The following is a 71,535-nucleotide window of genomic DNA, read 5'->3' as shown; positions in this document are numbered from 1 at the left end:
TTTCGTTATCATTTTCTTAAACTATCATAACCAATTATGTTCCGCAAATATGATAATTTATCGAAGACTTGGGCATAGTTTATTTATAAAACCAAAATTAGATAAAGTTAAATAGAAATAAACATTTTTTTTTATGCAAAACTTAAACTCGTATCCATCACTGTAAGGAATGCAGTCACTTGCCAAATCGAACGAAAGTTGAAATCATTCTCCGCAACTCCTACCTGCTCCAAGCTCCTCTCGCTCTTTGCATTCCCATGCAGACACAAAACAATATCCAAAAAAAAAGGACACAGCCCACTGCACGGATATAAATCCTTCACCCTGTCGCTTAATTTCCACAGATCACGACATCGAATGTCGTCCCGGGAGGAGAATCGTGGGTCAATATTCTTTTTGCTTGTTTCGTTTTCCAACTTTTTCCACCCGCCTCACTTGTCACTGTGGAACGGGCGGCCGGTCCGACGGACACCGCGTCGTCATCGTGCAGCAGCACCACGCGCCGGGATAGCGATCCCGAAGAGGACGACTTTCGCTTTCGACGCGCTGCCACTACTGCCAAGACGGACGGGATCCCGACTGGCGAGGTTTGCCCACTTGCTGTTACCGTTGGTGACTCCAACGTACCGGGGCCAAGACTCCAAAATCAATTCTTCCGATCCGTTATCTCACCACATTTCGATGATTTTCTACTTCCATTTCTCGACTGTCTGCCTGCAAAAAATGATTTTGTTTTGTTTTCCTGTTTCGCCGTCACCGTCTCCCCCGCCTTCCCACCGCTTGTTTTCTGGTTTTACAAATTCTTCGCTTCATTCACATTCGGACACATGCGTGGGCAAATTCCAGAGTCAATCCCAGTCCGCTAGTCGCCATCCACGCTGGTCCAGGCGCCCGCCCTAATGTCACCATCCCCATCGGACGAAGCCAATTTGGACGATCGTTTCGGGGATCTCCAACCCCATCGCGGTGTCCAGTCAAGGGGTGAGCTTGCGCATTAGATACGGTGTGCACGGGCGCGCACACATATACACCGATCGTAAATATTTTGATAAATGGATGTCATTGGAGCCGGCCCGAAACATTTCCTTCTCTTTGCAGGCTGTTTGCGATCGATGCGAGGGGGAAAAAAAACGTCCCTAGATCTCGTGGATGAGATTGCAGATTTGCTCGAACCGCGGGTTTTGTTGGGATCCAGTTTAGCAGACTGTCCCTGTTGCGCTCGTGCACCAAAATCGGGAGCACCGCCATGTGTCCCAACCGGCTCACCCAAGGGTGGTACCCCGGTAAGTACACTCTGGGATGGAATTTATATCTGCGAGCACCGATGTTGCGTTGATCCCGGGCGCGTATGGTGCGCGAGGTGCGAAACGTCCATGAGCATGTGTCCCGGCTACTTTCTCTCATTTGCGAGATTACGTAAAGATGACGTTTGGCAGTTCGCAAAACGAATGCCTGGACCGAATGCCGGCCAGTGTACGTCTGTTTAATTGAGTCCGGTTCGGTTCGCGCAAGTGCCTGATACGAAAGCTCCAAAAAAAACAGGGGGTACCGAAAGCCACGCAAAAGGGCGATAAATGCGCACCCTATTTGCTCGGGAGAGCATTTCATTTGCAGTGACAGGAAATGTGGCTTTTTGAGCGTAACGGACGGATGTCTGTTCATTCTATGATAATTCAATCCATGTCCTTTCGCAATTGGAAAGCAAGCGCAAACGGACACGACATCCTACGAGACGCGAACGAAGCCACTCTTCATAAAAGGATCAATATCGTAGTGAAACGAATGGAATGAAGATTGGTTGATTGAACTATGATATAAGTACAACGGGTTGAAATGATACCGATGAAAGTGATATTGCAATTTTCCTTTGACTGCAACATAATCGGTTGTAATTGGGTATGATTTTATTATGCTTTTTTAACCAATATCCGACGATATATTAGAATTTCTGAATATTTCAATACTCCAAATAAGTCCAGGAAAATACGTTTTTTTTTGTCACATATACGGTTATGGCAAGGCTCATATCTTAGGTTTATGGTAAAAAAAGACTCAAAGGAAAGCCAAATCATATCACGTCTGTCTTGCTTTAATAACTTTTTCTCACATTTCTTCCCCCTCCCTCCTCAATATCGCGCATCACGATTTCAGTGCTGGGGGTTTTTATTATTATAATTTCCTTTTTCTCGATCGTAAATTCATTTCGACGAACTCGAAAGGATTTAAATAAGAGCAAAAGTTCAACTTTATAATATCCTCTACATAAACTTAACAACAACAACAAAAAAAACAAGCCAAATGAGATGTCGCTTTCTGCTGCGAAGCAAATAGACACCGAAAAATCATAAATAATCAACCAAAACGCGCTCCGCTTTGCACAAAAGGTAGCGCGCGATCGCAGCAGGATGTTGGTGGTGCTGGTGCGCAACCGAATCGAAAAGGCGTTCGGGCAAATGTTTTACGAGCCTCTGCTCCATTAGCGGCTGGATCGGATCATCTGGATGATGATTCAACGCATATATTTCGGCTGGCTCGGGCGAATATTTTTGCAACGAGTTCGAAAGGTTGAAAACATAAAAGGCATATAGCTGCAAGATATGCTGCTGGCAGATGGAAGTGAGAAGAATGAGACAAATGTTTAAAAAAAACGGAGACATTCGAGGATCGACCCTTTCCCGGTTGAGGGGAGATGTGATTAAAATATACTAATATTGTTTACTTTCTATGACGTGTTTTTTTCTGCCAGCGAAATGTTTAAATTATACGCCTTATAGAAAGTGGATAGGACGAAATTTGATAGCACTTATGTAATGACTGGTGCGTAGTTTTTTCGTACAACTATCAAATTTTTGTATGTCTAATAAGCAACACATGTTAATTTATTTATTAAGCATGTAGGAAAAACAGTAGCATTAATGTTTGCCTACCTTTTAGTTCGATGGTATCCAATCAATATATTCGTTTGGTTATTTGCTTCCAATGATCGGATGCACTACTTTGTTTCTCGTTTTTATTTATTTCACTGAGACGTATCTTTTAATAATCACTATCTTCCACTGATACACACGTACGTTTTTATTCCACTGATTTACCATTGTTTCTTGACTAGAGAGCCCTAAAAAAGAAAAAAATACCAATTTAAATTTCACTATGCAAATTACACACAGATTACACAGATATAAAGGTAAAATTAATTATCACTACATTACTTTTCTGCACATTCAATTCTTGATAATAAAACTTTTAAACAACACCCCCAAGAAATGATTGTAACACTATCATTGGTGGATCACGCTATAATCCCCTGAGTCACTCCCAGTTTGATTAAGAACTATGTATAGGTATGCATACACCGAAGGTTGAACGGGGAATGCAAACTGGTGCAATCTGTAACAGAGAAACGATGGAAAGAAAATTAGTCGGGTCATAGTATATGAATGATTTAATGTAGTAGCAAAATGTCGAGGTAGAAAATAGCTCCGGAAGCTGGCATAACTGATTGGGGATTGCTCAAGTGGCGGCTTAAACAAGAAGCCCTTAGGTTGATTCTCTACTTTATTCTTTGGTGGTTCAACAACCACTTTCTGGGTTTTGGTATATTTTGTACAATCAGCAGAAGCTATTTGTGATTTTAGTCATAAATAAATAATAATTCTTTCATAAGAAGGACAGCTTCCAATCGAGATAAAAGGAAAAGCTAGTTGCTTTAGACGATTTTTATAAAATAATGTTTTTCGTGCTATGTCACTCAGAAATGATTTGTGTATCATATTCTCCGATTGTTAGAAATACTCGATCAAGCATAAAACCACACACAAAAAAATATGAATCCGTCACTGTTCCATTCCGTTACATTTTGCTGTCTTTTATTTGAGGGTGCTTTACCCTCGAACGACGACCCCGTTATGCTGCACAACCTTTAGCTGATGCACACGAGCAAAGGAAAACAAAAGAGATCGCACAAGAAAAATGCAACCGTAACGTTCCCTCAATGCATCCATTGGGATCATCTGCTGGTGGTTTTGTATGTGTGTGTGTGTTAGTATAACATTCTTTTCTTTTTTTTTGCAAATTTAGTTCACCCATATATTGCGGTTGTTTTTTTATTTTCTTTGCCCCCTTTTGCTTCTGATAGCTCTGCACATCAACTTGATATTTCTCCCATTACCTGTTTTTTTAAATCTCCTCCCTCTCCCCTTTGCCACCCCTTAATCTCTTCCCTTCCCCTTTACTGTGTGTGATGATCTACCACCCAACCGGGAGCGAATGCATTGAATGTAACCCAATGTAACCCGCTGTAGGACCGGCACTGAAACGTGACATTTCGGAATTATGCTCGCGACGAGCGTGCACTTTTGATTTCCCGTTCTACATTTTATGGAGATAAAAATAAAAAGGGCATTACAAAACAAGCAAAGAAATAGAAGAATAGGGAGTGGATTAGAGTAAGAAAAAAAAGATAAGCATACAATAGCAGTAATATGATAAACCTGATGATTCTTTACACGTAAAAATCATAAACATAAGCTCTTCTGTCTACACGCTGGTGGGGAACGAAACCGATCCGAAGAGGTGGAAGACAAAGCGGTTTTTCCCTAAGACAATCGCACTTGCAATACGCTAACGGGAAATACACGCTGAAATGGTTCGCTGTTCGATGAACGCACGGCAGTTCTGAGGTTTATGTCATTGTAGTGTTGTTTTTTTCATGTTTCGCCATGTCAATTCCTGGTTCTCATCTGTCATCCCTGCCCTAATACGCCAAGGGTGAAGTCACCGATGTATCATCGCATATTATTATGCTTCTGCGCTGCCATATTTAGCCTTTGCGAGCGAAGAACACTATGCTAATGAATCGCTGCACTGCTAAGGAAGATGATGCGAAATTGGATACATAGGAGGGATGGCTTCTGGTCGGTCGATCTCAGAGTCGACTAACAGAGAAATCCTTACTAAAAATAGAAACCCAGCTCCACGAGACACCGATGAATGGTGGAATGATGCATATTGTCTCGTTGCTGGATAAGCATCATATTTATTAATGGAGGGCAGCACTGAAAATGTTGCCTCACGTTAAGCAATTGTCCGTACACTAGATCATTATTTATGAACACAAGCGTTGACATGGTACATGGTACCGAAATCGCGTCCTATTAAAATTTATAAAGCATCTGGGGCAAAGAATTAATACACGCTTCTTTGGCATCCATTCAGTGTTTCACCAAACCGAGTCAGATTTGACCCGCCTTAGTGACTACGTCTAAAGCATTTTACTCAAATTCGACCAGTGTGTTCAGTGGGTATTTTAAGATCAACTACATGGTAATGCCTGCTAGTGGATAGGATGGCCTTCTTGCTGTCATCTGTTATTTGGACCAAATCGATAGAGTCCTTCAAGTTCTCTATCTCACTTTACTCTAATCTAACTATACTTTAGACCTTCAAATATATCCAAATACAGGAAGTAACGCAGCTAGAAAATCTTGTTGTGTGTGAATGTTTGGTTCGCTCAACATCATACTCTTCTGCTCAGCTCAAAGCAAAAAATGTGTAATAATATCAGCATCATACCCTTGTGGATCATCCCAACATCTGTTGTGCTGGTTGATATTCTTCAGTGCATGTCGGTGATTAGTGCAACATACTATGATATTTATAAACGGATTGTATTCATACTTTCATTGATATTGCACTCTCAGAGTGAATGAACCGATAATTCCCCGTTTGATTTCCCTAAGAGCAAGAAACACTTTGTTATTCAAACGAATCCAGATGTACAATAATGTAGACGTTGAAGTTCAAAGCATTTCCTAGGATATTCAAAGGAGTGCATAGTTTACATTCAGACCGGCAAAATAACAACAAAATTTAAATTCAAATTTGGTACGTGGTAAGAGATGAATGCAGTCGAGAGACTCAAAATCGCTATAAATAAACACAACAACCACATTGGTACATGGTCAATCTCAGACATATTAGTTTCTCCTGTTCCAGAAGATAATTCTCTGATAACGTACGGTGGAGAAGTACCAAAAAAGTATTCGTATCTATTTGAAAAACATATGCGAAAGTGGAAAGCGGGTGTTTGCATTTCTCGACATCTTGACAATTTTCACCGATCGCGCGTCCCCAAACATAAATCATGATCAGCTAATCGTGCCGCCCGAAAACGGACCCGCGCACTCCGCGTCGCTCCGTTGACGTGTTTTACTGGCAATTAATGGGGAGCTTGATTTATGGGCAGGGTGTGGTTTCGATCGTGGACGACCCTGGCACTGGGCCACCGTGTCACTAACCTCACTTATTGGTGTGATCAATCGCAATAAAATAAAACCCGTGCACAGCGCAACAACAGACACAACACAACAGCAGAAACGCAAACTATGTCACTTGACATTTACGCCTTCATAAAACATGCCGGACCGAGCAGACGCGCTGGCTCGCGTTGCGGCATGGAGAGGATCGAGTTGGAATGGATGTAAAATTATAGGCCGGATTGGAAACCGTACCGTTCCCGGAACAGCTAAACGTCAACGGTTTACCCAAATGTGACGGTTCAGTTTGGGGCTGCTCAACATAGCGACGGGGTGAATATTAATGGCGACGAAGCGAAAGTGCACGGTGTACCATACCGCCGGCCCCGCGGCTACGATGATCCGCGATCGGTCGGAAGCTCGCGATCGGTTCGATTTTGATTTATTCCACCGAACCGTCATCTCCACCGTCCGCTCCAGTGACCGTGAATGTCATACAAATTAGCTACGCACAAAACAAATCGCCAGTGGCAGAAGCGAGCAATGGTAAGGAGAAAATCAATAAGCACTATTTGCTTGTTTGCTACGTATTGTTCGCCGCGTACGAAAGCACCTATTACTGTCTGGTATTACTACTGGTGCAAGCATTTGTTTTTTGTTTTGTGGGAAACCCAAAAACGGAACCTCCATTACTGTCATCCTACAGCGATCCGCAATAGAAATGTTTCAAGGAAGAGCCTTACGCTCCAATCGATCGAAGCACTTCGAGAGTGTAAATGTGAAATTTAGCTTTTCTTGCGCGAGAAGACACGGCTACTTCACGGCCACGGCCACACAAACGTAGTGCGATGAAACGATACCCATTTTCATTCGCCTTACCCCTGTTTAGTTTTGGTCCGTATTTACTTAAAACGTCACACGTACATCGTTTTCGGGGACAAACGCATTCGGTGATCGAAAGTGTTTAGATTGGTTTGGCGTGTTGGGGGGTTTTAGGAAAAACGGCCACACGGCAGGAGTCCACCATTCGGAAATGGAACGGATGTGAAAAGTGTAAGAAATTGAAACCGACCAAAAAAAAAGTGACTAGTGACACAAAATTCAAACACGCAGACGATTGTTTCGGTGGTAATGAAATGGAACAATGTTTGCAGTGTCTGGTTTTGAATGACAACCGGGGGTGTAGATGCGATGAGCGTATGGTTTGAAGGTTTGGTTGGAACGTGTCAGTTTACGAGCCAATTCAAGTTTGTATTTTATTGATGAAAATTAATTAGCTATTTTTGATATTGTACATTGTTTTAATTATGCTTTTAAGACGTATATCAACATTGCAATTCGATCAGCCAAGAAGCTATACAGAATATTTTACTGACGTTCCACTGGAGCACAAGAAAATAGGGCAAACTTTTGCTGATTAAAGAAATACATCATGGATTCCCACTCACATCATCCTTTGTGACACATTTTGTACACTTAAAACACAATTAAGACCATCCTTTAATTCCTTTTAAGAGACTTTCGTTTGAGGTAAAACTGTTGCAGTCGCTACCTACCGCCCATAGTCTATTTATTCTCATTCGTTCGACCCATCCTCCTTCGCAATGCATTCACCGCAAAGCTCTGTCTGCAGTATAGGTTATTTAAAGCTAAATTTATTAAAATAACCTCGAAGATTGACCCTAGAAGGTGGGTTTTACGCTGATTGTAAGCACGTGTCAGCGTAAAGGGGAAAAGGACCACGCGCATTCGATGTTAACTACCCGGGTCAGAGGGAATAAATATGCAAATGCGGCGAAGATCGCTGCACCGTGCGTTACAGCGCGGACTTACACGTACACGATCACACACCGAACTAGGCGGGATATTGCGATTAGACGCTGTGGCAAGTAGTACAAATTGAACTCGATCGTAGGTGGGATGCCGGGTAGACAGGCATTAAAGAAACAATAGATCGTTGCGTAACGTCTCCTCCTCCCCATCTCAAACAGCATCCGCTTCCATGACGTTCCTTGAAGGGTGGGTTGGTGAGCAGTAAGTTATGGTTATGATCAAATCAGTTTTCAAAAAATCCAAACTTCAATAAATATGTTCCATTCCACAACCCCATCCGGATCATCCGGTTGAACCTGTTATGTGTGTGTGTGTGTTTAAATTCAATTGGAACAACGTACCCCTTCCCTGTGTGTTGGGAAACATGATTTTGATGGTTCGCCGGTTAGAATGATAAATTGTAAATTGCACCAAATTGCGTCGCCGGCCGAACGCGGCACAGGGCAGCATTATGCCCGATTGGCGAGAGAGAGCGAGAGAGAGAGAGAGAGTGGGAATGAAAGAAATATGTGCTGTGGTTTTATTTTACGACAGGCGCCTTATAGTTGCAAGATCCAGCAACTGCAGCAACCAACCACTACCGAAGCAGCCGAAATGCTTCGTTGAGCGCTAATCGATCCGTGACGGGATTCAAATATGTAACGATTTTGTGTGTATTTTTGCATAGCTTCCTTTCTTCTGCCAGACGTCTTGAGCGAATGAAACATGCGCCGGGCTGGGCCAGGCCCCGTATGTACGGAGAGGTATTTGCCAATTGATTGGATGCTCTCCGGGGCAGCTTAACCCTCCCTCTACCCCGACAGAAGTTGACAGGAGCGTTGCGTGTCCAACGTTCTGTATGACTTGATCATATTCTCGAGCCGCTGGGATGATCGGGGCAGCGCTGCTGTGCTGCTGTGGAACTCTTGTGTCACAATGTCCACACATTCTCGGTTCAATAAAATCGGTGCTAAGAAAATCACAGCCAGCCTGTTCCGGGCAATGAGTGTAAGAGCGGTAGCGCGGGATTCCTGTTCCGAAGATCGTCCCCATCCCTGGGGCGTGTTGAGGATTAAGTTCTCAGACAACCCGGGAGAATTACTGCCCCTCCGCCAATGGCATCGTTAAGTGATGTAGGCGTATCCATAAACCCGTGGGTTTTATGGCCGCACATTGCTCTCGCCCTGTCACACAATGTTCCGGTTTCAGTGTCCGGACATTGTTGCTCCACGCTTAACACGATTTGTACAACAACGAGCCCAAGTGTTTGAGTGATGCTTAGGATAGTACCAGAGCCGTAACAAACTTTGAACTGCATGTTTGTGGTGGAATTCTAAAGGGTATTCAGCTTTTAGTTGGTGAAAATATTGTCCATCTTTCATGTCATGTTGTTGTTTGAAAATCCTGCTGAGGTATTACATCGCAGAGAGATTTGAATCACATCAGAAAACAATAAGTATACCAAGTAAGCGTCGCCACCCGTAAGATCACTCGTAAACCATAACACCTCCAGTGCCTCGGGTTTGTCCGGGGAAAAAAGGGCCCAGATATTGTGATGTTTTGCGACCACCCATCGGGAAGATGAGATGCCCCACTGAATGACGACATCCGTTTGGTGGAGAGAGCAGCATGAATTTGCGTTATATTTCTTTACCGGTGGAAGTTATTCTCCGATTTGCCACAAATGTCTGACGCTCCAGGTGGTCCAGTTCCTTTTCCGCGATCACGACTCCAATTCCAAAGCGTTTTTCTGAGTCTCTCGATAACACTTCGTGGGCATCATGTAAGGTTTGTGTGGTTGAATGCTGTTGTTTAACTGTGAAGCACATACACACATTTTCACCGTACGAATGTTTATTGTACGCGAGATTGTGAGTTTTACATCATGAAGATGTTAAACGCGTATAACAAATGAGTAGAACAATAAACAGCTGTAGAACCAATAGAAGCGATGAAGCGCAATCTAACAAGCACACACAAAATTCCTTCCCTAAGCATTTCACTAGCCTTTCGTTTGTTTGTGACTTGCGAGAGCTGGTCTTTTTTTCACAGTCACTGATCCAGCAAATCGAATTCTGGTGCGGGGACGCCGTGTGATGCAATGTGCGATCTGAGGTCGGCATGGTGCCAAGCCCCCGGTGTCTGGCGGTGACAGTCCAAACTTGTCAACCGTACGATATGCAGAAGGAAGAACCAACCCTCCTTCGCTGCTTCGAATGTTGGTATCGAATTTCTGCACAATAACAATTGGCCCATAAAAAAAACAGACTAAAGGCGCCTAAAGTGCACCCTTACACTCCTCCACTTATACGTTTGTTGCGGTTGTGTTAGAGCTTCGTTAGCTTACCCGTTTTCGTTGGAGAAGCGTTTCCATTGCGCTTGATGGTAAATACAAGAATTTGACATTTCCAGATTTGGTCGGCATGCGCAATAGGGCATCCGATGAGTTGTTCTTCAACCGGGTACCGTTTATCTGGTGCTGTCATTTTCGTGCGACCGCCGCAAGAAAGACGTAAAGCAGGGAACCGACGGTTCCGAGATGCAATTGCAGCAGGGGAGACTGTTTTTTTTTTTATTGAGGCACTACTATTAGTTACAGCAATTGTGAACATGAGTCAATCTGTAATCGATTCCACCGCGGTGGGGCACTTGGGGAATTATACGACTTGTCTAATCCAGTTACCCTATCCCACATTTGATTGCTTTGCCAGATTCACACCCCTGCGAGTCATCGTTAGGCGTTGGCTCAGAGTGTAATAGCTACACCAAGGGGTTCCTTTCCGGCAACACCGAAGTCACGTGACGCGAACTCACTACGTACCGGGCTTGGAATACGTTTCTACATCTACAGACACTTCAGTACACGATATAGAACGCACCAGCATTAGGCACATCAGCATCACTCCCGGAAATTCTTTGGACTCTTTACGCACCATCACACAACACAATTTGCATTTTCGTAAATTTTAAACCTTCCCCACCTGGGTGAACGTTGGCAGATGAGACGATTTACACTTCCGGCGACACGTTAGCCCGAGCACGCGACTGATTGCGTGTCCGCATGACTGCCGAAGTTGCGATTTGTAACACCATTGCAATGGAACGGTACATCCCACTGCATCGTCCAACGCGTTTTGACAGCTTCCCGGGTTCCAGTGTGCGTTCCGCGGAGTACAGCTTCCGATGTATGAGGAAGCACACTTCACATGCAACAAGCCGATCGAAAGAACGAAAGAGAATGAGAGGATGCTGTGGTTGCGATTGGGGAGCTATCGGCGATTATTTTTGGGAGCGATAAACAGACACAGCGAGAGATTCTAGGGACAGCATAAAAAAAACGGGAGAAGCAGAGAGTAAACGAAAAAGAACGAGAGCGAGAGAGCGTGAGTTTACCAGATTGTACGGTCAAACAGTAAACGTGTAACTATCTAGAACATCTCCCCAAAGAAGATGCAAAGGGCCCACACTAGACGGTTGCGCGCATGAGATAATGTTTTTAAAATGCATTTGCTGTAGATGTTTTTGATGTCGTCGCGGCCGAACCGGCTACACAGAAACGCATCGTCTGTTTCTCTGTTCCACCTACACGATCAGCCGGCGAGACGGATGGAAAAATAAAAATATGACCATTCTGGGAGGCACGGCTGGGACAATTTGTTAGCAGACTGTTCTTTAAAAACATTTTCCTGTGCGTCGGTGACGGAGACAGACGGAGGGTCTAATGGGGGGCGAGAACGTTTATGAGGACGGTACTTCATGTGGCTTGAATTTAATGATTCATATGACAGGATATTTGAAGTTTGTTTGAATGGAAGATGGAATGAATTCTCAAGAAGAACATTTATTTCTTGCCATATTATTTGTCTCGAAATGTTTGACATACAGGGAATGGGTATTTAAATTTTTGAAAAAAGTTAGTTTCCACAATCATCGAACAAATCAATTAATCAAATTGTTTGACTGTAATAAACATGTTATGACATATTTGCTTAAATAATATAATAAATGTAAGGATATCCTTTACAATGAACTATTAATGCCTTATCTTACCTTAGACTTCCTGTATAATTTTTTTAATTGATACATTCGTGTGAGTTCGATTTTCCTCTTTCAATCAACTATCAGTTAAGCTATCATTCGCTTTTAACATGACTTCCCGCAAAAACATTTATTAAAATTTCGTTCAGATTTAATCTTGATAAGTTATTATCGAACCTTTAATTACAAATTATTTGTTCTCAAACATGCCTAGCTCATAAATCATACGGGATATCTATGGGGTTCATAGATTAATATCTGTGGAAGTTTCATACCTACATTTGAACAAGATTGTCACAAATTCCAACAAAAGAAAAATTATCTTATGATCCAATTCTTGAAGCTCCGAAACGGTTCTACTTCCTTTCGTGTTTCATGTTGTCGTGCAGTAAATCAAAAACCAATGTTTTGTGACCCTCTCAAAACATCGATGAAAAAACATTTCCTCAACACAACCAGCATGGCAATAACACCGATGAACGATTTATCACGCACGTGGCAATTCGTTTGGTTAATCTTTGGCAGCATTGGAAACCACTGCCAGCAAGCTGACAGGTGCCGAACAGTACACTGTTCCTCGGTTAGAAATTTTCCACCAGATTGGAAAACTTTGACTCCGAAAATTAGGAACACATGGTACTAATACTCGCGTGTGCATATGCGTCGTTAGAATTTCGTTACCATTTTGTATCCAACCAGTCCCGAAGTCAATCAGTTTTTTTTTTGTTATACCCGGCAGTCTGCTAATGGTAGGAAAATGATTCTGGTGAAATATTCTAATAGCTTTGCCGGGCGGGAAAATGCCCATTAGCATTCCGGTGGGTGTTATGTTGTACGGGAGCAGTGTATTTTCCTTCTTCAGTGCCCGTTTTTTTCCCGGCCTGCTTCACTTCAGCCGGCATGTCATCTTTTTCGAGCAACATTTTATGACGCTGTAGCATTCTCACAGGGCCCAACGACACTATTCACTCAAGTGGATGGAAGCCAGAGCTTGTCGGCAAACTGTGAGGAAGACGCTGGAGTGCAGTGCACTCACTGCGAGCTGAAATAAATGGCTAAATTTAGCTTAGGTCGCGTCGTCGATTTACACAACAGTAGTTGAGCGAACGCATCTGCAAATCTGCTGTCGTGGACATGCCTAGCTCGTACTACACGTGAAACACGTACTTTTGCTGGGGTCTGCTAATCGATTCCACGTCCCGATCGGTGAAAACAAATATTCATTCATCGATCAGGCCCGATCGAATCGTGTGACCCAATGATGCAGGGAAGGTTGTGCTTGCGGAGTTCATTCATCGTGTGTTGGAATCTCTAAGAGGTTTATAATTTCCTATAACCCAACCATCGCGTTCCACCGATTGCTGCGAGCAACGTGTGGTGACTACATATTTACTCGAAGATGGAGCACTGATGCACGATCGATTACAGCGGAGCACACACAAAACTCTGCCCCAGCGGAGGGATGGACGATTTATGGACACTTCCAGACATAGTTTCATTCGTCCGCCCTTACCTCCATGCCCTTGGAAGGCTTGTGGAGATGAGTGTGTAGTGTTCGTTTTCGGGTTTTCGATTGTTTCCGATCGAACTTTCCCGGCGAATGGTGAAAGTATGCACGAGGTTCGCTGCAACATTGACCTCCGAATTCTGGCATTGACGTTTCTCGCTGATATCCGGAAGTGAGTGTTATATTGAATAGCAGCTTGCGGCAACAGCTGCCATCGTAGTGTCAAAATATCAAAATGTGCTCAATAGTATTCGATGAATGTACTCGAGACTTATTATGTTGATATATCGAATGTTTAATGCAATCCCATCGGAAGATTACAAATAAATTACTCAATTTTTATATCCTCATTTAATCTTCTCTTTTTTAATGGAGAATATAAGAACACTCAAAAAAAAAAAATGAATGTCAGACTTACTTCTTAATTTCAGCTAACTTACAGCTTGAGTTTTCTTACTTTTTTATTTCCCGATCAAAGTTATGCAAAAGCAAACAAACGTTTGAAGTGCAGCGTTTTAATATTGTCAAATTAGTTTGATTAACTGAAGCCCGGGGCGGGGTTCATCAGTGTCCACAGTGTTGGAAGATCTTGTCAACATGAGTGCAGCCACGAAGAATGATGATCCAAACCCACCCTACTTTTTCACTTTAGAACGACAAACTTTATGCCATCGTATGTGTGGCTCCGTATTCTTTTTTTATATTCGCAAAGCAGGACGTTTCTCATTCATTAACATTTCCATTTTTTGATGCGCGTTTAAGATGGGATATTAAACACACAGAACCGGTGCCTTTTTCCTACTGTCTAGAACGTACGGTTCGCATACGCTATCTTTCATCATGTCGGATCATAAAAGAACCCTGTGCCGCCTCTCTGTACATCACATCCCCGCTTCGGTCTGGACTTTTAATTTTTCCCTTTTCACCAAGGACTTGCCCGTACATTCCGTCAGACGCGTGACCATTTTCGGAAGCGTGGCGCTGTCGATGCAGGAACACAATGTGCACTGTATGCGCTGCAACCGTGCCGCCTGCAGACTGAATGGTACGCTCGGAGCAATTGTCTGCTCTGGTGAAGCGTGAAAAACCGGCGGCTCTGTGTCAATTATCCTTACCATCAGACGGGCATGTGGTGGAAAACTTACAGCCAGCATCCTAGCACGTGCTACCACAAAGTCTTGGCTGATTGTGCGTCGCACCGAAAGCCTTACGGGCACGTGACACAACAACGTGTCTAGGTGTGCTACAGCGTCAGTACCGACCGATAAGAATCCAGGGGGAGAAAAAACTGCAGCATCCGCGTTTGGAAAATTTCGCAATGAAAAGAAACTCAGCATACCTTCAAAGCGTTGTGTGCATGTGTGACGCGTTGGTCGCAATTACGCAGCAACAAAGGAAACGTCCTTCTCGATTGCACCTCGTTTTTCTCTGCATTCTCCCACCCTTCAAATGAATTACATAGCTTTATAACTTTTGCTTTTAACCACCGAAGAAGGGATGAAATATTAATCAAACATGACTGTGCTTCCATGTGCCGCACATACCACTGATTACCCCTATGAGTTCCTTATCATCGTGCGCTTATTTGCGCACCATACCTGTGGCCTTGTTCCACAGTGGATATTGCGAACGAGAAACTATTTTTGTCCGTACAAAAGTCATTGCCCGTCGGTGGAAAATCTGTCCACCGGCACCGGGAGAGGTAAACAAACGCCGTGCGCAGTAGGTTGTCATTTTCGTCTAACACTCACAGGATTCCAACTATAGCTATAGGGGGTGAATGACACTATATTTGTGCGTATTTTTTATTGTTCCTTCCCTCAGTTTGTAAGGGAATATGCACAACCCTAAGGAGACATGCTTTACAGAGCACTGGTGACGTTTAGAAAAAAAAGCAATTGCCTTTTATGCGTAAAATTATGATTGACAGCCATTGTATTTTCTCGGACGTATAGTCGAAGGGCAATTTCAATAAAAATCATTTCGAAAGAATTTTTCATTGCCTGCTTGTTGCCGTTTTTAACTCACAAAAGCAAACTATCAATAACATATTTATTGGCTTCAATTTAATGTATGCTTCCGTGCACCATTTATTCGACACACTTAATCCAGTGACTTTAGTTAATGCACTTCTCGCTTTCTAAGTTTCTTCATTTTATGACGCATAAAATGCATATCCAATAATGTTCAGTCTGTAGCCCTCTGTTTTGGGTATTGTAATCCAATTTGTTGTAATGTCTCTGGCAGTTCAACGATCTGCATACATTTCGGGAACGAAGTACAGTGAAAGAGTGATAGAAGAAGGGTTCAAAAGGGTCACATCTCGCACGGGATAAACCTTCCGAACAGCTGTTCAAGCCGCACACGGGGCACGTGCCCCCTAGCCGTGCAATGCGCAGGTTCCCTTCGGTTGGACCCGAGCAAGAGTTTCCCCTTGAGTGAGGAAGATGCAAAACAGGGGTGCGTTTCGATTGGAAATTTAACCCAGCAAGAGAACACTGGAAGGATCACAGGAAAGTAGGAAACAAAGGGAACCAAAGGGAACCCAAAGAGGGTCTCTAACTTAGTAATGTTTGCGTTAGATCAACGATCGCACCAACAGTGTTTCGATGTTTTTCGCATCGTCCCGTTACGGGTACCAAAACCGTTCCATACTTGTGGCAAAAGCAAACAGAAACCCCTTTTTGGGATAGTTTTTTTGCGCACAATTTTTGGCTGACTTTACGTTTTGTGGCGATAGTGCAATATGAAATGTACGGTTGAAAAAGCCCCACACGAAAGAAGGATAGAACAACAAACACCACACAGCGATGTATTTACCGAATCCCGTATGGTGGTTCCTGCCGATATGTAATGCACACAAAAACACATGGGTTTAGCATATTAAAAGAAAAACATACAAACTCACTACTTAAGACAAACAAATTCGACCCAATTTATGCGCAGGGAATGAGAAATGCTTTGTTTGGATGAATCATATCACTGTTTTTCCTACGGTTAGTAGAAAAAGTTTGTTTTTTTTTAAATGCAAACTCACGCTTGTAGGGATGCAAAGCATAGAATGCACTTTGGGCGAAAAAATATTGTAACATTAAGGCGAGGAAAGCATAAACAGTTGCTCGTCGGAAGTATGAGGTTCGAATGATATAAAACATGCCGCATGGAAGGTAGCTGCAGCGTGAAATTTTCGAATTAAGAACCCTTTTGTGCTTTATCTTCAAAACCCACCTGCTGTGAGGTAAAGCGTTAGATTTCGCTTCAAAATTGGTTGAATGTAAAACGTATGAAAGATGGGTGGCAAAACTCAAGGGCTGTAATGGGGATATTTCCAGCCCTCAGTGTTCAAGCGTTTGCTCGTTCCGTTGGGTATTTTAATCCCATTTCTAGTTTATCAGCCCCACACGGTGCAAGTAATCTGCCAAAATGGAGAAGGAGAGTAATGAATATTAAACGCCAACCGGCAATGAATCAAAATATCGTTTGTGTTTTTAGCAGCAAACATCTCCCCCATCAAGTTGCTGTACATAAATCAGGCGCACCGAAACATTGAGTGCGCCTGCGAGGTATGCAACCGGCACAGCGCGTTTATTTCAAACGTGAGTAACGTTTTTTATTTTTATTTCTGGGTTCATTTTAGCAATTAAGAAGTGCATGATTAACACGGATAGCATTTAATCGTCTGGCTACAAAGGAGTACATTTCGTTTAATATTACGATGTCAGCGGTGATAGCAAACTTGCGTATATTGTGCGGAACAGGGAGGGAAATTCGGTCGAAATTCTTCTGAAACATTTTGTTGAAATAACGAACTGTCTGCGTTAGTTGTGTTTACATTACCGAGTAATAACATGACGCATGGAAAACCCTACCCAACAGGTCAAAACTGTGCTTTGTTTAGATTACTACAGAATGAGTTTTGCAGTTGGGGTACGAGATCGCGGGTTGACCACTCTGGAGCGATGTTTATGCATAACTTCATCCTGACGCGCTTTAAGACATGCATTCGCTCGATCGCCATGGTAGGCAGAAACCCAACTCTAATGTTTAAAAAAAAACGAACTAAAAATTCCTAAAACCTAAAATGTTAGATCGGAAATACCACCACTCCACAATACGATGTACAACCAGTCGAACAAATAGTTTGAAAAATCCAATTCCGGGCCACTTTGTCCGTGAAACAAAAATGTACCTTCAATGCGGAACAGCGATACGCGATACGCAGACCAATCAATCGTTATTATTTCATTACCGGCCTGCCAATACAATACCCGGCGCGGATGCATTCGTCGATTGCAACTATAAAAAGCAGAATAGACGGCCACGGGCAAGAAGCGTAACTGGCGAAACGATAAAGAAAAAGAACGTACTGCAAATTGTACTGCAAATTTTTCAAATTGTGGTACGAAAATTGCACACAGATGGGGGGAAAAAAACTTTCGCACATTGAACCGCCGGCGGTTCTGTTTTTCGCGCACACCAATCATCGTTCAATAGGAGTTTGTAAAAGATCACTTTCTCCGGTGTGTGGAGGAGAATAGTGATACAGGCGGGCGAAGGTAGCCTACACATGTAGACACACACGTGGGATCTTCACTGGTCGGCGATCATCATCATTACGATCGTCAGCAAACATATGTTCGAGTGTAGATGCGTGTATGCGCAGTGTTTAGTGCGGCGAAGAGAGATTGCAGCAGAAGAGAATAGGTGATGATCATCACTAGTTGGCCGGCTTCCACGTGGATAGCGCCGCGGTTTTGTACTTGCTGTACCGGCGATCTACTATCGGCACTGAGGCAAGCAAAATGGAAAGGCTTTTTGTTTCTTTTCTTTGCTCCAAAATAGTAAACTCTTTCTTGCTAACGCTATGTTGTTTTCTTCGATTGCACCTTTCCCTGTCCAGCCTTAGACATCCCTTAGGCATCGGCCACCTGTACTGCTGTAGTGCATTACACTACTTTTGATCGTGAGTGTGAGCATATGTGTTTTTTTTTATCTTCTTAATTTCTCATTCATTGGACAGCATCATCCGCTCGTTCGGGCAGTACGCTCCAAAATCAACTCGAGCCCTTTCAGTTTGGATCGAATGAGGCCCCATACCGCTGGCCTCAATTGCAAGACACTAGACTACCTCATCAAGGTCGACAATAGTCGATACTCTGCCGGCTGAAGGGAAAGGAGAGTTCCGGTGTTGGAGTTTTTTTTTCTCTGTATGCTGCATTACACCCACCGAGCGCATACGCGTCATAAAACTGAAACCGTCAAATTTCACCGCACACACATACACTCGGTAAACAATCCGTATCAAATTTTGTTCACTCACCTGCCCACTTGCGTTTCTAACTTCCGATTTCTTCTTCGTAGCAGTTGCAGAGCACTACACTCCCTCTGGCGTGTGTGTGTGTATATGGGCATCAGCCTCGGCGGACGCGTGCCTCGGTGTTGAACGGCTCGATAACTTCTCGCTTCCAAAGAAAACGCCTCAGATGACGACTACCAAATCTGATATCCGATATGTCGTTCGCTAGGGTAGCAAACAAGTGACCGGACACCGGTAACGACGTCTCACACGACACCAAAACACAACGGTTCGTACAGCTTCCACCATTCGCCACACACTCGCGGATGGTCGCGAGATGCCGGCACCACGAAACACCAGACACAGACTAGTCGGAACGATCTTTGCATAACACCGGACTAAATATGGTAAATTTTTGCGAATGATCGCGTGGATCACCTCACGGTTCGCACACGAATAGCACTACTGATCGGGCACAGCTTCCTCAGCGCATATTCATCCAGTGAAGCAGCATTCTGTGCCGGATAATCAATTAGGCTTGTTTTAATTTCTTCTCTTCACACTTTACACACAATGCCCGGTTTTGGAGAGTGTACGGCATCTCTCTCCCTGCAACGTACTTCAACGGTACATCACCGGAGGGCTAGAATCTTTATTGAAGATCACCCGGGGAGCCAAATGAAATAAAAAAACTCCACTCCCTTTAACGCACTTACATGGAACGGCGTACAGTAGCAACTGGGTTAAGAAGGCGCCTGCAAACCAATCACCCAGAGAGTTATGACTGGCTAGCTGTTCGTTTACGTCTGATCCGGATTCTTGCACATCCCGATCGCAATCGCCACACTTCCCGGAAACTCTCGGAGCTGAAACGACGGATAAAAACAAAACAAATGAAATGCATGAATATGATCTGGCGCTGTGGTCATCAGCTTCGGAGTAAGTTGGCATATTTTTGCGCCGACCTCATACTTCGACAAGGTCACAAGACGGGACACCTACAAACGGCATCAGTCACGTCGAATCTGTGTGTTCGGTGAATGATGGCGCTTCTGGAAATGTGCACCCACCAACGAGATTGAATTGAATCGTGTACCAACCGGTGGTAATGGGCCTTCTGAGCGTAGTGCATGAAAGAAGCACGGTTTACTCGTACTGATTCGGACGCTTTCAATTGCGTTCAATTGAATGATGGAACTATCACCCAGACCGTCGCTGTGAGTGATCTGCTCGTGCCGGATAGGTTAAACAAGCGCGATCTTTACGGGAGTAGAACGTACCCAAAACCCGAAGCGGACAGGGCCGGCGGTCTGGTCACGTTACCGATTGTGACCGAACCGTCACGAGTTACGAAAGCGAATGGAGTGGATACTATCTTGAAGTTGGAAGCTACACCTAGGTCTCGCGATCTCAACACGTTTTCGTGCTATCACTTCTTTCGCCCGTGTTTTGTCGCACCCGCCGGGTTTACATTTCCTGGCGGGGCACGGATCTACGTGGGCCACGGCTATCGTGGAGACCGCCATTCTCAACCATCCCATCCCAAAGTGAGCCATCCTAACGCTGGTAAATAGCAGGGGGACCCACCGAATGTCAAGAACATGTGGGCTGGTCCAGTTATGTGTTGCGGGTCCGGTTCTCGGTCTCTCGGAGCCAGTCCAGCCCGCGTCAGCCATTCGGACTTTCGGACCACGAAAGGGCCTTCGAAGCCGAAGAACTTCATTCCTTCCCCGTGGCGTCTGGTGGTGACCGTCCACCGCTGACCTGGACGTATGTGTTCCTACGCATAACGTTTCGGTGACTACATTTTGTGCCGCGCCATACCATTAGCATAAGAATGGTATCGTGTTCATCAAACTGATGCTTTACTTTGTTTTGCTGCATTTAAACTGCAGCGCGGTTGGTCCGTGATTCCGTGTGCATTAGCTACGGGCAGAAGGTCTCTCCGATGTAATTCAAACCCGTGCGCTTTCGCGCCAGACAAATGAAATGTGCCATAAAACAGGACCATAAATTCGATGCAAATGCACGAGATTTGTAATCGAAGCAAAACGCGGAAGTGCATTGTATGGCTCCAGAAAGGGTTGAGGATTGGCAATCAGAAGAGTGCGGGATGTATTTGGTCAAATGTTTTAAAACTGTTCTGCACAAATGGGAATGGGACAATTTATCTATTTATCGTGCTCGTTTTATAAATCGTGCGACAGTTACAGATGGATAATTTCGTTCCGTTGAGCTGCTAGGATAGAATTCTTTAGATAGGGCCAGAAAAGAAGATAGAAAATTAGTAAATCCTGTAGTACACAAAATGGATCGTGCTCTAGGTGGATCGGTTGGACCGGCACGACACGCTTAATATAGGAGATTGTTTATGTTACACGCCATGGTTTCATGTGACGCTTTCCCCGTCTGCAGGAAGATGTTTAACACATATACAATCTGTGGTTCTTACACAGTCGCCCTCGATTGTTCTTCGGTGATCAATGTGAGGACGTTTCGGAAGCGATGATGCGTTACAACGGATACTATGGAAGCGATTATTGATCTACAGTGGTGTTTCCGCAGCGTTGCTTTACTTCGCAATCTTTTCAATAGCTACTATCTGATTAAGCTAGTATTCAATTGTATCCAATTCTATCTTCATCTTGGAGAAGCTGCGTATTTTGTTGATTTAATTTAGCAAACAACAAACCCCCGTTATAAGTGTTTTCTCCGCAATTTCTGTAAATAGAAATTAGTGTAGAAAGTTATGCTCGAAAATAGATTGTACATTTATAACCACGTATGGGCACCTAGCAGATCACAACAAAACAACCGAGGTACAGTTCTATACGCAACAAGAAAACATTGTGCTTCAGGCGCTCTTATTTCTTTCCAACACCCAACAAATGGATTGGTCTGCCGGCTTTTGCGTTCGGTACTAATTGAGATGGATTGTGGGCGCTTCGGATGTGACCGACGTTGGTTCGTGCCTCCCTGCATCTGTCCCCGGCATGCCGTACGCATATACGCGCCGTGAAGCAATCGAGAACGATTTCGGAAAGGTAAATAAATAAATAAACCGAAACGTCCCTCAGGATAGAAAAGGGTAGAAGGAAGGGACAAGAAAAGCAAGGTGGACGGTAAGGGCGAGTAAAAACACGAACATATTAAGAATTTCACGTTTCACCCGTGTCCGGAGGAGACGACCCGTCCGGGCCAAACCGACCACCTGGGATTACTTGGTCGGAAACGGACTGCCGTTCTTTCGCTCTTTCTTCTACTGGTCGCAACGAGCCGTCCACCGAAGCTAGCTGACGGTGGAGGTATTAAATATTGCGAAACTAATGCACCGCGAAGTCTGAACAAATTATGCTCGTATCGATCAATGGCGTTAAATGGGTCCCGGTGTTTCGAAAACGAAGGGAATTCTCATCCTGCCGTAGTGCGCCGAAGAGGAGGACGCTGTGTCCACAGCGTTGCACCGAGAGTAATTAATACAACCATTTCGACATTCGTACTATCCCGGGACGAAGGATTCCTTGATAAAAGCCATAAATTACAGTGGCCAACTATCGAAATGGAATGCAGACACCACAGCGGGAGTTTGAGCGCGATCAATGACCCGATTGTTGCATGTTGCAGGTAAAGAAATATTTAGTACTTTTATTAGAGCATGCAGCAGACTGTATTCTTGGCACTGCTGTCAGCTGACGTCAAAACAACGTCAGGAGTGTAAAGAGATCACAGCTTAGAAGGTAAATTAAACCTGTTATTTTGAGTTGAGTATCTTTTCGAACGTTGCTCCGGAAGATTACTCTCAGAAGTTCCTCGGAAACTCTTCGAATGACTTAATTCTCGTTGGATTCTTCTTAAGTTTAACGAGTTTGTGAGCCCTTTTTCAAGTGGGAGGTCTTCATCCGGTTTTTCATCTATGATATCATCACAGGTGGTCATTATCACTACACCTTGTTGGGTGTGACAAACATGCAGCCCGCTCTAAATCAACCGGGATATTACTGGAACGAATAATCCATTAGAAACTAGTTCCGGTGATTTATAACGTTAAAAGATTCTTGCGTGAGGACACGTAGACAATATAATGCTTATATGTGTTCCGTGTGTCTCTTTGACATCGGAGTTCCCGGTAACGAAATGAAAGTTATTACTGTACCTGTTTATTACTGATACTCCACGTCCAGAATTCTAATAGCTGCAATGCGCCTTCATTTATCGCACATCGAATTTACTGATTTGGGTTGTATAGTAATATTTAATGGCCGTGGTCTTGTAAAGCAAGCGATGAGGCTTGTAAAGAATCACAAGAATTCATACCGTATGGTTATAGGTGACATCTATCGGAGTTGGGAACGGTTCGCCAGTCCCAACGCACCCGCATATTGGCCTTCACAGCACGGGAATCATCTACGTTTATTTTTCGGTAACGTTCTAGGGTGGCGTTCGGTTTGTATGACCAATTCCGTTTCTGCAATCCTGACCCTCCTAATATATTGCGCCTAATCCGGATGGTGTAGGTCTGCTGAAGCGACACGACAGTGAAGCTACCCTCACTTCACTTGGTGGCTTCGAATTTCACACAAAACCATGCGCCGCCGAACCAGCTGGTGGCTGGACCGTTCGATAATCAGCTTAGCCATCCAATCCAGCACACTGTTCGCCCCGAAACCAAATGGCGAGTTTGTCATTTGAGTTTCCAATAATGTTTTTGTTTCTATAAATGAGAGGTGCACATGGCTTTGGGTAGGTTTTCCCTCACATTGAACATTTCTAGGTGATGTCTATGAGGAACTTCTGAAAAATAACAGTAAGGGACTCGCTTAACAAACTCGCATTTCTGAAGGGATACTTCAAGTGTCGCTTGTCCAGCACACTCGGTGGACGCATTCACTCTAGTGGTGCATGTGGAATGTGTAGTGACGTTTTGGTCGCATGCGTACAACGCATGCATCTCGCCGAATGGCCGTTGAAGAAATACACAACTCCTTCTTACGAAGGTTCTGAGGTAAACGGCCGTTGTTTCACATGTATATCAGAGGGTGTTTACAATTTCCCAGACGATTTATTAAATGTCTGGGGATAAACACTAAATTATGTCCCGGTGTTTGTCTCCGTGCATTAATATACTGTCCACTAGAGGTTCTAATCTGTTTCACTTTCTTATGTTCCAGCATCACTAACTTACACTCCAAACATCAATGATTAAAACTGACAACAATTTACCTTTATAGCCGGCACTTTTCACAAAACTAGATAATCAAACATTTCTCCTCACGATTCCTCTGACCATCTGGTGAACGTTGCGTGGTGCATTTGTTTTTGCACTTCTCTTATCACAAACCATGCAATTACTTTACGCAATAAGCATTCACCGTTAAACGAACACCCATCACCGCACGCAGTATCACCGGCAAACCATTCACAAAACGATCGATTGTCCGCGATTATCCGCGGTGAAAAACGAGGCCCCCGATTATCGGCAGAAAATGCCGACTCGCGTCCGCGTCGCGCGAGTGCCGAGGAAAATCTAATTTCTCGCCGCCCCTTCTGGTACGGGTTGCATGCGCTTGTGGATGCGTAGAAATCAACCATCGAAGTCGAATTTTCTCTCACCATGGTCGGTTTTGCTCTCGTGTTACTGCTTGAGGTTGTACTTTTAGACTCAGCTGTACATCCCATCTGTTATAGCGCTGACGGAGAGGGTTTTCCGGTTCCATTTAATACTTTGAACGTTTTATCGTTGTTGTGAAATAACTTTAAACTTAATTACTTTACAATAACAATTCTCATAGCAGCTGTTTTACCATAAGGTTCGATTATTTAAAAACTTCTACTTTCATGCACGATAGTAAGGCAAGTAACCCTGCATTGATCTCAGTGCGTGCATGAACCTCTCAGCAGTAGTACGTGCTCTACCGAAAATGTGCTCCGTACGTACCACATGCGTGTTGCATTGTACGCGGGAAAAGGAAAACCGAAACGTGCTCTTTTCCTTTTACAAAACAGAGTTCGATAGCAATAGAATACACGCACACAAAGAGCAGGGAACAGGATAATGTGCCCCATGTGGAAGGATAACGTTAGAAAAGGGAATAACGTTCTCGCTTGGCCGACAGCATTAGTAGGGGTGAGACTTTGTGTGAAACGTTGAAGGTGTTCGGGTGGAAAACGGTTGCAACCCGGGTTTCAAAAGGGTCCTATATGCGACTGCCAAGGGTTAAATGGGTAGAAGAATAGAATCCGGACGGACCGGTGATGTGCATTAAAATGCGAAGCAATGGTCAAGTTAATACTGGTCAGCTGTTGTTGTTGTGCTGGCATGATCGTATCGGGGCTAATTTGTTGGCAATAAGCGAAGATACAGGGGAAACCCGTACATGGAAATTATTCTTGCGAAGCGGTTAATGTGCTGTTGTTATTGAGCGGTGCCAAGTCATTTTCGATTGCAGTTACAGCATTAAAAAATGCGAAAATTTTCGTGAATTGAAGATTTTCTTCGTGGAACAATAAATTTTGCATCTTCCAAGAGCTGATGTTTTGTTAAATCGTACAATTTGTAGTATATAATATATAACAAATTCGTTCACATACTATTACGCATACCGGGTGCACTCGCTAAAATATTTTTCCTTTTACGATAACCACTTTTTTCATATGCTATTGATCGTTCAGGCGATCATAAGAATCTCGTGGAGATTCTTCTTGCTGGGACACGTGGGATACATTGAGGCCTTATCTTGGGTAGGGGAACACTCAAAGCTCTCGTAATGACAAGACGTAAGGTTTTGTTGATTAGTGTGTAGCTCAGACGATTCAAACGGTTCTGTCTCGTCTAAGCTAAGGCATCTTTATTTATACTCAGTTTTGCATTGAGGTTTTTACTCTATTTGTTAAACTATGTTTTGGGAAATGACCTCAATATAAATGCTTATTGCTTTCTAAGCAGTAATATTGCAAGTTTGTGCCTGTGGTCGTTAATCACTGGTGGCGTTGAGTTTACGCGTGCAGTCTTTTCTCGAGTTTGCAAAACTTTAATGTTCGCGTAACTCGAATTCCCTTTTAATAACTTATAAGTATCTTGTAAGTAACTTACAATATCGTTTATGTTTAGTCTTCAGGGACCGGTTTCTTCTTTTCACATTAATAATGCACATTAAGAAGCACATTAATAATTGATATGTTTACGTTTATATCGACAATGAGAGTAAATTTTGACCAAAATTAATGTTTTTCATATTAAAATGTAACTTATTTTTGGGAAAATTTGAAATTTGACATAAAAAAGTTTCAATTCTGCATGCAAAATTGCAAGAACTTTCAAAATTGTTAGATTCGCGTATCTCGAATACGCGTAACTCGGGAAAAGGACTGTATATGCAAGAATGCTCACTTAGCTTAACGCATTATCTGTGTGTTCTTCAGCGCTTCATTTTGATAATGTTTGCGTTTGCATTGGTCAATAGTTGAGTGCAATTGCTATTTGTTATTTCTTTCCAATGTTTGCCTAAATGTGGGTCACCGTCACTGTTTCCGGGTAACTGTTATTTGTAGATAAAATGCACTTTAATATATCGTTTGATATGAAGTGGCTAAAATATTTTCGTCATCAAATTTAAGCTGCTTAGCATATCTCCTACACCTTCGTATAAAATCTCTAGACCCTCAATTTAATTAACATTAGTGTCACAACTGCATCTTCAAAAAGATGCACTACACTAGTTCATTTCGTAAACAAAACAGTGAAAACATTTTTCTCATTCTCAAAAACAAAACCCTCCATCGCCGGGAGTAATCCTAGTCACACTAATGTCACAATTTAATGCACTAGCCACTAACACATACCCATTCGATCCTAGCTCTCTTTTTTCTTCATTGTGTAACGTTTATTGCTGACTTTATTGCGGGACATATTGGTTTGAGAGCTAACCAAGGATGAAAGCGGAACATCGCTCACGGTGCTGTAAATCCGTGGATAATACAGCGACATGCGCACTGGTACCCGTTCGGCATTACAAAGCACCGTCAGCCGAAAACGAGCTGTCAGATTTATCATTCATACCTATGCCAGCAGGAATAAATGGGGAGCAGCTACCGAAAGCTGTCACCACGCCCCACAGGTCACACAATGCCCCAGAGGGATTTACTGCAGGTCCATTACGGTGGAAAACGGAATCGTTTCCCAGACTGGCCTTACACCTCTTCGAAACTCGCAAAAACTCCCTGGCCGAACAGCTGTAACTGGCAGGACACGCCAAGCGTTCGATCCGATTCTGTTGGTTTTCCCCCCCATTTTGGGTGGGTCTCGGCATTATTGTGGCGTGTAACAACCACAAACCGTCGCCCTTAGGCCAGCTGGGGACAGCCTTGACAGTGATGAACTCACAGTTGTTGGCAAAACTCCGAAAAAAACCGCACCTCTTCACGTATCGATCGGTTTCCGTCTGGAACTAATGAGAGTGGAAGATGGGTTTGGGTACCCTGGGGGGAGGAGGGCACGGGGATCCGACCTCTAGCATTAGCTTATCGTCGTTACCGTGTTTGTATTTGCTTGTTCGTAAAGTGGGATTGCTTCTACAGGATGACGAAGCTAGTGATAAAGAAGCATCTGCACACCAAGTGGCCATTTGAGCTACAATGCTATGCGTAGGAGAAGAGACAAGATGGGACGAGCTGGGCAGGACCTTCTGCAGTAAGGATGCTTTAGAATACAGGCTGCATGTTTGCACTCCTTTCACAGCCATCAAAATACGCCAGCAGTGATACTAACCTTGTATATTAACCACAGTATTCTCAACATTCACAACATAAAATGATACAAACAAAAAGGAACACAAATGAGCGCACGGTACACTATTTCGTTTTGGTGGCCTATTTTGCACACGTACACGATGATTTACATCACAAACGGAGGCTCCGTACAACAGAACGTCGTACTATGACCGATCCTGACAGTACGCGCGAGAGAACTGTCAGGCTCGGCAACGGTGTGCTGCTCAAACCGGCCGTCGGAGATGGCCCTGCTTGGTCCTGTGTGCTCACGTGTTCGTACTCGTCGAAACGCGCCATACTGGCTAGGCGGGTAATCTCTCGGATAACGTGTTCCGCTCTTGGTTCTGTGCATCGTGTTCTCTGTCTGCTTCCGAGCCACTATCAGCATATGTGTGTATGGTAGGGCTTATCGCAGACAAACACCGTTTTGAATGACAATGGCCTGATAAGCATTAGCGGGCCTTCAGTTTGGAGGATGAACCAGGACGAAGCAAACCCCGGGGTTGGGTGACGTTGCCACCGGTGTACGCCGGATGGCATCCGGATGCGCCACAGTGACGATAGAGGAAATAGAATGCCGTTTCTTTGCAACGTACTTGTCTTTGTCGGTCGCGATAAAGCGATTGTATTTAGCGGAGAAGAATGTGTTCTAGGAGAAGATGAATTTTATTTGTTAACCGAGTAGTCTTTGTAATGTAAGGAGGTTGCGGTAAGAAATATTTTTGAGTGCGCATATATTAACATTTGGGCAATTTCAGATTATTTCACAACTTGGGATTTTTCTCAAATAACCTAAAGGTGATCAAACTGGCGAGAATTTAATTTGAATAACGCAAACTGATTTGCAGAACTAAGGAGTAAAAAAGCAAAAATCGATAGTTAGTGCAATCGAATACAAAATATAACAAAAATACTGTTTATTGGCGTGCACAATAACGAAACAAAATACAACTACTACATTCATTTATACAACTTTCGCTTCGTTGTACATAGAACAACCACCCTTCTGCTAAAACATAATTCACACCCCTAGTAACTACACGTCTCCACAATCCAGTTGCAGATTGATCCCACAATCGCCCTGCGTCTTGGCCTTGAGGAACATTAGCTCCTTGCTGTGCAGCGCAATGGCCAGATAGTGTAGTTTACACTTGAAAAATGGTGCCTGCGGTAACTGCACACTTGCCATCTGAATGCCGGACGACGCCAGATTAAAGCTGTTCCAGTGCACGAACCCTTGCCTGCCACGGTACGTATACAGCTGTACTTTTCGATGGTTTTCCAAAAATGTCAGTATCGTTTCGTCCCTTATTTCCAGCACCGTCAGCTGTGACGGCCGATGGCAGGAAATGATCTGGAACAGATGACCCTGCAGAATGTCGCTATAGATGCGGATGGTGTCGTGTTTACCCTTGACGATCGTATTCACCGTGTTCGTGACGGCGATGAGTAAACGTCGCGCTTCGCCCTTAAAGCCAACGTGCAGGGTAACCAGCTCACCGGTGGCAGGATCCGGGAAATGATAATTTTCCGTAGTGCTGATGCGTCCCAGCGGTACCGGCTTTGCTATCCGTGGCTCGGGAAGATGTTGCGGTTCGACCAGCACCGTTGCCAGTTCGCGAGTCTTAATGACGGTGTCGTTGCTTTCCTGCATCGCTCCAATCTCATTCAGCGGGTCCGGTTGGGTAAGTAATGTCACGTCTGGTGAGTATTCGTCGGGCGTATCGTCCGTCCGGTAGTACGAATTGTTCCGCTGCATATGATTATACATGTTAATGGGGGAGGCGAATAAGGCCAGGTTCACGAGCGGAACATCGTTTGATCGTTTTTGGCGGGTAGCTGCGGTGCTTTCTTTCCGGGAGAGAATTGCGATCCGTTTACCGTCGGATAAAGCAAGCCCAACACCGAGGGTATACGGTACAAAACTAGCCGACTCGAATATACGCGACAGATCCCATTCATCCTGCACGTTACCCGAAAGGTCGTACTCAAGAACGGTCGTTCGATCCAAGATGTAGAATCGCTCGAATGTAGCGGGATCTACGAATATACTGTCGACATCCTTATTCGGGAAGTTCTTGACCATTTCTAATGATAATCCCTTAAATTGCCATATCGATAAACCCGTCACGTTACAATGCTCATCGGTCGGCGCCGATCGTGTTATCAGGGCGAGACTCTCCTCATCCCGGGCAACCGTATGCCACTCGAAAATGTATCCCGTGTGCACTTTGAACAGGCCGACGAACGTTCTGTCCTGTGGATTCCATTGGTAAAACTTGCTACCACAGCCGTAGTTAATCCCGAGGAAATAAATTCCCTGGTGCTGGAACGTCCAGAACGATTGGATGGGTCGCTGTTCGCGGATTGTTTGGCGTTGTACGAAATAGTTAAAGAAATAGAGACCTCGCTGCGTTCCATTGATGAGTGCTTGTGTTTCGCGACAGGAAGTACGATAGTTTGCGCGCCGTTTCGTTAGCTCACCCTCGACGAGCTGTTTCTCCGAATGTAATTTTCGTACAATGGCGTCAATAGTCAATCCATTGATTGTGCCATTACCGTGGATGGAGTCGCGGAAAACGAATTTGCGCGATCGAAGTTTACCCCGGTACACCTGATGTTCGCGTCCATCCGTCCAGAGCGTTTGTTCGTACCATCGATCGAAATCTATCCCGCCGATCGTATCCTTGGTGTACACATCGTTGGCAGCGATTTGGTAAAAGCTCAACGGAGACGAGATAGTCATATCGTCGGTCAGTTGCACCGGTTCTCCAAACGGAACGCCATTCAGCACGTTTGGCAGTACGGCGTTGTTCAGCACACGTATCGTGTTGAATACTGACGAAGCTTCGATAGTTTGCTCCCCGTAACGCTGCAAAATAGGGAAATAATTAATGAAATACAAGGCTGTTGGACTTTGTTAGTGAGAAATTGTACTACCATGACCGTATTCTGGCGTTCAAAGCGAAGATCCCGCCCATTGACAAGACCTTCCACCAGCAGAGGATGGTGGACAACGATTTGCTTCACGAAAATTGGATGCTCGATCGTCTGTTCCGTGTGCAGTGTTATTAATGCGCTCGTCGGTAAACCGTTGATATGCGTGGCCATAAGATGATCACATTTGAAGGCTCCCGGAAGAAATACCATCTTATCTGTATGGTTTCGTATGAACCGAAGGAATGGGATTAGAAACTATTGCAATTGAATCATTATTTGAACTTACCGAAGATTTCGTAATCCTTATTCACCAGTAACGTTTGCTTAGCAAGCTCATCTGGATCGATTCCCATCAAGTTTTTACCGATCAAATCTGCTCCGACGCGTAATGATCCACCCCATACTTTACCGATGAATTCTACCGGCTCGGTGAAAACGATCGGTTCCTCCTGATCGTAGTACACGATTTCGTTGTGTACATCCGTCATATTGTACCCGTTGATGAAATCGACCGTAAATCCGTGTTTGAAATGTACTTCCTCCTGCAGCACATAGTGACCCTTGAAGTAATAGTCCTGGTTCGTGCGAATGAGCGATACAAGCTTTTGGCTCACATTCATCAACTCATTCCAACCACCGAGCGCTTCAAGATTGTGGACCATCTGATGTCCTTGCAGGTGTAGATCGCCCTTAATAATATGTGTGTCGGTTGCGTTGTTGTATGCATAGTACGTTTCGATAGGTTTAAATGATTTTCCGTTGATGGTTCCCGTCACGATCATTTCTTTAACGTACACTCGACCGAGCGTCACGACATGTCCGGGGAATGCGATGGATTCATTCTTAAGTATGAAATCTTTCACTGGTACGTTGTTAATTATGGGCGCGTTAAGATCACCCACCACATCGAATCCTTGGGTGAAAAGCTTTGATCCGGTAAACTCTACTACCGCACCATCATTCTTGTACACAACGTCGTCCAAAAAGGCTGTTAATGGTATCTCATTCAATGTTCCACCAACGGATACATCACCCTGAATTTGCAAGGGCTGCAGGAAGTGTAGTGTGCTTGGTACAGCGTTCGGTTGGTCCAGCCAAATAACGTTACTCAGAAACTGTGCAAAATCAACTCCGTTCAGTATTCCGATTTCGACATTACCATCAATATGCAGTGTATCGATCACATGCTTACCGCTAAGCATGTAATCATCGTTTAGATAAGTTTCCACATTTTCCTGCAGATGCACAACGTCCACCTCATTCAGATAGCGTGCAGCAAACGATTTGCCCACATACAGAGTGTCGACAAGCACGTCATAGTTAAACGTCTGCGGTTGGCTTAAGCTGAACCTGTACGCGTCAAACGTTGGTAGATGAACGTTGTTTAACATCTTCGAAGGACCATCGATCAAACTGCCTGTTGTCAGCGATAGGTAACTGGCATAAACGTCCCTTATGTAGACGGACTGATCGTGAAAGACTATTTCTTCATCCATATCGTAGAACTCGGCACGCGTTTGACCATTTAGCGTTCCCAGTATCTCCAGGTTCTTTGCGTACAGCAAAGAATACTGAGGGCAGAACTCTATTGTCGCTTGCGTGTGTTGATCACCGAACACTTTGATCGAGTTCGTGTCCCATTCCGTCACATTAATGCCACCGAACATTCCGTCGAGCTGTACACGGTTGAAAAACACGTTGCCCATCACCATGCTGATGTTGACCGTCTGATCCGTGCTCTTGGTGAGCAGCTCATCCAGATGTATCTCCCCAATCATGTTCGATTCTATCCGGATCGGGTCATAAAACTGCAGGTTGCGATAGTGTTTCGATGCGTTAATTTCAACGTACGGTTCGTCGACGTATACAACGCTCTGTAAGAACTGATCCAGATCGTATCCATCCAGCTGATCGACGTAAATAGGTCCGTGGACAACTACCTCGTTAAACTCGCAGGCCGCTTTAAGGATGGTTGTTTGCAGCATAGATGGGTTATCGAGAAACTTATCCATATGCTTGCCGTGTACGGCACCGCGAACATCGAGCGATTCTTCAACTTCTAGCAAATCGAAAGTCACATTACCGGGGATGTACTGATCGTCGTGGAGCGTGATGAAATCAAACGGATTGATACCATTTACGAAACCATCGATATCAAGTGCGTCCATTGCTGAAATAGAAATTGTTAGAAAATATTGAATTAGGCTTATCGACACATTTTAAGAAAACGTTAAGCGTCTTACTGAGCATTCCTGTAAAATGCTTCTGGCCTGTTATGATCGTTTCTCGCGGTCCCGTTCGCAACACATAATCCTCCGGAAAGCGTAATTTGTTTAAGAACTGTACAGTTGTTTGACCAGCGAGTGTTACATTCTGTAATGGAAAAATGTATAATATTATACTATGGATTGAATATTCAACTACTTTTATTCGCTTGTCTCACCCCTTCAACATATAGATGTCCCAGCCGCATTGGCCGGTTCTTAAATACAAGCCCATTGAAAAACGTTTGCCAGGGAACTCCGTTGATTCGTTCGAAGCTTAGGTCTCCCTCAATGTGCAAAGACTTGGCGCGTAATATGCGCCCATCCTCATCGATTGCTTTGCGCAGAGAGCTTTCAGCTTCCTGCAGATTTATTTGCACTCCATTCACTTTGCTCGCAACGTGCACATCGTCGACCACTTCCAGCGAATCTAGGGTTAGGTTTTTCCAACGTCTGTTCTTACAGTTGAAATAGATCAAGGATTCGCTTAAATCGATTCCATTGACCGTTCCTCCTTCGGGCAGGTTCACACTGTTCGTGTAGAGATCCCCACCGATAACTAATTCCCCATCGAGATTCACCTTGCCGTCAACGTTATACACCAACTCATCAGCAGGGATACCATTGATCTGCTCGAAAAAGAGCTGCTCTACACTCAGCTCTTTAACGTGCAGTTCTTTTGCGGCCGACGTTTGATCATCCACATCACGGCCAAATCGTGCGAAATGGTCCGTTCGGGGGTGTTCGAATCTCTGGATGTACATATCGTCTGCGTGCAGAGCGCCATCCACGTACAGCTTTCCTGTCACCTGCACCGTACCGTTGATATGAAGATCATGCGATCGAGTGTCACGCCGTACGCTGTACTGCAACTCAGCCAGCATTGCGTCAACGCTCAGTTCTACATCCTGTACCGTCTTAACGGTAGCGCCTAGGTCTGCTTCGAAGTCGGCAGCTCGCCAGCTATTTTGACCAATGGTTATCTTGACTCCGGACAGATCGTACTCCTCTGCAAACCTCACCAAAGGAGTGTCCAATGTGCTAAGGTTTTGTCTCTTGAGTACTACAGGGTCACTCTCCATCATCGCTTTGTACGATTCGGCTTGCTCAATAACCGCATTCTGGTAATCGATTATTTTCGTAAATGCGTCCATCGTTTCCTTAATTTCTTGAATTTTCACCAAAATCGGATGCTCACCCGAGAGCAGTTCGATCGATAAATGGTACAGACTCGAATGTGCCTCATGGCGGGGCACAATGATGGAGATGGATTTTCCACGCTGCACTATCGCGGCACCGAACAAACCGTCCGTTCGATCTACGTCCAACATGCAGCTGACCTCATTGTCAATCACCTCGTTCTCGACCATGCACGGTATGTTGGTGGCCAGATCAAACGATACCCCATTCCATACAAGCGCTTCCAATCGTTGAATTTCGTGTGTCGCAAATATCATACGATGCTGTACCAGCAGTATCATATCGTCACGGTACGTTCTGGCCGGTATCTCAAAGAAAGCTTCCACTATTTCAAAAGACTCTGTCGGGATCTTTTGCTCGTAAAACTTCCCCCGCTTGTAACGCAAAACGGCCGGCGTTTTACCACTGATTGCAATGTACGCATAACGACCGATTTGAAATGCGTACACCGAACGAACCGCTTCCGAAGTGTAGTTACCCACGGGCTTAAACTTCCGCCGATTTTGATCACCCACTCGGAACGTATACATTTCCACCGTAGTGTTTTGGGGAAACGCTACCAAAAACTCTTCCCCAGCGGACACAAGTCCTACCGATTGGCAAGGATGCTTCAAGCCAAGCTTCTGCATTAACCAAAATTGACGATCGTTAAAAGAAAATTCGTACACGGTCGCCGAAACGGATTCGTACCGGTTCGGGTGGCGTCCTATTAGCAGCAGTGCATCCACCTCCTTCTGGCGGAAGAACTTAATTTGCGTAATAGTCTTGTGTAGCGGCCAACGCCATTCTTCTTCCAGCTGGTATTCCGATTGTTCGCGCATTGTGTACCATACGAGGAAATTACCCATCGATATCAGTACACATCCGACCGCTGAAGCACTTTCTGTGTCCCAGAAGTTAAGCACCTCGAACGCGATCGGTACGGATTCAAGCATCAGTTCCTGACTCAGCTCGTACTGTCCTTCTCGCTCTAGTAGCACCACCAGACTGGCCGCTGTTAAACCCACGACAACGTGCCGATCGACGTTGGTCGCGCTCATCGTTTTCCAGCGCAGTACACGGTCACCGTGCGTAAAGTTCACATCTTCGACGATGGACCGTATCGAAAGTGTATCCCGGGTGGCGTCGTGTACCTTGGGAGGTTCCGAAACGGCTCCCAACGTGCGGATGAAACTCTGATCGATCAGCTTCGCATCGATCGCTTCGTGCAGAACGTTGATGTGTGTTTCGCGCAGCGGTTTCAGATCTTCTTCCCTGTAGCGGTCGGGATGTTCTAGCAATTGCTGTCGCTGCAGCTCGTAGGCTGTGAGTGGTTCCTCCTCAACTGTAGGCACGGCCGTGTCGGTATCAATCGATGGGAACGTTGCAGGACCACGCATGCCGGCCCGAGAAAGGTCATCTTTGGGTGAGGTGTCATCGATCGGGCCTATTTTTTGTTTTTCCCCGACACTATAGCCTATAAACTGTCGAACGGAAAACACGTGGTTACGGATTGACTCACACAGAATACGGTTCCCCAAAGGTTATTACCAGCAACACGATAGAGAGCACAAAGGAATGCACTTTTAACGAGACACACTTCATTATATGGACGAAATTTGATTAAAAAAACAACCGATACGTATTAAAATAGTTGCCTCTTGCTCTTAAATAAATGGCACCATTTTTGTGATATAGCTCTAGTTGCAAAAGACGACCGGCACACAATGAATGCGTTAAGGTTATCTACAAAACCACCGGTGAAATAGTTACCGAATGCGTAAATGTGAGATAAAAGAAATGGTGAGAGTGAGCAAAAGTGGCAACTCACACAAGCAACGCAAATGAAAATGGCTCTGGTTTATGCGAGCGCCTAGATGTATGCAATGTTGTGTGAAACTAACTCACCTCTGTACAGTGGTCCGTTGTAGAGGGAATACGGTCAAAATATTATTCTATTTTTTATCAAAATTAAAATGAGTAAAACTAATCCTTGTAAGGGACGGCCCGCAGTGTATTGGAAGCGACGCCGGTTTTCACTCGACAGGAGCGGTCTAAAATCTCATCCGGACCAATCCGCCGTAGCAAGGATTCACTCTACGGTAAAATAAGTCTATAAAGCCAGAAATGGCAGACATGACCTAGTAGGTCGTTTCGCGAAGAAACTATCACGATTATTTGTTTCTCATATTATTAATTACATGATTTTTAAAATATTTTCCAATAACTTAACTATTACCTTTGCAGAATCATTTTAACTATTCCTCTTTGGGTTTTGCCAGTTCTTTTTTTAATTTCTAAATTCCTATGGTTTTTTTAAAGAAGTTTCGATAAAGCGTAATGAAAAAACCATTTGCATGCAGAACTTAGAAGCAAATGAACAGCTTCTACACATTCCATTCAACTTCCTGTTGGTCAGCTGTTTTGATGGCTTTATGCGTCAACCTCCCGGATGCATCTACTTCGCCTTGTCTATCACACCGCGCGCCTAATTGCACCTGTGTTGCTATTTTGTCTCTCTTCACCTGTAAGGGATCACATAACTAGCCTAGGCGCATGCTACCCCAGCACCGCGATCCTATGCTCTATGCGCGCGTGAGTGGGGAGACACGGCCATGCTTTTTGGGGGAGGGAAGCATACTGCATTAACGCCGGAAACATGCCAGAAAGGAATGACTGGTGAAAGGGGTCCACCCGGTTGAACGGAGTGAAACGGCATGATGCGCGGTGAGTACGGATCGTAGATTATTGCGTGGTCCACCAAGATCAACCACCACCGGCACACGAAGCTGAACCTGCTGCGCTGAAGCTCGACTTTGTTCGTGTTAGACTTTCGTGCAGTTCGCACGCACGTAGCCTTTGAGGTGTCACGCCGCAGTAAACAAAAACTTTTGTCCGCCGCAAGCAACGTTTGTACGATCACACCGGCGATCGACGTGAGTTGAGAAGGCTCCCGCGGGTGTTAATCTTTTCCCCCGCTTCGCCCATATATGCGCTTGAACTGTGAATCGAACCCAAAGCGTGTTCCCAACCAGGAGAAAGTTGTCGCGGGGCGTTGTTTACCTTTCGGCGGATTGGGAAGTCCATTCCGTACGGTGGATGAGGCATCGCTTCTCGGTATTGCAGTTGGGTTGAAAGTGAAAAGTGGAAGACAAAAACACGCACATCCGAGTGTAGCCATTCCGGTGTAATGTGTCAAACGGCTGAAGATCCTGCTGCGCAAACGTCCTCTGCTGTTCGTGTTACACGGCAGGAGTTCCATTGCCAGTGGATCGCACGTAGCGGTGCTGCATTACGTTGCCGCAAGAGACCCAGTTAAAGCCTGTGCACGGCCAGACGCCGTTCGGGCGTGTGTTACTTCATCGCCGTGACGTGCATTAGCCGCGATCGATTACGCGAACATTGCGAATAATTCCATTCCCGGATGCCGTTTGCGGGGCTTTTGGAGTGAGAGCTTTTTTCAGTTTTTAAAATTAAGCATATTCTCACCATAAACGGCCAGACAGGGATGACCAGGCGGGACCGACCCAGATGATATACCGTGGTACATTCGCTTGCTTACACAGGTGCATTTTCGTGAAAGTGAGGCGATAATTTTTTCGAACAACTTTCGTTCGTATTAATGTGAATGTGTACGGTGTTGTTTTTTTTCTTCTTTTACTTACCCAAATATGCTTGTTCCGTTTTCGTCCACCGGTGAAATGTGTCCCCGTTCCCTAGTGACAAAATGATGCTAATCAATCATTTATTTTCTTCTCCATATCCCTTTCACAGTAGTTGCTCCAATATCATTAGTGGCCAATTTAAGGTGTGAATTTTAAGTTTTGCACTGCTGTGTATTGTGTTGTTCTATTGTGTGTATGTGTGTGTGTGGTTGAGTGTTCGTGTGTCTATATAAGCAACTTAATACGAAGAAAGAAAACGAAAGCAGTTCGAACGCAGCGATCCAGCGATCCCAACACTTGAAGATTGCGGTCATCATCGAAATCAAAAACACTACAGGAACAGCAAGTAAGTTGATTCAATTTTTTCCATCCCCAATTCCATCCTATCCTCTTTGAGCGTACGTTGTGAGAATCTAAGTTCTGGAATGTGAAGTGAAAGTGAGATTTTGTGGAGTATGTTGGAACTTTAGCCTCATCAACTTTGGAAGCTCGTCTAGATCTCCGAATTTTGTCATACTGATTAATCGTTTGGGTCGTCAACTTCCATTAAAACTGCATATTATTTATTTTTATGTACTTTAGTACAGCCACAATCAACGAGCATATGTGGGTCAGGTAAAAGCTTTCAATGAGCACCACCCAATGGACAAGGTTTTAGTGGCCATGGTGAACATATGTAAAACACCAAATTTCGCTTTAATTGAAATCATATGTAAAGCGAAAGGATTCAAACCACCCCGCTGTGTTGTGGATGCGAACGGGAATTGTTTTGAATTTGGTGCTTGTTTTGTTTGGCGGATCAACACCAGATAAGTAAAAAGCCACCATTTAAAACACCATGCTTGTGCCAAATTTCACCGTTCGCGAATTCACTGGCCATATCGTGGTGATGAATATGAAGCAAACGAAAAAAAAAAACGCCACAAAACAGCGGTATTCTTCAGCGGTGCGAAGGAAAGTTTCCCCGTAGAGCAAAAGTATCGATGTGATGCTGTTTTGTCGCTTGCTGTTCATGAAGTCTCCAGAAGGCTGGGGAGAACCATTTACAGCTTTATTTTTCTTACATAGAAACATTGTATGATTTGACAGACCCCCTACGCGCGGATCGAGGTGTGTGTATTGTGAGCTGCACAAGCATTAGCAAAGCAGCTACTATTAAGCAACCGGTTGTCCTCCCGCTAGTCGGATGGAAGGCTGTTACTGTTACCCTTGTGCTGTCGCAGCGAACAAAACCAGAACCTGCCCGCACTAAGAAAAACTGTCTCATTCCAATCCGGGGACGCGGTTGAAAGTAAATTACCTTGACTTAGCCGAAGGACTGCTCAGGTGGCCCAGCGCACGTCATTGGGGCGCAGATGAATGGGTAAACACATTAAACATGAAATGAGTATGAGTAAAACTTGCTGCTGTTTAATGGTGTGTTTTGTACAAGAACAAATCTTCGCTTTAAAGTTGAATGTGTCCCGGTTTAACGCCTTCAAATTATAAAAAATGAACCAACCGTTTCGTTTGGGCGTAGTACAGCCGGTTTTGGGTTCGTGTTGCCATTATATCGAGGACATTTGATTGCATTACTGTGGCTGTGGTGCGTCCGGTAGGGTGCAGTGTACGCACACCCACCCACCAATCACATCACATTACGTATCGCGCGGCTAGTAACACAATCACCAAACCCATAGAAAGAAGGTGAAATGATGATACTTTATTGTTTCGAGCTTTTAATCGCGATCGCACGCGCATCCAACGCGGGTTACCACTTTTGCAACGCGCTGGCGTTGAATAACGCAAAAGAAGGTCAGCCGTATACTACATCTGCAAGGGGGCGAATCCACCTGATCGCGCACTGGTGTGTGATGGTAGTAGTGGTGTGGACGTTGTTACGGTTGATGGTTTCCACTACCGTGCATCAAACCAGCACCACTCATCCGTTTAAGTACGTCTGTTCAACACCAAAAATCAAACCTTCCGCTCTCTCCACGGGGCCATCAGCGGAGTGTTTAGCGATTTGTGGGTCAAGAATGTGGCGAAAAGAATGCGTACGAGCATGGGGCTAATAAGTGGTAATGCAAATTCATCACACGTCCCCATCAACTGCTGCGTACGCGGTTAAGCGTCATTCCTCACGCACACATTACTTGCAACGATCGATCGGCTCAATCTTGGTCGGAATGTTCTTAGCGGCTTTTTAAACGGTGTGAATTGCTAATGAGCGAGAACGGTGTAAACGGTTGTCTGTGGTCAAGATTGGTGGCGAATGGGAACTGTGTCATATCTTAATTGTTTGCATACAAAAGCGATCGCGCGATAGTTGGGATAAAACGTAAATTAGCTTTTGTAAAGCATGCCTAACGAGATTCTTCAATTAGCGCAAAGGTCTTGCCTAATCTTCGCTTAATTAGAAGGGATTTGTTTTTAAGAATTGGATATTCTAAGTTTACCAAAGAAATCTAGTAATTAACAGTTTTTTATGTGTTTTCTTTATGTTTTTTTTTTATCTAACTCGATCATATGCTAATTATCACTTTCCTTTTAAACCTACTACAACATCAGAGATATTTATAGCTCGTTATGATCTCGTTTAAAGGTCATCAAAGTATAATATCTCGTTTAGTTACGCCAATATCTCGTTCAGTTGCGAACAAAAAAAAGCTGTAAAGTGTGTAAAGTTTACTACATTTTAAGCTGAAATGTTAAGTAATTAAAGTCTGGCCATAAAACTTTATCAACTTGACATTTCTCATCGTCCATTAATAGCAACTGTCTAATCACACGAGTGGTCTTCAAAAAAAAACAGTCGTACTCTTCATCTAAGTACAACGCATTGCTTCGAAAAAGCTTTGCTAAAGTCTTCTTTAGGGTGTGCTTAAGATTACGTAAGCCCCCGCCGAGATATCGCACAAGAAAGGGCATGCAATGAATTGGTGGTGGTGGGCCGGCGTAATGGTTGCTGCTATTAGAGGCAGCAATAGTGGACGCAAGTAAGCTTTGGGCTCTTGTAAGGAGTTGCCGTAAAAGTTGATGATGTCTCTCGGCGTTAACCGCGTGATGCAACGTTGGGAAGAAGGTAGCTGATGTATGCAAAGAGTGAAGAAAACACATTGTATTGTTGACGATCATGACACAACGGCCAGCCTCCTCATTACACTCCTTTTAGCGCCATCAACTCTGAGGGTCTCTTTTTATGCAGGATGAAGGTTGGAATGTACCGGTCTAGTTAGGCCTAAGGGAAGGGATAGCCCGGCGTTTTAATTTGATAATCGTACTGAAATTATAAACGGCGAATATAAAGAGTATGTACCTTTCCGTATTTCCGTAAGAATACGTTATATCCGTAGAATACGTAAGAATACGTGTATTTCCTTAAACGTTTGCATCATGCAAAATGTTTTATTCTGATTTTGACGTATGTTTTCTTTATTATTTCTGAACTATGAGACGTGTATACATTCTAGCAATAGGAACTTCGAAAAAAAAAACCGTAACTAAACCCCCAGGTAACCAAATATCTGTGCGATCAATGACCCCCGAACTGTTAAACAGCATTTAAACAGCGTAGAAGCCGCATTGGATGCATTCCGTTGTAACCATAGATGTCACAAAAAAAAAACAAAGTCACAAACAAGATTCCTGTTTACCATTAATGGATTCCTTTACGAATTTTTCTTCTTTCCATTACTGTTGTAAAGGTAAAAAGGCGAAAGAAGATACGAAGTCTCGAGTCTGTCTGGAAAATTAATTCTAGCAAACAAGCATAACAGTAAACATGGCCAATTCACGCACACCATTAGTGTAGTTCATTACGGGATGTGAGTGTGAGGGAAGGGTTCCTATTTGCTTCCTAACACATGTTGCATGAATTGCATCCTGTCCAATTTGATCTTGATCTGTTTAGAATGGAGCAGAAGTTTAGCAAATTTAAAGTTAGTGTTATAAAGCATTTGTTTAAACGGAACTTAGTAAATTATACAATAAGGATGTTGTTCATTACCAACACATTCTCTCACAATTTCAATACCCTCTCTCTCGAGAGAGAGCGAGCGAGCAGGAGAATAAATTATGCGTTTTGCAGTGCGTGTGCACGCATCCTGTCAAAATGTAGTTTTCCCTCTTTTATTCAATGTCATTTGTCATTTCCCTGTCGGTCGGACATTCATTAATTAAGTCAACTGCAGAGCGCATGCTCAAAAGAATAAAGTTACAGAGTGTAGTGTTAACAATTTAACGATGAGTGATAGAAGGCTATTTGCACAGCATTATGCACCTTTTATGGAGTGGTTGTGCAGTTTAACTGAACCACTGGATCAATTTAGCTTGCTACCACCGCTGGAAGACGATGAACCTGAAGAGACGTAAGCTGTTTTGGGGGTGAAACGAAAGCAAGGGTATGATTTTTTCAATAACGATTTCTTCAACAGCGACGAAACGTTAGATGATCTGGAAGATATCCTCACTATGGAGGAGTTCGACGACATTTTGTTTGATTTAATCGACGGTGACATTAACGGGCTTCCACCCGTAGCGTGTCCGTTGGCAATTTGTCCCAGGGTTGGAAATGTCTCTCATTGTTCTCCTCCGCCGACAGAACCATTTCATCTACCATCAACGCTAGAATCAAACACTGCTGCTGACAAGCAACCGTTGCATGTGGCACCGCTGAGTATTGCAGCAGCACCGCCAACTAAGTTGCCCGAATGGTTAGTGAATGCGGAAACATTCGACGATCCAACACATCAGCTTAGCCTGATCGAAGTGCAAGATTGCAATGCAAATCGCGTGGAGCTACTGTACCTGCACGTTGGTGAGGTGGTAGAAGATTCGCAAAGCGCAACGAGCATGCAGAATAACGCTATGCCGACTGTCGATTCGGTAAGCAACCCCGAGCTTGAAAGCACAAACCCGAAGATACCGCCGCGCGTTCTGACATCCCAGAACGTGGAGCCAACTGGCGTGATGTCTATTGAGGAGTGGTCGCTAAACACTGGCTACGAGACTTACGCTAGTAACAACACTGGTTTTTCGCTAGTAAACGAAAAACTTCGAAACCATTTGTACAAATTATCCACAATTAATGTTCCGGTGCTGGAAAGCGCGCCTCCGTCGGGTGCAAAGGCAGCGGTAAAATCTCGTCGAAAGCAAACGCTAGTTTCACATAGAAATATTGCGGAACCAATGGCAACTCAACACGAGGCAACTGTGAACACAGAGTTACCAGTCCAGGTATCTACTGGGAATACCGTAACGCTGATAGATGCTGGAGGCGTGGGTGCAGATTGCTCAGCACCCTTCACCGTGCCAACAGCAAGCACGTCTAGTCCTGGAACTGACAATCAACTAAACAACGGCACAAGCCCTCGGATACTTTTGCGTAATCGGAAACATGCAAACAACTAGAAGTCCAAAAAAAGGCGTCTATGTGAGTTATGCGTTATGTATATAGTTTACCATACAAAATTCCAGATTAGACATTAATGATATCCTTTTTGAACTTTTAGGATTTCTGCTCATTGCAAATGCCACCCGCACAGCTTTATGGAGTAGAGCTTTAATTGTTTCTTTATCAAAAGATTGTTCCATAGATTAATTCATAATAGAGTACTTAGCATTTGTTTTTTTTTTTATTAGTTAGCGTTACCTCTCAACCACTGTCCGGTTCGATGGCACATGTAATAGATAGGACGGACATTTGGGGGAGGGAAAACAAACCATCGCGATCCCTAAGCACAAGCGCGCGGCAGCTTTAGTGCACCCAGTCCCATTTGCTGTGGTGCACGCCTTCGAACACCTCCAGTCCGGTGTAGCGGGAGTTGACCTTGCGCACGAACACCCGTCGATTGCCGATCGGTTGCAATGCTCGATAATTGTCGACCATTGGCGATCCGTGGATGCCAGTGTCCAGCTGAAAGGAAAAGTGAGATCCATCAAACGTTAGGAAGACCGTCCACCAGCGAGTGCCGTGAAATGTACATCCCCCAAATGAATACCCACCGTTCGAAACCGTTTCATCTGGTTAACCGAAAGCTCGAGAAGATCGGGATAGACGACCCACGTGACGGCCTCGGAGCAAGGCGGAGTCGTAAGCGAACCCTTGTACGTGTAGAACCGGGTCATATCGATCCCATCGATGAGGGACTGCAGCGTGAACGTGTGGTTCAGCTGGAGCGTATTGTCGTAGTCGACGATGTGGCCAAACGACCGTACCAGTGTGTTGATGCCGGGCGCATCGTGTTCGGTGACCTGATAGAAAAAGCCCAACACCGTAAGACCATCGCTATAGCCGAGCGCTTCGGGGACGGTTTTGTACTTTTTGTTGCGATGAATGATGTGCATCTCGAGCGGATACCTGCGGATAGTGGCGCAGCACGCGAGAGGGAAGAAAAGCATAATAAATCCATCCATGTCCACTGGGATGTCTCGTTTGCAACACACGCAACTTACCTGATATCGTTGAGTACGTGCTCCGCCCCACGGTTGTTTTTGTCGCCCCAGTGAAAGTGTAAGCCTTCCAGCTCGTACTCGTTCTGCATCTTGCCGCCAAAGATGTACGGATGCTTGCCGATGGCTGGGTCCGTTTTCGGAATCGTGAGGGACACTGCACCGATTGCGCAACAACACATGCAAGGACGAAGCAGTATGAAGTGATGAAGGTTTTGGGATTTTCCCCCCAATGGCTGCAAACAACCTTACCGGAATGGCCATTGTTGTGTATAGTCATCGGTCCCGGGAGCAGATTGTTGTAACCGACGAGCTCGATTGCCGGCATGTAGAGCGGAACCGCCCGGTGGCTACTGATCGCGATCGGCGACTGATGGGTACCGGCGCAGCTCTGGTGTGCCTTGGACCAGCGTCTCTGGTCCGGTTTCGAGTAACCGAACCGATGCGCCCCGACACCAGTGCTGGGTGGACCTGTGTTAAGTAGAAAACATATTGATTGTGTCACTTAGCGTCCCCTGGGTATACGTTGTACGGTTGTAACCATCTCAATAAGAGTCAATAAGAATGGCGAAGAAGCAGTAATGTGGTGAAAAAAATTGCAAACTCGCCGGGAGTACTTCCGTTGTTCGTTTCGTTTAATCTTCCACACGTAATTACAGGGTTATACTTTTGCTTTAATGTTCGGCTTCGAATTATATTGCAAATTGGAATATTAAATTGTAAACATTCCGAAGCGAACGTAAATTATAATTTAAGCGTAGGTGCGCTATAATGTGCAAATGTTATTAGTAGCAATAGAGAAATAGACACACTTAACGAAGCGCAAAAGTGCATACTGCTGTTTCTGCCACTGATAGTGCATCGCGTTCTCGTACATTTGCAGGTGCAAACAATTCCACCCGCACACACTTCACAACGACGTTGCAAGATGCGCCGAGAGTAACCGATCATAAAATAAGCCCACGTGCCCTGCCTGCTTCACGTCAGATAAACTAGACACATGTGGTGAATACCGTGATCTTTGCGCAATTAATGCTGCCCCGTAAGTGTGCCGAGAGGTTTATTAGTTCCAGCTAGTCTGGTGGTTTCTATCTGGTACCTCTGGGGTAAGAACCGTAGTAGTATGCAAACGTTGCATTAAACACACTCCAAACAATTGATGGCGTATCTTAATCCTTTCGGCATTAGACCGAGTGTTTAGCTTTGGGGCTAATAATTTCACGCAATCAACGATCTTATGAGAACTTGTTGTCTGTTATCTTTGCATTAGATTTAAGAGAGCACCCTCATCAAGCGTCCTTATCGATGTTTAGCAATATTGAATCACAGCTTACCACCGATCAGCAGTAGCACAAAGAGCAACGCAGAAACTGAAACACTCGTGCCAAACAGCGGCATGGCGCTTATTTGATAGCGGGCAATAATCCACTTCAACACAAGACAGGAACCCGATTTCGAATCACTTCACTCAATGCTCCAGTAGTTCCGCGGACACTCTTCCCGTAAGGATCGTTGTAACGTCCAGTTCGCACTTGGTTTGGAACAGAACTGCCACGGTCGGTGCACTGTAGGGACGTTTTGTCCCTCGAATGAATCGGAGATCGCGTAAACGTTCAGTTCGCCGCCCTTTAACCGATGCAACACGTGGCCTTCTGCTGGCGGGGAACGATGTATTGGTTGTGCTGCCACCTTCGGAAACTACCGAAAATCCCACCTGCTGCAAGGCTTTGTCACTCGCGCCACGGAGATGACAGTGAGAGGATGTGTGAACGCTGCACGCGCTCTCCGGTGTCTGTCTCGACCGATTCCCGACCGCTAACTGGTACCATCGGTACGACACTGATAGTGTTTTATAGAATCGTGCCTAGACCGTGTGCAGGAACAGAACAGGGACCGAGTGTGTGTGTGTGTGTGGGCTACGCCTCACGCATCACACTTTATGCCGTGGTACGCGTTGCTTCTCTTAATCGTTTCGTCGTTGTACTTCTTCGGTATGGACATTAAATCAGGTCCAGCGGGCTATTAGAATGCGTTAGCGCAAATCGTCCAAATCTCGCTACAGCTCTGGTGCTTAATTCAAGATCGAAGATGGCGTGCCAGCCCAACCATTCCGGACGTATGAGCGGATTTGGGCGAATTTTTGGCCATTAATTGCTGGAAACGTGAGGCGCCTGCAAGCAAGCGTTTGCGCGGGCACACGTTACACGGCGTCAAACCGGAGGGACATTCGATGGGCAAATTTTAATTACCTACCGAGTTGGTTCGACTGGATTCCTCCTACCAGCTCTATGGTGGGATGGAATGGAAATGACGATGACGACGACGTACATAAATCAAGTGCCTTATCTTTCGTTTAGATATTTCTTTGTAAGGAGTCACCTTCTCCGATGCTTTTGGGACCTGCCTGTTCGATGGCGATATAGTGGCATTCCTAATTCGGCTGCTAAACCGAAGCCTTCCCGATGCTAATTCGCGGGGTTTGAATGATACCCGATGCTAATGTAACGTTGCCATCTGTGATCGATCGGACAAGGCAGAACGGGACTGAATATTAATTGTGTAAATGGTGTAGTGATAAGAAATTTACCGATCTTTACCGTTCGATTTTGTTCGTAGCTGTAATTTATTCTGTTCAAAGTGCTGTTTTATTAAACATTGCTAGATGGGCGAGATAAAGAAACCAGAAAAAACCATTATTGAGGCTCAAATTTCGATGGACATACTTTGTTGTGCTCTGGTGGAAAGCATTATGGTCGTTTAATATATTGCAGATAAGACTATCTGCAAAATTTAATTCAATACAAAGAGCTGCATTGCAACATAGATCGAGCCGATGGTGATCTTAAAGGGCCAAGAATTTTCGGTCGATCTAAGTTTAAGACGTCTTGATCGTTATGATCGTCTAAGCAAACTGTGCGATCAATTTGGTTTAATTTAGACGAACAAGCTTCGCTAAACGTTCCAACTGCCGGGTAATTAGCTATCATTCACAAAGTTTTCCAAGGGTAGCCGCGTAGACAAACTTGATGTCAGCTGTCGATGGGTGTAAATTACCCGATCATTGGAAAAGCAATCGCTACGGAAGTTGACAAGGTAAGCATTTTGTCGATCGCGGTTTTTTTTTTGTTTTTCTTATCGGTATTATGCAGCACTTTGGAAATTCCCGGATCTTTACTCTGTGCGTTGGGGCAGGCTACTGGAGTGTCAGTTCCACATCTTAGGTTAAGTCCCGGGGAGCATTAGACGAGAAATAATTACACATGAGTAGAAGCACGCTCTCCTTGTTGTCAAGGCCGGCACGTTCACTCCGATGAAAATGTGTGCTATGGATGAATTTCCCACACTGAAAGGGATATTCCCCATTCGTCGATGACTTCAAGTCACCACTCTCTCGGAGCCATCCTCGGAGCCTGGAGCCTGGGGAAGGTGCTGGCGAAGCTGTAAAACAGTTCGATCATTACTTTGCGATGTAATTTTTGTTTTACTTCTCGGTTCTTCCGTGTGATGTATGGATTGCGGTGCCCACTAACATATTTTATCGATTCTATCGACGCAATTTATGTGCGCACCGTACGCCTGTTAATGGGCAAATGTAGAGGCGAGCGTAATTTGAATAGACGGATAGATTGGATCGATCGGCGTGAATAAGTCGAAATCCTCCACCAACGCCATTGCTTGTGTTATTATTTGTCTTTTCCTTTCTAGGGCTACGCGTATTATTAGCGCACGGATTGCACGCGGTACAATTGGGCAGAGATCGTTCATTATTATGCTGATTGACGCTGGAATGGGCCGCCAGGGCGCCAATTGAGGTGTGCTTTCGTTGAAATATGCTGACATAAAAATCACAACTTTACTACCGCACGTGTGCGGAATATGGTGGAGAGCAGCTACGGTACGGGTCACCGCACTGGCCCTTGCATCCACCCGGTGCTGGCGTAGATTTAATTACTTACAAGCTGGCACATTTGCGCATCATCGCACAAAGCCATTACGGTGGAGCTCCCGTGGGGATATTGCGTCTGTCGGCGCTGTACTAGTTGCGTATGCTACTTAGCGCAAGACAATTTGGTTGGTGCGTAAAGTATTGAGATGGAACAGATACGGTTTTTCGCCCAATCCCACTCTGCCGGATCAATCGAAATGGAACCGGGACGAACACAAGGCGAAGAATGGGTTTCTTGTACACCCGTACAGAACTCCACCTGACCACGGGTGTGCGTCGGTTATAATCGAGATTCAGGTGAAAGATTTAAATAGTTTATACCCATTTCTCGCACCGTTCGCGCTGGTTTACTCGCGCAGCGGAAGAACGATTACCGATATAGGCTAATAAGAGCCCGATTCTGGCGCCTTCGCCTCCAGAAAAACGAGCTGTTGCAATTAGAGATGGCCAAATGTTTTTCTAACCACTTAATGCCCTCGACGTGCGTAGGTAAATGAGTGTACGAGTGGGTGTTTGAAATCAGAACAGGACTGCTACTAATCGCTACTATCGGGTAACACGATCCACGCTCGAACGGTTGGCCGTTTTCGATTAGCACCGAACAGCATCCAATGCTCCTGTTTTCCATCCATTCATCTGTTCTGCGACCCATTTCACGCCCCACAACCCCTACCACCGAATGCTGTGGCCTATGGTTTGGGTTGCCGGTGCAAATATTGTTCGGGTGGGTATCTGTTAAAAAGGCTGTTATGTTTGCAAAAGCATTACTGCAATATTAACGGTTCACGGATAAGAATAAGCACTACGTCAGCACCACGAATAGGTCACGTGTGTATTTGAACATCGCGAAGGTGGACTGCGAACTTGCGAGGTAAATGTTTTTTTTTTGTATTTCGTTATGGGAATAAAATGGGGGCTTCATTCATTTGCTTTTCAAAAGTTAAGATGAATGAATTTTCTTCTCTTTATTTAAAATAAACTTATCACAAACACAAACTACAAACTTATCGCTATTCCTACTTGCAGGCGAATGTTTCCATAAGATCTGTACATTCTCGAAATCTTACGCGCTAACAACGACAGCCAGACACGGGATAGAGCCCAGCCAGAACGGAACATGTTAATGATTTGGCACTTCCTCATTTGCACCTCATCATTTGCGATCGTGTCGTTCGAAGCGTAGAATAAGGCATAGTAATTTACCCTTCCGATTCGTGTCTACCACAGACACACACGCGGATCGAAGAGGAATGGCGCGAAACTGAATCGTTTCTCTTTGCCCGGGGTTTTTGTAACACGTGCGTGCCGAACGTGTAAACTGGTTTGCTTACTTCCATCGGGCACCTGTTTCGATGACTTTTGGCAACAGAGACAGCAGTGGATAGAAAGATTGACGCCACCAACACTGTAGTGTCATGCGATCGGGAATAGGAGCAAAACAACATGTGTCTCTTTTCCCGTAGGTCGTGATGAAATTGTTAATGGTTCAGTAGACAGTAACTGTCGGTTTTTGATTGCTTTATTTGAAGGCCACCTAAGGTAAATGTTTTGTTTTTCGTTGTAATTTAATTAGTACATCTGTTTTCGTTTTAGGGCTATATAAAAGGCACCGTACAACTTCTAACCACGTCTACAATGGACACCACCCTGCCACTCAGTGTGGCTATCAAATGTGCCGCTTTTCTCCGCAAAACGTTCAATCGGACAGGCTGTGAAAAGTGTCAGATTTCGCAAAAATAATGAAAACGCATCTCGCACTCACCGGTGGTGCTTTTGAGAGGGGAAAGTTTGCCACGGTTGATAGTTTACTCTCGGCCCGTCCGCAAAAGTCTTCGGTGCGGTTCACCGATTTCCGACCGTGTTGTTGTTGGTCAACTCTCTTATCTTAAGCGGTCACGCCTGCTTACTGCTGCAGTGATTAGGAGAGCTCTACGTTGAATCTGTTGGAAATTCCGTCACTCCGGCAACCGAAACGGACCCTCCTCTATCTGGACGCCCTCTAACGGTAGAGAGTGGTGCACTGTTTGAACTTTCCTACCAACAGACCGCTGGTCTCATCATTATTATTATTGTTAGCAACGTATGCCACACATGAATGCACGGATGTGTGTGTGTCTATGCCCTTCACGTGCCGCGTCGGGGTCGGGGTTAAGTAAGGGCGCGAGTGAAAGTTGGCTAATTGCATACTTCACGCAACCCGATGCGGGTATCAGCCGGTCCCATCCTCATCGACGGTAATGGCACGGATAGCAAATCCATTGTCTTCTCGTGACCGTGGCCCTTTACTTCCCGGGCTTCGGTAATGCACCTGTTGTTGGGATGCACACGAGCCCGGCGAGTGAAGTGAGCGACGTTTGCCCGTTCCGATGCCACCAACGATGGCAATGAACTGCAACGGACAGATTTGCGACAAGTTTTGGAGGGCTTCGGTACGTACGGGACCGGTGAAAAATTGCGGATCATCTGATCCACCGGCGAAACCCGGCACGGTTGATTAAGTGACACAGATTTCGAAACCATTTCTCTTTTGTAGATGCTGGCGAATGGTTGAAATGTACGATCCATCCCGTTTCTTCGTTAGTATCGCTGAGATGCCAATTGTTTATATTGTACGAAATTAAATTCCCAGTTGGATGTTGGTGATTTTCTTTGACATAATAATTAATAACATACATAATAACATAATTTGACCCCTTTAAAATGTCAAATTAAATTAGTTGTCGATTTACGAACGTGAAGTAACGCATTGGCAATTCATAAAGTGGGTCATGTTTTTGAAATGACACCAAGCCCTGGATTCTCAATCATTGTATTTTATCTACCTGGGCGATAATTTTTTAGCCGAAACTGACATCTGTGAAACCGGAACAAATGTTCCAAAATTGCAATAGAAGGAATTAGCAGTTGGGTTTTGTTTTAAAGTATTCTCGGGTGTTTAACTACCTCAAACTACTTAAGTTTTCGTCAAACATATCGAATCCTTCAAGAACTGTTGATATTAGGCACACAGGTAACTACTTAAAGAACGAGTCTTGAGACTATTTAGCTATAACTACTTAGGTAAGACTCTTACGCCTCTTTAGTTCAAGACGTAATCACCATTGATTACAGGCATGATCAACTGCAACGGAAAGCAACACAATCCTTCGTCGTAGGAATGACAGCCGCCATTATAATGTAGCACGGTGGTTAACATTAATGGGACAGTGATCCCCACATTGGCTCAGAACATCGGAAAGAGGTCCTGAGACCGGTCTCAATACATCTTTCAGTGGAAGTACACTCGTTTGTCCAACTACCTTTAGTGAAGCTCTCATTAGGATGGTGATCATAGTTTGAATTTCATGCTACAACAAAACGTTAGAGTTGCTCAAATTAGGACAGTACATGCGGCTCTACTATTTTTACGATGTATTTGCAGTAAAAGGAGCACATTATGATTAGTCTCATGCGTTCAAAGACTACTATATTCCACTACAGTGTTTTATTGATACTAATACAACCCACAAATTTTTTTTCTCAACTTTTTCCGACCATTTTCTACGATCAGTGATGCAAAAAGTCGATGCTCAGCTGTTCATGTTGTAATTTCCATCTGACTATTATTTGAAGAGGTTCACGAAGCTAGACTACGTCATGTCGAAAGACGTGCTGTTATTCTGTTGCGGGAATTCTCCGTCTCAGACATCAGTTGGTTTTCGTCGACCATTTCATGTTGTGGAGTTGCGACTTAAAATATCTCTCCATTAAAGTAAATGAAAAGAAAGTTGGAGAGCCGCGCATAACCAATGAAACTGGTGAACTTTTCATGCATATTCATTGGAACCCTTCGGACGTTTTGGACCTTAGCTTAAATTACCGACAAGGTTCATCATATCATCAATCATTCTTATATTCGAAACTAAGGAAAGTGTGCATAATGCAAATCTTTGTAAACTAAACATTAAACAATTCTTGGTCATTTAGCTTCCGGCGCGGCTCTAAGCATCGCGTGACTAAATAAATACCAAACAATAGAGCAAAACCCCAAATCCGATTCACCCTTGAGCTCCATGGTAAATGGCGCTAAAATATAGCTCACGTGCTTTTCATGGCTTACCAGATTCGCAACGGTCGTCGATCGGTTCGCGTTTATTGGAGGCTGCTCGCGGAATCCATCGTGGCAAGTGATCGTGCTCCCCACTATTGGCTTTAAATCACCAGACATTACGACAACGACACACACATACACGCAAACTCCCCCGTGAAAACTTTGAACGAGCCACTTTGCTCACGAAAATGCCGGGTGACACTGTATCTTCAAAGTCAAGCGGAAGGTTATAGACACCGCAACCTTAACGCACCTCGCGGTTGATGGAGCAAAGAGCGTTGGTACAGGTTGGGTGTTTTACCTTAAAACCGGAATAGAACGAATGAACGCTTATGAGTAGCTGTACCGGATCCACACCGGACCGCGGCTACCGTGGCTGGAAGATCCCCCTGACTCATGACGAGCGATGCGTCAAATCAGCCACCATTTCGAACTGGTTTTGATTGGTGGAGGGAACATGAAGGTGGCGAAAATGGCAGGGAAGGAAATTTCTCTATTACGCCATCGGTAGAGCCGGTTATTACGGAAGATCCTAAGCGTAATAAAAATCGTTCGACCCGACCGGTGGCCAACCAGTTGGTATGGTGATTGATTACAGTGCGTATGATGGGATGCTGATAGTAGAGGAGCGCGTGCTATCGGCAGTTCGTCTTCCAGAGCTCGATCGATCGCGCAGGAAACTTTGAAACGAAAGCGATTGAATCTTGCATAGTGCGTGCGTTTAGTTGTTGGGCAAGTTTTCAACGCCCTGTCAATAAACTGTGAAATTATGCGTTCCTCCGAGCATGAGCTTGTTAAGATAGGTTAAGGAGATCGTTCGGAAGAGACATATTCTCAGCGTAATTTGCTCCACCTCCTGATCAATCAGATGAAAACTCATCGGAACAAATTGAGTGCTAGGAGAAACCGACACATTGTATTGCAATTGTTGTTGCTTATGAAGAGCCCACTGAATGGCCAGAGCAGTGCATGATGTACGTACGAGTGTAAAGTTGGGCATCTCTGGATCCTCCCTTACTTTACCGATCGTGAGGGAAGATTTCCCAAACTGGTGATCATATTTTTTGTTTGTTTTTTTGTTAAGCATAGCAAAAATAAAACGCGCAAGCATCTTATAGGAAGGGAAAGTATTTTTTGCTTCAATCGAACTTTTCGTCTTGTCTTGAAAAACATATTTCATCTCTAACCATAATTGAGTCGTGTTTGTAATATTTTGGGGTTTGTGTTCATTCATCTACCACCACAATTTACTCAACACACACACTGTTGTGACTGGCTAGTTTTGAGTTGCTCCGTGAAAGAGCTGCTTGTGTTCAAGTGATGTTTGTTTGTGAAAGAAAATTTCGCACCAATAAGTATTTGCAAAACAATTACACTTGTATGTTTATCTACTCGTGTAGATATAGTGATTGTGTGGACGGCGAAAAGTCCCGGTTAGAGTAAGGTGGTTAAAATTAAATACCGGTCCGAAGTGGAGATTCGAGTAAAGTGCAACAGTGATTACAGGCTAGCGCATCACTGTGCGAATAATGTGTTTTGCATGTACAGTTAACGGCTACTATCGGGAGAAAAATGTAGGTCGGTTATTAGCCAGGTGGCTGGGATGAAATGATATGCTATTTATTATTAATTTTGACGCTTTATGCTTACTTCGTTCTATTATTGAAAGTCTACACAATCGATAGTCTTCGAGAATGATGACTTTCCTGAAGAAGATCTGTTGCAAGGATCAGATCGGGCTTAGAGTGGATTCAAATAAAAAAAAATACAATCGATAAGAGGGCTTTCTTCTTCCTTTTCTTTGACTACCTTCTTAAATTAGCTTATCTTACCTTTTCTAATTTTAGTGTCTAAACAAGTTTGCACTACTATTACTTTTCTGAGGGATGAACTACTTACTAGTAGTCAAATTCTGTCTATGAGCAAGTATTTGCTCTAGTTGAGATTTGAACCCTAATTGAGCATGTCGTTGAATCGTTCATTACCGTGTTGGACTATTTGACACATCACTTCTAGTGTCATTAAATCCTAATTCGATCAATAGGCTTCGTTAGCAATATAACCTAGCTGTCCTAAATCAATAACACAAAACAAAGAGATGATCGCTTTGTTGATCAAACGATTATCCTTCATAGCGATCATTGCACCGTTAGCCTTCTACAGTTAACTGTTTTCCCAATCCAAATTGGAAAGCTCCCCATTTAGGGTGGAAACAAATCTTCTCCGGATGCGTCGATCACCACACCTAAAGGCCGTCAGATTTGCTAAGCAAACGACTACTTATGCGCGTGTTAACGTTTCCTTTCGATTCACCTTGATACACGGATTGGATCCCGGCGTGCACATGTTGAACCACTTTTTACAACGCCGGTGGCGGCAACCTTCGGTATCGCCCAGTACGCGTGCCACCACACCCATCCCGCGTTCGGTTGGGAAGGAAACGTTGCGATTTAGGCGTTGCGCAATCTTTCGATAGTGTTGTTTCTGTTGCCGTTTTCGTTGCAGTTTTTGTTGCGCACTGTTGGGTGTTGTGTGAGTGTGCAATTCGCAGTTGCACTGAGCCTGCTGGTGGGACACATAAGGCTACATTCGACTGCACAACGGTACAACCTGTTACCGTTCGATCGGACGGAGTGAAAAGAAGTGATGCGAGGGTTGTACTTTTTTTTAAGGGAGTTTGTTTCTGTTCTTTTGCCGAGCCAGGTACGTTCCGGCTCGAACGGACTAGGGCAAAGAAATCGAAACTGACTGTGTGCCCCCGTTATAAGTGGAGCAGTACTTTCGAGCCTCAAGCATTGTTAGAAAGTAAAAACGGCCACTAATTTATGTAGATTAAATAACTGCCAGGATGGTTTGTTCGCTTTATTACATTATTTATTACCAGCTTGCGCGGCACGGGGAGTTTCGGCCTACCGGAAGACGTTATTCGTTTGTAAGATGTAGATTGCACCCTTCTATTTTTGTGCCCGAAACTATTCGCACGTGTTTTTATAGGATGTCTTGTGTTACGTTTAGGATTGACGTAACTTTATAACGTTTCTACAGGTGGTAAAGATGGCAAAACAAAGCCCTAACCCAGCCATATATCTTCAGGTTTGTGGTTTGTTCCCAAAGAAAGTAACCACTGGCAGACGCGTTGTTTATGTCCAAGTGGTCTGTGAGGTGATATTTGGAATTCTCACCTCCTTCTGCGTGTCTGGTGTTAAATTTCGATGCCAATTTCACTATTGTTTCATTATCTGGACAAAGACAAAAACCACACCGCCCACAGTAAGTGTGAAAGCGTAATTTGTCCCACGGTGGAAGGGGACACGGTAGCGTTTGTTTTTGCCACAAATTGTCGTCCACCGTGACAGCATATGCATAAACTCTTTTCACTTGGAATTCACGGTGAAATGGAACCGAAATTACGAGTTACGAAATCCGTACGGCCACCGTGCACGCATTAACACTTGCTGATAATATATCAGCAAACTGAGTGGGGAAAATAGAAAACGAAAAATTATAATAATTAAAGAGAGTGAGTGGATGAGCTTATTGCTAGCATGTTTGCAAATTTTGGGATAAAAGAAGAAATGTCTGTTATACTTTTCTGTTATTATTTAATGTCCGATCTAGATTAAAATTTTAGCAAGACCGAACATCCGATTATCTTCTGATTATCCGACTATACTTTAATACTAACTGTTAATACTTTAACTGTCAATTGGAAAGGACGAATACTCACTAAGTTTAACAAGAAGTTAACAGGAGAATAATGACGTGCAGCTTTTGTTTCTAAATCCCCTAAACTCATGATGAAATAGGATGTACTAAGGTAATCTTCTAGCTCAATGATATTATTCGCTCACGAAATAGACTGTCATATTGAGGAGAAATAGAAATAGATGTTCAAAGACCCGCTTTCAAGAGAAAGATGTCTTTTTAGCTTCGCGGAGATGATTTACTCGTTTTATTGCTAATTTATAAGTACTTTTCGGTGGGCACACGCGGTGCGTAGTGGTTTCGATCTTAACGACGTGCTGGACGTTGGCAGGAGCAGAGAGCGAAACTAAGCTCGCCAACGCTTTTATATCCTGGTGCGAACGTGCACCACTAGCTGTCCTATTCTTATATTATCCCTCGCCCTGTCTCCTAATACCCAAGGATCTTTTCGCCTGTTACGCCTTGTTTGCGCCAGGTGGCGTCCTGGTCGCTACATCTTCATTACAATTGTAAACGGAAAGATGAACTCAATTGATTTCTTCATTTATTATCAATTCAGTCTTCATTAAACTAATTATTTGTGTACACTTGTGTATTGTGTACAATTTAAAACTTTAGACCAGTCCAAATATTTTCGATTCCAATCCGAAATCACCATCAAAATATGGGGTTGTGTACATTGTAGCTCATTAATCTGTATATGATCGTTTATAATTTATTCCACATATAACACACAAGAGGTTTAAGCTGCGAAAATCAAAGAAAAATCAATTTCTAATTCAATGCATTCTGTTTGTCTTTTCAGGAAGTGATTCTTACCATAAAATGCAGTCCATTAGGATTGCAGCGTTTGTGCCCCTTTTGCTGGTTCTGCTGCTGGCAGTACTGGTCGACGGATGGCCATATCCACGGCCATTACCGCAAAACTTAAGACGACTGCCGAGGCGGAACGATTTTGTTGCTTACAATTTGCACCGCATCATACGACCGCGCGATGTTAACGATCTGGATGTTGATCAGGCGCGAAAGGCCATGCACGATGTGCACGAAACGATCGCTGAAGTACAACGGCTGCTGGCTCTCGATCCTTCGCTTCCTAGACTGACCAGGTAAGCTGGATATGATGATGGTCGATTGTGCATTGTCCTTCGATCTACTATCGTACTTCATACACTTCATTAACTCTATCTATTTTCTTTTGCTTTTAGGGGAGAAATCGAGGAATTGTTCGAAAATGTAACGCGGGAAGAGTTTGCCAAATCGCTACGTGCTGGAGATCACCATCGGGCGCAGCATATGCGTGCGCTCATGCTCGTTCTGCCATACCATGCGAACAACATGTCGCCGGAAAATATGCAAAAGATATACACCCGTCCACCAGTGACTCGAATTGTTGGGGCCGGTACCAACACGAAACCGATCATTGCCGAAACGCTACCAATAACGCCGGCACGGTTTATCGCGAGCACTACTACTGCTACTACTACAACCACCTCGACTGCTGCAGCGACAACATCTGGCCCGCGCACAACGACTGCTGCCATCCCGGTAACAACAATCCGTTATACAACGCCGCGTCCAACTACTTTCCATCCAACGCTACCAGAACGGATGCGCGATCCTACTCAACGAAAGGAAAATTTAAACGACCTTCTTGCCTCGATCGGATTGTCGCAAAGCTCAGAGGAACTTTCCACCCCTCCGACGTTCCGCCCATTACCAGCCGCTATGACGACCATAGCATCATCCACTTCGTCTTCGTCAGCACCGGAAGACCCCGTTAACAATGCGATCAATGTGGATGATCCGAAAGTGGCGCAAGAGCTAAAAGATCTGTTGCGATCGTTCGGTTTGCTGAAGGATGGGGACAGTGCTGTCAGTGCGAATAGTCCACTACCACACGCAGAACGACTGGTCGACATACAACCGGCAGCACTGGTACTGCACGAACCGCTTAAGGTGGAAGAATCGACACCAACGATTGAGGAACCGAAAAAGCTAACGGTCGAAAATACTGGAGGGCTCACGCAAGCTAACGTTAAACCGGATGATTATGTTGCCTTTAAACCTCTACCGATCGGCGCATCTTCGGATGATGAGGATGCAAAACCGATAGACGAAGAGCTGGATGCTTTACTAAAGTCCTTCGGTTTGCGTGGTCCTGGGCCACGCAACAAGAAATCGATGCATCCGGAAGTGACTCAAAAACCACCGATGGTGATGAAATCAGTTCCGTCTATCGATGCAGATCTAGTAGCACCACAGCTAATGTCCGTGCTGGGGACGCTAGGCATACAAATGAAACCTGGCCAACAGCAAGCTTCACTATCCACGGGAGCGACTCCGTTAGTTCGGAGAAGGGAGAAAACACCGCGTAAACTAGAACCACCGGTGGATCAAACTCCATCCGCAGCACATTTACGCGTCAGTAATGAGGATTACCGGAAGTTAGAACAGCTATGGCAAACGGTTAAACAACTCGAGAAACTGAACACATCCCTTACGGACGATTCCCTTGATGTACTCAATCCGAAACATTACAATTTAAGTCCATCGCTACTGGCACAGGGGCCCGATCCGCTACTCGATGGCATTGGTGATCGTGAAAGACTGAACGAGATCAAGAAGCGTCAGGAGCCGGCCACATCTACTACTACGACTACTTCGTCGGATCTGACTGATGATGGTGTGGCAACGGAGAGTGACAGTCCCTTCCGTTTCAGTTTACAGCTTAACACTAGCGGAAGTGGTACAACGAGTGATGATACCGAACAGGATGATTCAACAGCTAAGACAACGACCAGTGACATCACACCTGACACGACGACGAACTCCCCCAGTACCACTGCCTCTCCAACTACCACAACGACGGAGAGTGCCCGCAATGCTGCATTGGAAGACTCATTTCCCTCATCCGATCTAGCCGGAGATCCTGTAAATGAGGAACCGCTACCACCACCACGTCGAAACGGATTTTACTTTTTGTACGACTGGAACTCATTCTTGGAGGTGGGCGAGGAACCGAACAAGGTCATTATCCGTTACAACCCACAGGCAGGCGATCCGAGCCGCTTCCTACCGGTCACTGTACCGTAGAGATGAAACTTTAAAATTTGGGTCACACTGAAAAGGCCAGGCTGTAAAAAGGAAGTTAAAACAATTGTGGATAAACTTATACACATCCCATGGGTTTTAAGAAGGGACCGATTAGTGTACATAGTTAAGCTTCCTTTGCTCTGTAGCGCGTAACGAGTAGAACTAAATTATCCCTTATTTATTATCCTTCCGGTACTTTTTTTCTCTCTCGGAGGAGCAAAAAGTGTTTCTCTTTTGAAGTGGGGTGCCACAGGAAGGAATGGAAGCTAGGGAGCTTCTGGTACATGTAAGCAAGATTAGCAAGATTTCGCTGTGCACAGTGGGTATGATAGAATTAGCTTTATGGATACGGGGTTCGTAATAGAGTAGAATTAAATCTCCTCGCAATCGCGACGGATGAAGAGCATGATTTTAACGTCAGCATACGATAATACGTTTTGTATAGAATCGCACAACAAGGTTTGAATTATGGGAGCCAATGAAACTAACTAAGCTCATGAAAATAAAGTATAACGTATCGAAAGAATCATTTTGCTAAGAACAAACCGTTGTGAAAGAATAGTAAGGGTTTGGCTTAATAATGCCGATGGATATTATTTATTCGTATTCGTGTGCTTTTCCATAACGCACATCTATGGAATACATCCCCGGTTCGGTGGAGCTAATCCTGGAGAATTGGAGTTTTGTTTTGCACATTTTTCTGCAAAAATAGCGCCTCCATTCAATCGTTCTAATCGTGGATGTAAAATGTTTTGACCATTGTTTCATGACGCACTCCACATTTAAATTTGAAAACACATTTTTCCGATCAGTTTTAAAACCGATTGAAAATGTTAGATCGAAATTGATTTGACTTTTTTATATCAGGATTAAAATGCAATAAGAAAACAATTCAACGTTTCGTAAATACTATTTGGCAGTTTTGTATTTGCAAGCATTTAAAAAATGTCGATCAATAGAATAGTATTCAATTAATTATTGATGATTTTTCGATTCAAAATCCCAAAAATGTTATAGTAGTGTCCTACAAGCCTGCCGTAATTCTACTAATAGGCCACTCTTCAATGAGACTCTCAGTTGTAGAGTGTGTTATGATTCTAATCGGTGTAAGTGATCGTTAGCTATCATCGCTACTATTGTCGAATAAAGTATAGCCAGTCCCCATGATACGCTATCATAGCGAATTGATATAACCCGGCAAAAATCCCCGTATCTCGAGTTTCCGTGAAAGTCAAATTCTGTCAAAGTCAAAGTCAAAGAGACGACTTCCTTTTCAGCACTGAATTTATACAGCAAATCAGATGACTTTTTAAAAGAATACATTAAAGTAAATTTAAAACAAATGTTGTATAATTACAAGAGAAGGTATTTCGACCAATGTCAATGTGAAAGTCCCTTTTGCTTAGGTTTTGTGCTATAAATTAGCTCTGCTGTCAAATTTCTAATCTCGCGTCAAATTTCTAGCGTATCTCCGAATCCGCGTATAACAGGATCCGCATATCTCGGGTACTGCATGCACACGAAATCAATTGATGTTGTTTGACCGCTGTTTGATGTTCAACTGGTGGTTTCAGCCTTGCTACTTGGGAATCGTTAAAAATGTAAGCTGGGTTTTACAGGGTTACTCGATTCGATGTTTGTTCGAGTTTGGTCAAATTTATACATTCCATTTTCCCACTGTTCGGAACTTAAACAGCGCTCTATCAACTGGTGCATTTTACAACAGATTAACACTACAGTCTTTTCCCGAGTTACGCGAATAATGCGTCCCAGAGCAATCCGCGTAACTCGAATTCTCTTTATAATATAGTTTATATTCTTTTCACAGTACAAAGCGCCTTAATAATTGATATTTTACGTTTATTTCGACAATTAGGTTAAATTCTTTCCATAATTTATGTTATTTAAATGTAACATAGTTTTGGGAAAGTTTGAAATACAAAATTACTGTCAAAATTTTGGGATTCGCGTATCTCGAGAAATGGCTGTACTGCAAAGTATCAGTACACCTTATCGAATATGTGATATTATTTAGTGGGTTTAATCATTAGTTAAAGCATTTGTTCAATGCTTTAGTTTTCAACATCATAATACAATCATTATACTGGAAAAATGAGGGTTAATGCACATGCGCATAACGAATGTGTATATAAAGCACGTGGGACACGTGATTGGTGTATCCACAACGCGCCAAAATGTGGAATGTTTTTGTTGTTGTACTGAACGTGAATTTTTTTTCCCACGCTACAACCAGAGCGAAGGCCAGGTCTCTGGTATAGGAGTTGCCAAATTGTACGAATGTAATAGACTTTTAATTAATTCAATGTGATTACGACCATCTCGTTGATAGAATAACGTTCATATTTGAGTTTGATCTCGATCATTGTCACATTGGAGATCACAAATTACTCAGAGTCGCGTTCTTTACTGTATTCTATCGGAATTTTGTAGAATAATTTGGAGCTGTTTTGAACGATTATGACGCTTTAATAGCAGGAAGTTGTGACTTGCCAATACTTAAAATCAACCATATGCTACAGAAATACATAGAACTCCCAACGAACACTAAGCAAAGGAAAAAACTTAAAACCACATACGTTCATTTTATTAAATAAATATCGTATATTTGTTCGAATTTTTTTACATAAATAAAAAGGGTTCAAAACACATTGCTAAAATTTTGCCACCTAAAACAATTAAAACCAGTTCGATCGATCGAATGCAGCACAAACATTCGATGCACAAACATACGCGTAAATATACATCTGCAACGGTCGGTTGCGTTCGTTAAGCTACATTTGCCTAGCGGATATTTAAAACTAACTCAAAAGAAAACAAAATCCCACGGACCCACAGTCTCATCAGCTTTCACGCACCCGAGGTGGTTCATTTTGGAACAACTTCCCATCGAACTGTTATCTAGAATCATCGAGTTCCGTAGACCTGTGTCAGTTATAGCAGGACAAAAGTATTCCCCTCTCGTACTTGTCGATTGATTTTTTCGTTCTTCTTTTTGGCAGCATGGATCAGATTTGCTTAAGCTACTAACACTTGGGGACTTGTACGAAACAACGAACTGTAAACCTAACTAAAAGCAATTTGTTACAATACCTTCCTACGCAGTGCAGTGTACACAAAATTAACTAACGACTCGCTTACTAAATGCTGCCACCGGCTGTACGCGACGCAACGACCACCTTCCAGTTACGCTAGCAAAACCCAGGATTGGTATGCTCGATAATGCACCGTTTGCAGTACTTCTTTACCGCCCGGTACCCTTCGATCGAGATTTGACAATCCTGTATGTTGAGCTGCTGCAACCCCCGGCAGTAGTACGCGATGCACTGTATCCCCCGATCCGTGATCATATCGCAGTTGCGCAGGCTTAGCTTCTTCAGGTTTGGGCAGCTTTCGGCGAGAGCCCGCAGCCCAGCATCACTCACATCACACTTCCCAATATCGAGCGCACGTAACCGTGGGCAGGAGCGCGCGAGCACATTGATCGAGTCGTCGCTGACTGCTTCGCAACCGCGTGCATTCAGATAGCGCAGCTTGTAGCACCTTCGGGCGATCACCTTCAACCCTGCGTCCGACACCTGATCGCATTTGGCAACGGAAAGGTAGCGCAGGGTAGCACCGAGTTTCCCCAGCTCGTACAGCCCAAAGTCCGTCACGCTGGTGCAGTCCGAGACGCTGAGTTCGCGCAGCGCGATACAGAAGTTCGGAATAAACTTAAGCCCGGCATCTGGAAGGAGTCAGTAAAGTGGAGCATTTTAGTACAAACATCGTCTTGTGATCGGCCGTTTAGTGAGAAGGTGTCTTCTAACCTGTTACTTGTATACACCGTCGAAGGTATAGGTACACCAACAAGGGACAGTTACGGGCGATGACTTTGATACCAGCGTCACAGATCGACGCACAGTCGGTTAGGTCCAGATATTGGAGCAACAGGCGTCGCGGTGGTTCCAGCCCAGGATTGATGGCAATACACGTAATTTGCGCACAACCTACAAGCACAAGCACATTAGCAAACTGACACTCACAAACATCTCCCTTAGTACACGTACCCGTTATGTCTAGATGCTGCAGGTTTGTACACTTGGTTACCAGATCCGATAGCGCCTGGTTCGTGATGGTAACGCTGTTCTGGATCTGCAGGTGCGTGATCTCCGGGCAGCGTCGGGACAGCAATTGCAACCCACGGTCCGTCAGCCGGCAACCGTCGGCCAGCAGCACCCGTTCCACACCGGGACAGGCACCGTTTCGCGTCTGACCACAAAGCCTTCGAAGGATGGTTTTGATGGCACGATCGCCACTGTTTTCCTCGCCTGTAAGTTGTAAACAAACGGTTCCGAGATTTAGTGACACGCCCTATGAACCTGCCAATTACTAAGCCTACCTTTAATCTTGATGATCTTCCACAGTGCCGGATTCCAGATGACCGATTCAAACCGTCGGCAAACCCGAGCAATATTGCACAGTTCGCTACTGTCGAGCCATTCGAAAATGCGCACCATCAGTTCGTCCGGCACACGATCGAACAGGGGACCGGACCGATATAGGCTGGTGCCGTGTCCATTACCCAGGCTGGTCAGAATGGTTGTACCGTCGGATCGGGCACTGATACCGTTGCTGCCGGTTCCACCAACTACGGGCGTGTTAGTTTGTGCCGGACTTCCGTGGCTGGAGGAGGTTGAGTTGGTGCCACCGCCAGAACCATGGTTACCGGCCGTTGTCCAAGAGGCCGGTATCGATGACTGCTGTTGTCCCGAGGGCGAGGGTGAGACGAGCGTGTGGTAGCCTTGGTCGAGATTTGGCGAGAATCGTCCGTATCGCGAAAGCCCATCGTTGTAGTGTTGCGATTTGGTGAGTGGAATTCTACAAAAAAAAACAAAGAGTTGTTTGTTTAATAAACTTTTTACTTTAGGAAAGATCGCCAAAAACATCGTACCTCCCATCGATGAAATCTCCCGACCCAACGGTCTTTAGGTGTGTCCCCCGCGGGCTGTGGAAGGCCGGTGAGCCTCGTATCCGATCGAGCAGGTAGCGATCGGAACCACTCGTCTCCGGACTAGACGCACGCCGCAGCAGATGGGGCGAACTAGAATCGAGACAGTCCACCTGCGACTGTGCCTGGGACGAGGTTTGCGACGAGGAATTGTGCGCGTTGTGGGCCGCGACCGAACCCACCGCCCCACCGTTCACATTGCGCCGGCAGAAGTTGTAGATCGCATCGATGTTTTCGTTCTCGAGGTAGTACCGTTCGGTGTTGTTGCTGCTGCTGGACTGATTCCGCGTCAGGCTGGACGGTGTGGCGTTGGCATTGCGTCGAATGGCACCTTGAATGTAGAGCGCGTCCATCTTCTCCTCGAGAAAGTACCGGTCCGCTTCGGACAGTCCGCCGAGCACCCCCGGTGGGGGCGGCTCGTCCGGATGGTGGTAGCCGCCCTGTGTGCCACGCAACACCGGTGAGAGTCGCTGGTGGTGCTGCTGGTAGGTGTTGGTTAGTAGTGCATCGATCGGGGTGTACGTTCGTGGCCGCACTGGCCGATAGTCTCGTCTGTGCCCGTGGTGCCCATTGACTGTGGGCGGTGGATGCAGTGGCAGCGGTAGCGCTGGATGCAGAAAGGAACCGTTTTGGTCGAGCGAGGAGGACGAACTGCGGGAAAGTAGTGAACCGTTACTAACACCACCACCACCACCGCCACCGCCACCATCCGGCACGACACCGTCCGGCGGCTGTTCGCCCTTGCATCCCGTCGACATTAGGCCACCGGAATCGGGCGGGTACAGATCGGAATCGAGCGTCAGGATGGGCGAGCTTCGAGACATCTGGTAGGCTTGTGGATCGAGTGGGCTGGAGCTGAGCGGATGATGATACTGACGGGTGTCCATCGAGGGAGTGTTACGTCCCAGCGAAGCCAACGGACATTCGACCGGTGCAACTCGTCGCTGTTGGTGCGTCATGCTGGCGGCTCGGAGTTGCTTCAGACTGCCGGCAACTCCTGGTGTCTATTCGTTCGAACCGGTTCTAGTGAAGGGTGGCCCAGAATAGAAGCGTCCGATCGCGGGGACATTTATCTGTGGAAGAACGGGAGAGAGCACAGAATTAGTATCATTGTTGATTTGACAGATACGTAATAACTTCGACAATCGTTAGATGTTGATGCTCTCCTACTACACATGTTCAAGTTTGTTAGGATGCAGTTTTACAATATCATAATTCATATGGATCAATTTAGTGAATCAACGCATCCGTTTTCATTAATGGTCACTCATTAAAGTAAGATGCGCGCTGCTCAACAAATTTCCTCATTATGCTCTTCCGTAAAATCCCGAAGCATTGCGTTTTTTGCGGTAATTCGGATGTGTGATCACTTATGATCCTCCGCAATCGCACGATTTACGGACGGCACTTAGGCAAACAACACTAATTAAATTCAAATTATCTTTCAGCGCTAACCTTCGCAAACCATCCGCACCATCTAGTGTGTACTCGAGGAGACTATCGCATGTACTGCACTGAATGTTGATCAAGATCTTCCCCTCCCAATTTCTCATCAATCTACGCATACGTGTGGATGGGAAGCGTCTCTGCCCTAGTATTACAACGCTGTTTCCTTGCAATGACCTCGATGATGGTGCTGGTCAAAATTAAAACATTCCTGTATGCAATTTTTGCCACAACCACCGGCTGAAGCGCAACTGCCTAGAGCTCGTTTCACCAGAAAACCCGAAGACAAATGGGTTGAAAATGAGTGAGCATAAAACGGAAATTACGTTTAATTTTTATATAACTCTTCGTACCATCGCGCATCAAATGGTCCGACACTAACGAGGACGAAATTACGTCCCGGCCTTAACTAGCCCCTGCGTTAACCGTTTCGTTACGACTGTACGGTGAGGCTGGGGCGATAAGTTCGCGAATTAATGGAGTATGCAATCAGCGATCCAAGATCTGCAATGTCTACTGCTGTAACCACAACTGTACCCGCGTAAGGTGTTCCATTGGTGGAGTTGTTTTTTGGACAGCAAGTGTAAGTTTTTGAAGTTTTGTGTGAAGAAATCCTTTCAAATAGCTTCATGCTTTTGACATTTCTTTGTAGGTTTTGTCTGGCCACGAGTTGAGAACTCTCTCACGAACGTAAATCATCATGTCACAGCCAAGATCCGTTGGAGCGAGCGATCCACTCTGCATGCCTCTGTACCGACACCAGCCCGGGGGGCTCGTTTGTCAGGCGGAAATATACGGTGCTGGCCTTCGCATGGAAGGCCGGACCCGGGTGATCTTTGATATTCATCCGTTCGGTACGCGAAACCGTTTACGATGTGTCGCCGCCGTCCATCATCGAGCGATCGATCAAACGGTTGAAGTGGTCCGCAAAAAGTGGTGCCCACCCGGTACCATGCCTAAGCGTGGCGGTCTCGGCAACAGTTGGTGGATCCGATTTCGATAAGTTGCAACGTTTCCCAGCGACCCGCAACAACTAGCAGCACCAGGTACAATCTGGGACCGTATCTGCCCCCAGGCGGATACGCTACACACTGCTGCACCGTGGACGATGATGAACGGATGCAATGGAACGTTGATACACTGATCGAGTTGATCCGTAAGCTATTATTTTGCCATTCCCAAGCACAACTGCAAGGTGCAAGATGGGCAGGCAAATGTGTGTGTGTTTTTTTTTTACTTCTCTTGCAACCCAATCTATCGATCTATCTATCGATCGAACAACGGTTGGTTGTTCAGGTGAACGGGCGCTCGTTCACCTGTCCAGGACTGGGGTGGGCGATTGGCACAAAAGGAACATGATGCAAGAATTGGAAATTGTTCCGGTGCATACAAGTGGCCTGATTTGCGGGCGCAAAGATCCGGGCAGATCGTGATGCGCTGTACCGATTGCTTTGTGCGCTTAATTGAATTTTGCGTGTGAATTGTAGTAATTGAAAAAAGGTTACTAATGATTCAATCGTTGACAGTTTGTTCTGATTTTACCAGACCAAAATCTCATCTGGACCAATCCCTCGTACGCAGGTCTGACTATCCAGCTACGGGCCAATAAAGTTCAGTAAAAAAATGCCAGAAATAGCAGGCCTGCTCATGAAGGAATTCATCTCATGAGGTTGTTCTGCCGATAGGTTGTATCGATATTAAATACCTTTATGAACAAGCTAAATTTTATATAAGGAAATATCTAATGTAATCTTTTAAGGAATATTGTCATACACTCTTCGAACCCGAACATCCGTTCACGATCGACTATACTTTTATGCAATTGCAGCATATGATAAGACCATCGTCTGTTTCTGTCATCGTCGTCAGAAGATAATTCATCTGAAAATAGCGATTTCTTGGAAGAAATGTCTCTGGGACGTACATCAGTATTAGAAATGGTAGAATTTCCATATGAGCATATGACGTTTAATTCTCAGTCCCCAATGCTCAAATTAGTGGAAAAATGAAAGACGAAGTCATAGCGAGGGATTATCTCGCAGAGAAGAAGAAACTTTACTTTTAAAAAAGGAAATAACAACCATCTCATTTAGAATCAGATTTTTTCCCTGTTTCTTTCTGCAAGAAGCAGGAATGTTCAGGAAGTTTTCTAAAATCTGCTAAAACAATTCCATAGTTAAAAAAAAACTCCTTTTTCCTTAAATACCACAGCCGAAGGGACGAACCGTTGATGCAACCTCGTTCTTTTTCTTGTTTTTCTTTGCTTTTTCAGCACACAATCCGCTCCTCTTACAGTGAGTTCAATCCGAAGCACTTTATTAGTCCTGCCTTCCCGCGGCGAAGGCCGCCCGTTGCACGACGTTTGACAGTGTGTAGATTTTAATCTCCAGCAGTGTACGGGCGTACAAGCCAGCGAACCACGCGCGCGCACGGATGACATGAATATTCAACGGCCAGCCGTGGCCGTGGCGTGAAAACGTTTCGTAGGTGGAGAACGGGTTGCACCGCTATCGATCGGTAGTGCATTCCGATGTGCATTTTTTAAAACTGTGCCGCAAATCAGACGCACCGTGGACGATACGTGAAGCGCGCATGTGGAAGGATTACGACGGATGGGGTGCGTGCTTTTGGTTGGTGTGCGTTGGCGTGGGCTGTTGTCAGTTTGATATAAATGCGTCACAGTGGCTCAGCGCACCGGGGGGAACGAAGGGCCGGAATGCATCTGCCGATTGTAACGTTTTTGTGCTACATTGTAGTGTGGTGTTGTTGCTGCCGTGAAAGCCCATCTGATGCTGGAGGAAAGCAACACTGCAACCTTTCTTCTTTTTTCAGCGCAATAGCAAACCCTTCCAGAGGCAGTGTTGTCTCATAATTTATCAATCTCAGGAATGGTTGCGTGTTTCGCAAACAGTTTTCCTTTGTTGCGGATTGCATCAGATGGGCAACAACAGCAACGGTCATCGAGCGGAATTGAATTGCAAGAGTATTGTCGAGGCGCCTCGGAGGGATTTGCATCCTGCTTACCGTAGCTGTGCCGATCTATCTGTGCTATTCATCGGGATGGACCATGAAGAAAAACGGCTACCACATCTGAGTACTGAATACAGCCGTAGGACAATGTGAGGCAACGTGCCGACCGCAATGAGCTCATCCGAGCTTGATCCGTCATTGATACAAGGGATGAACAGGCCTGATATCATCCATGCTGAGCACCAGCGGCGACACCCCAACGCATCGGAACCGATCGGTAGCTTCGGTCGAGGCGTGGTCAAGGATCAATCGTAGACAAACGATGGTGTCGCTACCGCAGGGCTCGTACAGCAACCGTTCGGGAGCCGGTACTGATTAATGCCCTTTTATTAGGGCGATCGGTGAGCACAATTTATCATACGAATGGATCGGATGGATGAATACACCATCATCACAGTACGCAGTGGGAATAGTTTTCGTCCTTCCGGGCTTGAATTACTTCCATCCCTAGATTCCTACCCGGTAGCAGCGGGGTAACGAACGGTGCACTTCAGTGCCGCGTGGGCCATTTATAATTTTTTTTTTATTTTCCAACATCCCACCGTATGCGCATTGATTGATCGCATGCAGCAGATAGGGTACGGTATGCGGCGTAGTACATTGAAACCCACCTTCACCTGATCGATCAGGCTGTCGCGTACATGAAGAGATCTTCACAGTCCGTCGCTTCCAGGCAAATACCCGCCCGAACGACCCGGTAATCATACGATGAAAAGCCGATGATACTATCGCCGGTGTACGATGATAGGACCGTGAGGGCTAAAGCTGCAATCGGAATCGGGACCGGATACTATCGCACACTGGTTTTCGGTTCCACGTGTCCGGCGGCGAGTCGGAAATCCCAAAGGAAAAAAAAATACAATGCAAAATAGCACCAACTGAGGGTGCAGCTGAATCCGACCGATTACTACTACGGGTGATGTGAATATAAATGTGTCTCTCCCGCGGGCATCACATCGGAACGGGGATGCGTTTTTCTAAGTAAATGCAGCAATAACACAATCAGGTGGATGTAAAAGGTTTACATTGAATAATGCCTCAGGGTTTGGGCGTATCAAGCAGTTCCATGAAACTCGGAACATAAAGAGTTTAATTAGTAGAACATAATTAAGAAGGCAATAGAAAAATCCACCATGCAATAGAGTTGTTTTGTTTGCAATCAGTTCTGGGTGGTTCAATTAAATGTTAATCATTATAATTACTACCAAGAACTGCCTGAAAGAATAATGCTCACTGTATAACCAATTATGTTGCTTTGAATGATACACTGAGTATAGTCGGCATGTTGTTTTTAAATATTCTAATTGAAGTTACAGGAAGCTTCTGGGAATTAGACGAAGAATAAACAAGGTATATTATTTCCTTATTTGGTTAAGAAAATTTGCTCTAGTGAATCATATTTCTTTCTCTTGTGATGTAGCAGAACAACAGATTTCCAAACAATTTTTCTGCAAGAAATGAGTAAAAAAAAAGAACAGAAGTGACAAGCTAATCATTTGTTTTAAACATATCAGCATTAGGCTACTCTCTCTCCCACGAGAAATAGATTGACGTGAGAGAGTTGAGAGAATGGTTTGATATAAGATCATTGATCAGACGTAAAGCAATCCGATCGAATGTTTTTTTTATTCATGCATCTGGCGATCAGGACGACTGTATTAGTAGCGGTTGAGCAATTATTTATGACAGTAGTGGTTTAATGATAATAGCAGATAACAGCAAATGTCAGAAAGAACGCTACCTAGCTAGGTGCTAGACGTGAAGTAGCGCGTGGTCTGCACTAAATGTGCATAATTTTATCGCGTCGGGTAGTAAATTTGGAAACATTGATACATTTTAAGTAAACACATGTGTTGTAATTAAAGTTAAGTGTTAAAAAGTGACCGTGAAGTGTGTGTTTGTTGTACGGAACAGATAGCGTTGTTGTACGGAATAGCCTATATGTAAGTGTGTGAGTGTTAAAAGAGGACGCTTCTCGTGACAAGTGTATGAGCGCAATATAACAGCGCATGATCAATCTAATCAACGATTGAAGTATGATTCCACACCTGTTTAACCAAGGTAAGGAGGATTTAACATCTCTTGAATACAAACATATCGAAAGCGTTCATTTGCAGGAAATGTATTACATTATTAGGTAGGAGTGCGCCGCATCGCTTAACAACTACTAAGTAGCAACCGTACGAATCGCATAAGGTAACGCATCTTCTGCTACCAAACCCCGTGTTAAATCATGGCAAAGCAAATGGAAGACTGCTGCTGCCCACGGTGACGTAGCGTTTAATAAAGCTGTGCGCCATTCCGTTTGGAGTAACTTCCATCTTTTATCACTCTCGGTCGACACCCGGCACCGCATGCCATCCTGCAGGCGAGCTGTTCGACACACGTTGGCACAATATTTTATGCAAATGAGCGGTGGCAATTGCGCAACGGGGCCCTTCGTCCCAAACACGATCACATGTCGACACTCTGGGGTCGGTGCATCGAACTGAAATGGGATCAGTCTAGGGAGCAGCATTACTACTGTCCCAATATGGCGGCAGCTATGGCCAAGCAAACTGCTGCAGCAGATCAAAGGTGCGCGTGAAAAATGTGCGATGTTTCTAGCCTAACAAACGATCACGAGAGGTGCTCGCATTCTGCATGATTTTGTTATTACCACCCTTAAGCCATCCACCGGCCGTTTCTGGTCCGTTCCAGTGAAACCAAACTAGCTTGTGTAACAAATTTTTGATTTATGCCCATAATTCCGGCCGCAGCTCTGCGCAGACAGCTGATCGGGTGGATGAACCGTGTACCGATCGGTATGGTATTGAAGGTTTGCAGCGTTGCTAGCAAATTGCACGTGGAGTATGGCACGCTAGCGCATGACTATTTGTCCAAGATGGTTTGATGCCACGGTTCGAGACTGGCACGGAATTTGGTGGGTTTGACCGACAGATAAAGATCGCGTCCCGGTTTGTGGAATAGTAAAGCACAGCGGCGAAACATGACACGCTGTACGGCATCTGAGTCATCTGAAATTGGAACAAAACATTCTTACTAACCAGGGTTAGAGAAG

The 71,535-nt window shown here is 44.7% G+C and overlaps 5 protein-coding genes across 5 annotated transcripts; 2 read left to right on the top strand and 3 right to left on the bottom strand.

Annotated features, from left to right (window-relative positions):
- Positions 1–28,552: 28,552 nt before the first annotated feature.
- On the bottom strand, positions 28,553–35,710 carry LOC128297136 (uncharacterized). Its single transcript, XM_053032706.1, has 6 exons — positions 35,608–35,710; positions 33,057–35,540; positions 32,857–32,986; positions 30,900–32,783; positions 30,614–30,828; positions 28,553–30,545 (listed from the first exon to the last, which is right to left on the bottom strand). The coding sequence occupies exons 1-6, from the start codon at positions 35,659–35,661 to the stop codon at positions 28,710–28,712; spliced, it is 6,603 nt and encodes a 2,200-aa protein (XP_052888666.1). The 5' UTR covers positions 35,662–35,710; the 3' UTR covers positions 28,553–28,709.
- A 954-nt stretch (positions 35,711–36,664) lies between these two features.
- On the top strand, positions 36,665–59,504 carry LOC128304352 (mucin-5AC). The gene is made up of 4 exons (XM_053041537.1): positions 36,665–36,783; positions 37,831–38,067; positions 56,700–57,003; positions 57,103–59,504. The coding sequence occupies exons 3-4, from the start codon at positions 56,720–56,722 to the stop codon at positions 58,988–58,990; spliced, it is 2,172 nt and encodes a 723-aa protein (XP_052897497.1). The 5' UTR covers positions 36,665–36,783; positions 37,831–38,067; positions 56,700–56,719; the 3' UTR covers positions 58,991–59,504.
- LOC128309576 (uncharacterized) lies at positions 41,869–43,112 on the top strand. The gene is made up of 2 exons (XM_053046006.1): positions 41,869–42,070; positions 42,137–43,112. Exons 1-2 carry the CDS (start codon positions 41,946–41,948, stop codon positions 43,110–43,112), a joined length of 1,101 nt encoding a protein of 366 aa, XP_052901966.1. The 5' UTR covers positions 41,869–41,945.
- On the bottom strand, positions 43,308–45,629 carry LOC128304363 (carbonic anhydrase 7). Its single transcript, XM_053041548.1, has 5 exons — positions 45,488–45,629; positions 44,406–44,624; positions 44,157–44,310; positions 43,707–44,061; positions 43,308–43,617 (listed from the first exon to the last, which is right to left on the bottom strand). The coding sequence occupies exons 1-5, from the start codon at positions 45,549–45,551 to the stop codon at positions 43,459–43,461; spliced, it is 951 nt and encodes a 316-aa protein (XP_052897508.1). The 5' UTR covers positions 45,552–45,629; the 3' UTR covers positions 43,308–43,458.
- Positions 59,505–61,623: 2,119 nt separating the features above from the next.
- LOC128298212 (F-box/LRR-repeat protein 7) lies at positions 61,624–64,957 on the bottom strand. Its single transcript, XM_053033957.1, has 5 exons — positions 63,942–64,957; positions 63,390–63,868; positions 63,058–63,318; positions 62,818–62,997; positions 61,624–62,735 (listed from the first exon to the last, which is right to left on the bottom strand). Exons 1-5 carry the CDS (start codon positions 64,955–64,957, stop codon positions 62,200–62,202), a joined length of 2,472 nt encoding a protein of 823 aa, XP_052889917.1. The 3' UTR covers positions 61,624–62,199.
- Positions 64,958–71,535: the final 6,578 nt, after the last annotated feature.

Source organism: Anopheles moucheti, chromosome 2 (assembly GCF_943734755.1).
Source record: "Anopheles moucheti chromosome 2, idAnoMoucSN_F20_07, whole genome shotgun sequence".
NCBI classification, from domain to species: domain Eukaryota; kingdom Metazoa; phylum Arthropoda; class Insecta; order Diptera; family Culicidae; genus Anopheles; species Anopheles moucheti.
The sequence above is the reverse complement of the archived record's forward strand: the minus strand, read 5'-3'. Positions and strand labels throughout refer to the sequence as shown.

Bases quoted from the DNA above. Each gene is read 5' to 3' on its own strand.
- LOC128304352 (XM_053041537.1), top strand. From the start codon at position 56,720: ATGCAGTCCATTAGGATTGCAGCGTTTGTGCCCCTTTTGCTGGTTCTG. The intron at 57,004-57,102 runs GTAAGCTGGATA...TTTTGCTTTTAG, and splicing joins TCGCTTCCTAGACTGACCAG to GGGAGAAATCGAGGAATTGT.
- LOC128304363 (XM_053041548.1), bottom strand. From the start codon at position 45,551: ATGCCGCTGTTTGGCACGAGTGTTTCAGTTTCTGCGTTGCTCTTTGTG. The intron at 44,311-44,405 runs GTAAGGTTGTTT...CAATCGGTGCAG, and splicing joins ACACAACAATGGCCATTCCG to TGTCCCTCACGATTCCGAAA. The intron at 43,618-43,706 runs GTGGGTATTCAT...TTTTCCTTTCAG, and splicing joins AGATGAAACGGTTTCGAACG to CTGGACACTGGCATCCACGG.
- LOC128298212 (XM_053033957.1), bottom strand. From the start codon at position 64,957: ATGACGCACCAACAGCGACGAGTTGCACCGGTCGAATGTCCGTTGGCT. The intron at 63,319-63,389 runs GTAGGCTTAGTA...TACAACTTACAG, and splicing joins GAAGATCATCAAGATTAAAG to GCGAGGAAAACAGTGGCGAT. The intron at 62,998-63,057 runs GTACGTGTACTA...TTGTGCTTGTAG, and splicing joins GCAGCATCTAGACATAACGG to GTTGTGCGCAAATTACGTGT.
- LOC128297136 (XM_053032706.1), bottom strand. From the start codon at position 35,661: ATGAAGTGTGTCTCGTTAAAAGTGCATTCCTTTGTGCTCTCTATCGTG. The intron at 35,541-35,607 runs GTAATAACCTTT...TCCGTTCGACAG, and splicing joins TGCTCTCTATCGTGTTGCTG to TTTATAGGCTATAGTGTCGG. The intron at 30,546-30,613 runs GTAGTACAATTT...CCTATTTTGCAG, and splicing joins AACGCCAGAATACGGTCATG to CGTTACGGGGAGCAAACTAT.
- LOC128309576 (XM_053046006.1), top strand. From the start codon at position 41,946: ATGAGTGATAGAAGGCTATTTGCACAGCATTATGCACCTTTTATGGAG. The intron at 42,071-42,136 runs GTAAGCTGTTTT...TTTCTTCAACAG, and splicing joins GACGATGAACCTGAAGAGAC to CGACGAAACGTTAGATGATC.